Raw genomic sequence first — 72,089 nt, forward strand, 5'->3', positions numbered from 1 at the left:
TTTATGTAAAATGTTGCTTAAGGCGAGACGTACCCGTAATCTTCGTGTCTTGTGTTAATCCGCACTGGAGCGGAGAGATTGCTGTGACACTACGATACTTTGGCGCTACGTTTCGATAAAAAACAGAGTTTTTTCCGGGGTACACACTTGGAGATAGGTTCGGGTTAGAGAGAGACAGAATGGCCGGAGACAGCTTTGTATTGTGTCTTAGTATGATCAAGTTCAAAGCTAAAAAGGGAAACACAGAAACAAAAATCATAGTATGACAAAAATAACGAAACGTCGCAATAGAACAAAATTGATCACTGTATTAAACAACAATCTCAGATTAATTAAGAACGTATCGGCACACAAACTCACCAACATTGAAATCAAAGTACTTAGCAAAGGCTTAAAATTCATTCCCACACCAAATCGTCCTAACAGAATCCACCTGTTAGGGGACATAAAAAATACATTCGGAAAATGAGACTCCGATATATCATGAGACACAAACAGACCGTACAACACCCATTCAAAATGAACTCGAAATGGATCCCACATACAACCGAGAACACAAAACTAGAAAATTATTTGGAAGCGACAAAATTGGCTTTTGTTAACACACCTATTCGAAACACAAAAAACAACATGACACGTGCAGAACAAATAGCGTTGAAAACGCTATCAAAAACAAGAAGATAACCATCAAACCGTTTGATAAAGGACGGGGACAGCAATTTTAAACACTGATGATTACATAAGAGAATGCCAACGTCAAATTAACGATCAACAATACTACACAAAATTGGCAACAGATGACACAAAAAACATTAGAAGACATAGTACACAATCGCATAACAGAAATGCACAATGAAAAACACATTGACCATCACACATTTGAATCCAGTCAATAGAAAAATAAGAACACCACTTTGGTACCTTCTACCGAAAATACACAAAATTCCGCCACCAGAAGCTATGTTCGTAGGACGGCCAATCACAAGTGGATGCTCCAGTCCAACATTTCACATATGAGAATTCATTGACCATTTTCTCAAGCAAATCGTCAGGAAAGAACCGACATACATCAAAGACAACACACTTTATACGGAAAATTGAGACAATCAAAGTTCCAGCGAAAGCGACACTAGTAACACTGGATGTAAATTCCATGTACACTGAATGCACCACATGACGAGGTAATTGAATCAGTCGGCAGAGCATTAAATCAGGAAGATCATCAAACAATTACATAATCAAGCAACCACCAACGAAACACATGAAAGCTCTGCTAGAAATAATCTTAACAAACAACACATTTGAGTTCAACGATGAATTTTACTGGTAAATATGGGGATGCTCGATGGGATCCCCGTCTTTTCCAGAAATAGCAGATATTACATTTCACAAGACAGAAACGAGAATAATACAGAAACACAAACAACAAATATCGACCTGTTCAGGACGGTGTTTTTCTGATTTTCATCGGAACACAACACGTACTCAATGAATCCATATCAAACATCAACAAAATGAATCCTACTTTCAAATTTTCGTTTGAAAGCTCCTCTCAAGAAATCACATATTTAGACCTGACTATCTAAAAAGGTCGTCGATACAACAAAGAGAATATTCTCGACATCAAGACACACACAAAGCCAACAGATACATTCCAATTCTTACAAAGAAACTCATGCCATCCGGCAGCAACATTCAAAGGTCTGATCAAAGGTGAAACATTACGATACATCAGAACATGTAACAACGAAACCGATTTTACACAGAAAGTCACACAATTTAGTGAAAAATTACAAGACCGACAATACAAAAAAATGAAATAGAACGCATTATCGAAGAGACAGATCATAAAAGCAGAAAAAGAAAGAAGTAACGCCACCAACAATACAGTAGTCTTCATAACAACATATAGCCCGTACGTAGAAGCGACAAAAATCAAGCAAGCCCTGACAGAAAACTGGTGTGAACGTGAAAAAGACGAAACACAAAAAAACTGTTCAAAAGCCAACAATAATTGCATATAGAAGGAACAGAAATATAGGCGACACACTTATAAGCGCCAGACTTCACAAAAACTACAATAGCTCAAACTCAGGTTCACACGAACCTACACAAACACAACGAGATCAAACAGTAGACATTCTAGCTTTCCTACTTGAAACAACAAACGTAAGCGGAAGAACATATTACCAAATAAAAACAATCAACCATTCAACACGTCTCACCAATCAAAAATGAATTTTAAGCGACTAATGGATAAAATTCTGTTTTCGAAACGTAGCGCCAAAGGATTGTAGTGTCACAGCAATCTCTCCGCTCCAGTGCGGATTAACACAAGACACGTAGATTACGGGAACGTCTCGCCATGGCTAAGCAACATCTTACATAAAACAGAAAACATGATAAACACTATATTATACACAATATCATACACAAAACGCAAACAACCCAAATATGAACGATATTTGGAGTTGCTTTCCCTTTACTACAAATACTATTAAATTCCCGTGTGATCTGTACACCTTCCAGGAGACTTCAAACCCCATCTTCCTTGGCTCGGCTCTCCTGCACTGGCACACCCTGTCAATTCAGGCGAGGCTGTTTATCTATATTGGGGTTAAATAAACAGGATTTGGGAAACTGGTAATTTTACAATTACCAGCTAGTATTGAACCCCATGTTAAGTTTCAAAACTTTGGTGACAACCAGTGTACCCTGGTAAGACAATATCACCACACTAGATATAAACTAGACTTCAAACCAGGTTAACTGTGTTTGATATGAATAAACTGCCCCTTTTTATAGGATGAATGTTCTGAACAATGCGTAAGTTCAGCCGGTGGCTTTTAATTTGAAATAGGGAATAGGTTATTGGCAAATTAACAACCAAAACAAAATGGATACATATTCTGTATTAGTTATACTGAGATTGCTTTCAATTTTATTTATATATTTCACACCATATACGTTAGCATCTTGCAAAATTAGACAAGTATTGATTGGAAGGTGAAGTGTGTGTGTACCATTGTTTTACCCTGAAATTCAGACTTGTGTGCCTGTTTAATTAATAACTCAATTGGAAATGCCCTAAAAATGTTGGAAATTAGAAGAGAATGTACAATTTATAAGAAAATAAAAAAATTGTCCAAATCGGACTGATATCGCGCAATATGTGGTCATAAGTGTTGATTCCATAATACCAGGGCGGCCATTTTGGATTTATGCAAATCAGGCATTGTTCCACTCCTTGTGTATTTATCATTAATTAATTAATTAACTTATTTATTTATTTATTTATTTATTTATTTATTTATTTATTTAAAATTACAGACATTTGCACCTTATAAAATCATGAAACAAGTATTGATTAGAAGACATAGTGTGTGAGAATACCATTGTTTTACCGTAAAATTCAGACTTATGTTCCTGTTTTGTAAATAAAAACAATGGAATTATCGTAAACATGTCTAAAATATGATGAAAATGTACAAGGTACATGGAAATTAAACAAATTATCAAAATCGGACCAATATTAGGCAATAAGTGGCCAAAAGTATTGAACCTTTAATACCGGGATGGCCATTTAAGATTTATGCAAATTAGGCATTTTCCACACCTTGGATTTTGGAAGACTTTTGATATGTTTTTCTATGGGGTTTATTTAAGTGTGTTGTGAAAAATAAATTCTGTTGCAACTTGTGATGGGTCATTTCATATATTGACCGAACTATAAGACGAGTAAGCCAATGCACTGACAACATTCCTTCATCAAAGTCTTTGCACCACTGTTCCTATGTTATTGTAACTGAGATCTAGGTACTCAAGGTTCAGGCATTTTAACCCTTGTTCAAAAGATTTAAAGTCCTTATCAACCCAGACTTTGTCTTTAACAAAGCACCTATTTGTTTTGTCACTTGTATGACATCGGCAAAAGATTGGACAGGTAACTCATCCAAATCAAAGTCTATACCCTCAATTGATGACCCACTTAATTGATCTTGAATGTAAGGAAAAATGGCCGGTAGGTAATGTAAATTATGGGCAACGTTGATGAACGGTTGGCTAGCATGTTTCTGTTGTATATTAAGTAGAACCTTTACTCCTTTTATGTCAATGTTAGTTTTGCTAAAATTTACATACTGAAGTCTCTTCAGTAACAGTAATGACTTTAGAACATCTTCAACTCTTTGATTGTCAATATTACTGCCACTAATATCAAAATGTCTCAAATTAGTTATATACCTTAAAAAGTCCTCCCCATGCACCGCGATTTTGAATCCTGGTATCTTTTTTCTTTGAGTTCATTGAGATATGGAGGACTTGCAGACATAGCGCGTGATGTTGATTTCTTGGTAAGCTTATGTTAATGAATGAAACCTATTCACACGAATTTTATCGAATTCATGCGCAAGGCGTAATAAAGTAAAGCCTCAAAATTTCAAATTTTTCGTAAGTATTAGTAAAGTTCTGGGCATGGGCATATGATAAATCAATTATGTAATCAATAAAGCACACCAAGAGACGGTATGCCACGATATTTGACCAGTTCCCGACAAATATACACGAGCGATAGCGAGTGCATAAGCTTATGTAAAGTGAACCGGTCAAAATCTCGTGGTAGGCCTATACCGTCGCTGGGTGCGATTTATTACTATAATATAATAACAGTATATTGAAAGTCTGGCATGGAATGTCAAATAATAATTTTTGCTCTAGCCGAGAGCTCTGGCGTGTGCCTGCCGTGGTATTTTGCTAATATACCACGGTTCTTTTCACGACTCGACCAATCAGATCGCTGTATTTGCGCCATCAATATACTCGTATGATATGATACCAAATAAGCTTATCACCTCTTCCTTGCGTCGTATTAGCATTCGTGTCATTTGTGACGCTACAAACACACGACTTCTTCTGGTGTCTGACACAGCACAAATGACATTCACGGTGATACAACACAGGAACAGGTGACATTTGGTATTATATCATACCAGTATCTTGATGGTGCAAATACAGCGATCTGATTGTCGAGGCGCAAAAAAGAACCGTTGTATATTGGCTATATACCACGGCTTGCATACGCTCGAGCTCTCATCTTCGGCGAAAATCCGTTTATGACGATCCACGCCAGAATTCCAATATACTGTTATGATATAATAGCAATAAATCACATCCAGCGACGATATACCACTCGATTTTGACCAGGTCACTTCACATATACACTCGCTATTGCTCGTGAATATATGTCGTGAACTGGTCAAAATCTTGTGTTATACCGTCGCTGGGTGTGCTTTATTGCTTAATTAACCTCTCATTGTAAAACAAACAAATTATTTCAACGTGTGATTTTCGATTGACAATGTCTTCATGAGAAAAACGACTGATAGATCAAAAAAGGGATTACAAATTGTTTATTAAATGCCATGGCAGTGAGTGTTTCTAACATTATCTGTACAATAAAACTGTTTGAGCAACTTCTAGCAGCAATCTCAAGCATAAAAATTCAATTACTTAGTTACAATAGCGAGCACAATTCTCTTTTCAAAATGTCGTGCCATAGCGTGTTGATAGCCTTAGGTGTGTGATGTAAGTGATTCAGTAACTTAAAGAACAGCAAACATCTCTTCAATAGTGATAATAACAATTATGTTGATTTAATGCTATGGCAGTGTTAATGAACTTTACTTTACAATGTGACTGCTACTGTACAACAACGTTAAAATTCGAGTGAAAGCCAAAAGATAAAAATTAAATTACTTGATCAGAATAGTGATTGCAATTCTTTTGATTAAATGCCAGCGCTGTGTACCTAACCTTGACTGTATTATGTAAATATTTCAGTAGTATTCAAACTTACAGCAGCAAATCTGCAGAATAGCAATTTGATTACATGCTCATAATAGTGGTGACAAATCTATCAATACCATGGCAGTCTTTCGAAAAACATATCGTGAATGTTTAAGTAATTTTCAAAATCACAGAGGCAATCACAAGCAGAGAAATATGTTCCTTTATCGTAGCAGTGATTAAATTATAGTAACTAAAATAACAAGGTAGTGCTTTGCATTAACGTGTTTACAACCATTGAATTATTTCTTCTGTGTTGACAATGTGTAAAACCAGTGCCTTTTGAAACATAAGTACAATGACACATTACAAACGTATACATAACACGAATTCATGTATTCAAAAAGTGCTACATAGAAAGTAAAGGGAAAACAACTTACGGTATTGATTCGGTACATTTCAAATATGATCACATTTAACAAATACAAGAGGCGTTCTTGCAGTAATGTCAGGAGCTAGTATCCATCAAATACATTTAATAAATGAACCGAAAGCCAATTACGACTCACAAAGAGAATCCTGGATTGTACAAGCCGATACATTAACATTTTACAGTCCTCACCATATCAAAATCGGAAGAAATATAAAAACTCACAGTATTCAATACTCAGAGATATTACTTTGGCACATTGTTTAGGTTTTTTCCATTCTGCTAGTTACTTAAAGGGACATTAGCTGTAACTTTTTGATTATTTTTTCACTACTCTGTTTCAATGTATCAACTACAGAATTTTACTTTTATCCGATCATCATGACCCATGCCCGGTGTCCTGCTTGCCAACACGCCCTGGTATATGTGAAATGACCATCGTTATTGTTGATAAATGTATTCTAGTCCGTACCTGAATACAAAATTTAAACAATAACAATGCAGGTTATACTAATAGAGGGTATTGTTATGAGCTAAATATTAGGAATTTCTCCATGGTTCAGGGTTTCAAACCTGAAACTGCAGATGATACACAGAACAAACAAAAAATTACCAAAGTTACAGCTAACGAATCTTTAAACGTGCAAGTTTATGTCACACGTGTTCTTCCGAGTATCGCACTACGGGACCTGACAAATTTGAATGATATTTGAATAAAAAAAATCAACAGCATTCAAGTTTGTAAAACTACATTGTCATTTTGCCATACGATTTTAGCGTCCGTTTCTGTTTTGGGTGTTGTCTACCATCAATAGCCTGTCTGTTTACTAATTGAAAGCCTCTAATTTCTGGGGCAGTGATCTGTCCACGCAAAGAACAGTCTTGGTTATGTTATCTTACAAATGAGTGATACATCTTTCAGAGTAACGAGAGGTATACCTTTGTCATGTTTTTCTAACCAATAGCTATAATGTCTGGGTTATCAACCAATTTTATTATGATTGAAGGAGAAAATGTATGCAATGCATATTCAATGTAAACAACTGAGAATTTATGCTATAAATACATTCTTGGTTACAATGATAAGTACGCTTTACAGAATCTTCATGTTTTACATATAAAAACACATGATGCTATCACTCCATTAAAACTTAAATCTCTACTTTGTTCAAATCTTCTTGAAGCTTTGCGTAGCGAAATTCCTACACAAATTTAATCTACTCTGTGTGCTTTAAACAATGGTTATAACAACCCGTGCGTATATTCAGCAACGGATCATTACCAAAACTTCATTTACAGCTTTTGGCAGAAGAGTAGTGCAAACTTCCTGATTGGGTTATTAGCTGGCTGAAAGTAGGATATGCAGACTCTTTTAATGGAATGGTAGTGAATGCTTAAAAGACATGAAATATACACTAAAATACTTCTCTTAGTCCTCCTACTGTCTTATATACATACCTAAAAACATAAATATTTAAGAACGCTAATATACCAAATAAGTATTATTTGTCAATAATATATTTCAAATACAGGTTTATCAACGTCTATTGGCTCTTTTCATAATATTTGCGAAGGAACGGCCCTTCAACAAGGACTCTGTATAAACTGAAGGACTGGCAGTGAACTCAAATCAATAGTATAAGACAAAAACTCTGACCAAAAATGTGATCATGGAATTTCAAATTCTCTCATCTTCTGACAAATCGTAATTAAATCATCGTATTGGCCAAACATGAATGTTTTAAGAGTAGCAATTTAGGAGAAGAATTCATAAAAGTTAGTTGAGGTCGCCGCACGACCATGGACTTAAAACCTGTCTGAATATTTGCACATTGCTGACAGTGGAGCTAAAATGTTTGTTTTGGGAGGTACAGTATGCGTATCGCATAACTAATCGCATTACTTCGCATTTGCCTCGCATCATCATCTCATCCGCGTTGCATCGTCTATGATCGCATCGCCGAACGGTCGCATCGGCATCACATTACACATGGATCACGTCAATCGCATACTCGTACTAGCGTAGGTATTAATCACTTCCACATCGCATCGCCTACATTTCGCATCGCTGTTTTGTCGCGTCAGCTTGCATCACGATCGCTGTATCGCATCGTGCTCGCATCAGAATCGCATCATACATGGATTGTATAACAATCGCATACGCGGCACATCTCATACGCACCTATCGTTGCTCGTAAAATCGCATCAATGCTCTGAATGTGCATCATTATATAGGGACAGATCAAACATACTCGATGTAAAGAAATAATCGGATCTTACATAAACAAACATTCCAAATAGTTTCTTTTCTAAATTTAATCGTGGTAAAATCTAATAATTTGCGTCTTGTTATCATATTCAAATGAAATATTTGAGGCCAACTTTAACATTTTAGTCTATAGGTGTAAAATAACATTGCTTTGATTAAAATGATACAATTTTGAATGAAAAAAACTGGTTATATGATAGAATCGTGCGTGGTGCTATTTCCATGCATGTGTACTTTGTTATGAAATGATTGAATTACACTTGAACGCTGTGCTATGGTTTCAATTCAATGTCAACTTGATCAGCATATGATATCAAACATAAAAAATGCTACAACATAGTACAAAGATGAAAAGGTCAGTTACGAAAAATATGCAATGACAATCTGGTCGTAAGTATAATTTTCGCTAACAATACAACTCAATTTCGATAAAAAGATTATCTGCACATAACATAAATCCAAGGGCAATATATTTAACCAAGGAAACAAAAATTAACGCAATCTCTGCCGATTTGTTCCGACATCGTGCATACAAGTGATGCAGTACAACGAGTAATAATAACTTCTGTGAAGCAATTTGAAAGGTATGCTTTCCTCACAAGGAATATCTTGGGCAAACTTATTGGGACATCGTATGGCGACGGAAACGTTATTGCTTTTTGCAAGTTATATATTAATATACAACGGTCAATAATTATATTTTTTGTAATAAAAAGTGACTTTGGCAAATTTGCCTTGACATAGAAAATTAGATATGAATAACCTATATGTCCATAGATGTCGGTTTAGGATGCATTCGTAAACACCTCTGGAGGAAGGAGGAGGCCCTAAAAAGAGTTCTCAGATTTTTTTCGAAACCCCTCACAGCTTGCAATGTGTTCTTGAGTCCACCTTCTGACTTGCAAATGAAGTCCCCCTCAAAGGAAGGCAACATATGGCCGATAAAGTCACACAGTGCTTCGTTCCAAAATAACAAATGATAATGCATGGGAGGCTATTGGATAAACCACTAATAATTTCCTATAAGTACAAGCTATATCGTTACACTTAATGTGTATGATAATTCATGTAAATGTACTTTGCTTGAAGTGGCAGGAAAAAAGTGCATGTGGGTACATACAATGTGATTGTTTGATTTCATGGATGATGTTGATCAACAATACATGTGTTACGTGGCTTGTTTGAGATGCGGGTAGCTAGTCGGCTTTGATACGTATATGCTGGGGTAGACGTATAAGAGACGGCAACGGGTACACAGAAATACTCTATGTCGTAGTAATTTAATTCAGCTGAGTAACACAGGTTGCATGATAACACTTCTATGACCTACACTAGTCGTCAGGGTCACGTTGAACGTCGTCTCGGGGTGTCGCTGGTAACGTCCCCAAACGCGGTCCATCCACAGAGGGACCGTGTCCCAAAGGTCTCCTAAGGGACCGTTCAATTTTTACGGCCGGGGGCGGCAAAATCCAGGGGGGGGGTCATCGTAATTGTGGAATCCGCGAAGGGGGGGGGGCATCGCTTTTTCACTGGTAGGAAAGGGGGGGGTCACCACATTTTCAAAAACATACTACCTACAATAAAGTTCACTTTATGCCATGGCAATAATCGACCCTCCTTACCGGCAACAAGATTTTGCCTCCCCTCCCGGGCCGGTAAAATATGAACGGTCCCTAAAACGGTGTCTGGCGTTCTCCGTCTAACACACCAAGATGCATAGTTTATATTAAGTGGAAATCTGCGGAGTCATGGGTCTATAATTAACTAAGAACAATCGGCAAAGTCAAATCGCTCTCGGTTAAGTACAATGTCAAACAGGGGTTAAAGGTCGTCGAGGCATTGATAATGATTTAAGGAGTTGAAACAATAAAAGGTCACGAAAACGAACACGGGTTACTGTATGTCGTTACAGTTAATATCACAGGTTAAATTCAAAGCATTTGTCAATCTATGTCACGCATGGTAGTCTACAAGAAAACTATGAGGGCGTATTTTGCAATATAATATTTCAGTGATTTTTGCCGACTTTTGCTCAGTTGAAAGTTTGGATGAGATCGCCGCCCATGAGGAGACGCGCCAGGTGCCTCCTGAGCTATTTCTAGCGACTATGCAGGTGAACTTCTGATGTGTCGATCGATGCATCTAAAAGACTTGAAATATAGTTCTCAGTCATTGAAACGGGACAAGTGGCTCTGGTGATAGATGTTAACAAATCTTTTCCAGTGTAGTTAACGTATCGTAACTCATTTCCGTTTGTTATCGAGGAAAGGCCTTGTAGTTTAGTATAGTAAAGTAGTGAGCGTCGATTCAGATCAGCTGCTAAGGATTTTCATGCGTGTTTGAAGATGTATGCCAAAGTTTTCAAGGCGTAGCCTTGTTGTAAGAGATAGTTGATTTTCATGATTCATTAAAGAGTTTGACTCGCAGACAACTGCACATTTTCTGTGTCTGTCTCATTGATATTTCTTTCAAGCTTTTTACAACAGTGAACGTTGTGGTCGAGTAAACTGTAGATGTATACTCTCCTTTAGTTCAACAGGGTTCCTTTACACTGGCTACATCTATAAGGACAAGAAATTAGATGTTGAAATTTTGTCGAAATGTTGATCCACTGTACATGGATGTATATGCCAAAACTGTGATTAATTTTTTTTCCAATTTTCAAACCTGCGATATTTGTGCATATATGGACCCTAATTGACAGACCTGTACTTGATTAGTAGGGGGCGGTTACATGTTCATGTATGTACAAGAAATTGACGTTGGAATTTCGCAGAAAATGTTGATCCACGAAACATTGTAATCAATGAGGAAAGTATGAGTAATCTATGTATTGATGCACTCTTGATTATTGATAGTTATGTACTTGATTACACCGAGCAGTTTCGAGTCCCTGTATGTGCATTAAATTTACTTTTATATTTAAACGGATTGGTGATCCACTATACATTGTAATCTATGAGGAAACTATGAATATTTTTTATAATACAAAGCCAGCTAAATCTGTGTATTTATAAACGTTTGATAATTGCTATTAATAGACTAAGGTGGTTACAAATGAATATGTAGGCAAGACGTTTAATTCTGGAATTTCGATGAAAATTTTGATTTATGGGCTATAAGGAATGTACAAACAATGCATGGCTTATCATCTCGAAAACGGAATTGTTATTCAAAGGTTGATTGACCCGGAGCTTCGAGTTATTATTGATGGCATTATGCACTATTCTAAATAGTTTGTATTCTGCCAAAGTTCTCGAAAAATAAAAATATACATATGGCAACATGAATGTTTGACAATTATAGACCTAAGTATTGTCAATGGGAAAATGTTATTAAATACGTTATCTCCCAAATTGTAGGGGTGACAAAGTCGGCCATTTTCTACACATTTTTCGAGAGCGAAATTCCTTAGTCAAAACAATATTCGACCCAATAGTGACCATAGATGGCTTCATGGATATATAAAAGCGCCTTCTTACTCTTTACAGCAATGTTCAATGTTTGCCTGGGCGTCCAGGCGATTTGAATTAACAGCCATATAGTTGAACCCCATCACATAATGAATTAATGCTCACACTACTTCAGAGTGTAATCTCATACAACCTTCAGTACAATGGATAACGAGGAGCACACGACAAAATGAACTACAGTGAAAACAGTGAAACTGAAAAGGGACTTTGCTCGTAAGCTTAACTATCGAATGACATGGACTGTGAAACAGAAATACACATAGACCCAATTGTTCTATGATAAAACTAAAACCATGTAAGATTGCTACCGTGTGTTCGTGATTGATAGTGAAACAGTTACAGAGTCATACATTTTCTTGATTTTATGGTGAGCAAATCTTGATCATAAACCTGCATCTTCGTAGACTTTTATTTGGGGATTTTTCTGCCATTCCATGTTTTTTTTCAAACATGGCATGATCCAATGATCGAACATTGAATCATCGCACCCGGAGGTGCGAATGAACGTCGGTGACATCGTGGAACGCCGAGTACAACCAATGTAGGTTACCTCTTGACAAACAAAATTTGTGCGAATGTTATTGAACGGGGGATTTCTCTGTGCCTAATGTAACTATTTGTTAGTTTAATGGTATAACGAACTACAAGTGAGTACATGAATGGCAATGACCGCGACTTTAAATAGTAGCACTCGCCCTTGTCTTCCGGTCACTCGCATCGCTTGGCAGTTTTTGCAGTGTTTTTGCTGCGCTGACTGATAGTGGTTTGCCCGACCGCTAAACCAAAACAAATAGCCGCTTATAGGAAATCGGCCTTGATCACTAATTGTTGTGAATGCCGTAAAAGTCATGCCACGAACAGGAACACATAGTTTGAACCTTTATCTTAGACTTGCCACATGTCGACTGGCTTTCCTCGGCAGCTGAGTTACTGTAGCTGGTCAACAAAGGCGTTCGCCGCACGACTACGCAACAGCCTGCCATTAGTGCATCAGTCTGCTGATGCTTTAGTTTTTCAGTTTTGATACCTAGGCCCTATATGCACTCAGATTTGGAGCAAGTCTATCTTTATCTGCCGGTACAGCTGAAAACCACAAGGCTGATTCCACTGATGACCGCAGCATTGCCATTGACAGCTACGAGGCGCCAAATGTAAAAAAAATTAATTTACATAATCAAGCTTTATTTTAGAGATAGAAAAGGTGGAAAATGCATATAGAGAGAGGTTATATATATACATACATACATATATATATATATATATATATATATATATATATATATTATATATATATATATGTGTGTGTGTGTGTGTGTGTGTGTGTGTGTGTGCGTGTGTATACACACACATACAGATACATTGCCCCACACATATGTTTACGTATGCATACATATATACATACATACATATAGAAAAAAAACGCGCACGCATATAGCGTATTCATTCATACATGTAGAATACATACATACACACATACATAATAAGTACGCACATACATACATACATACATACATACATACATACATACATACATACATACATACATACATACATACATACATACATACATACATACACACACACACACACACACACATACATACATACATACATACATACATACATACATACATACATACATACATACATACATACATACATACATACATACATACATACATACATACATACATACATACATACATACATACATACTTACAATGACTATAGAGCCTGGAAGAGGGTCGAAATTTACATGGAGCCTCGCTGCAAAAAGTTATATACGGACCTCGTTCTGACTTACTGATTCAGCTGCAAAATTTTATATACATAGAACCTCGTTCTGACTTACTGATAGAGCTGCAAAATTTTATATACATAGGACCTCGTTCTGACTTAGTGATATAGCTGCAAAAAATTATATATAAGACCTCGTTCCTGACTTACTGATAGAGATGCAAAATTTTATATACAGAGACCTCGCTCTAACTTACTGATACAGCCACAACGTTATAAATATATATAGGAACTTGTTCTGGCTGACTGATACAGCCGCAAAACGATGCTGTGCGTTCCCGGCGTTGAAGGTGCTGGACGGGTGGTGGTAGGCGTCTCAGCGCCATGCCGGAAAACACAGTATCGTACGCAGGGCCATGGAGCTAAGAAGGTACCATGGCAGGGCTAAGAATGACCCAGGCTAGGTGCAATTATTGTAGCCCATATGCCGTGCGCTGGCTTTTCTGACCTGTTTTCTTTGCAGCGCTGGCCTGTAGCGGCTGCTGCTTCACAGCAACACGTTAGGAAAAGACCGCGCACAGCCCGGCCGGCCGTGAGCTGCCTTTTTTGCGGCTAGACCCTGGCAAGACTAAAGCTATACACGCATAGTGTATTCAAGTGCATTTGAACTTTCTGTTTATTTTGTGCTAGTCGACAACAATGACCGTAGATTGCTATCACGAGAGATCACCACTGATCTGGGCTGTTCGTAGAAGAAAGGACATGCGCTAGGCGTCGACCACACAGTGCTCGTTCACTGCAGGTCACTGCAGTCGGCTGTGCAACCTACTTTCGCGGTCTACAGAGTTAAGAGAATAAAGACAAAAATTTAATTCGGAAATTTTGGTGCAATAAACCCATGCACTATGATGGATGAAGGCAAATTTGTGTAACAAGACAGCAATTCTTGGTCTTGGGCTTTCCTCGGGGCATTCGACGCAAGGAGAATGGCGGTACACAGAGCATGGTGCTTGGTTGTGCTTTACGAGAATTAGAAATGATCAGACATTCCAATGCACCAGTCAATCAGCGACACTCAGCCGATAGAGTATATGAGATTCATTGAACATGGCATGGAGGTAGAAAGAGATCTCTTGCGACCTCCATGCCGTCTTCAATGAATCTCATATACTCTGTCGGTTGAGCGTCGCTGATTTACTGATTTTTTGAGTGTCTGATCATCTCTAATTCTCGTAAACACAACCGTTGTATTAGGGACTGGTCAGTTTCTTAGCGCCAAGGGGGCGTGATTATTTTTTGCTTACGTCAAAAGTGGCTGAACCACACCCATTCCAACTTTCGAAAACAGGGTGACCCCCTGTGTGAAACAAAGGTTAACAAAAGATGGAATATAAATTGAATAATTCAGTGTATATATATATACATATATATATATATATATATATATATATATATACACAAAATGTATACAATGTGCCCTCCCGGTTATCACCATAATGGCTTTATGGCAACCTCTGAACTTTGGCACAGAGCGTACGGTTACACATTGTCGAAGATTGAAAATATGGACTCACCAGAGTGCTCGAACGGCAACACGTACCATGAGCGAAGCATAGTGCCAACAGTGAACGCCCCTTATATTACGCAAGAGGCTGCCCAACAATCTCAGAGTGCTCTAACTGCTAAGCAGTGAGCGAAATATACACAAAATGTATACAATGTGCCCTCCCGGTTATCACCATAATGGCTTTATGGCAACCTCTGAACTTGGGCACAGAGAGTACGGTTACACATTGTTGAAGATTGAAAATATGGACTCACCAGAGTGCTCTAACGGCAACACGTACCATGAGCGAAGCATGGTGCCAACAGTGAACGCCCTTATATTACGCAAGAGCTGTATATTCAAACTCTCTTTATGAGCATAAGCAGATGTCCAGAACTATTGTAAGGGAAATGTGATTGAAATAATGGTGCATGATGCTTTCTAATACTAAATTCTCATCGGGAACTTGCCATGCTTTCATATGAAGAGCATGCTGAAAAATATGTTTGATATTTTAAAGAGTGCGCCGAAAAATTTGAAACATACAGATATCTCAAAATATATATGTCAAATATATAAAGTTTTGCACTAGTACAGGGCTCTAAAATATGTCTTATTGTACTTGGGCCTCAGCCCAAGTACATTTGTTTTCATTCCGTGGGAAAAAACTCTGTAAGGTATAACCATTCCTGGCTGAGACCAGGGAGGGCAAAATGTCTTGGCTTCATCTTTCTTGGCATAATAAATGGCGTAATGATGTTAACTGAATGGAAGTGCTGCTCTCAGCCAGTCTTGAATAAGTGAGATGTGAATATTAATGCTTCTCTATCTGAGTTTTTGCCACAAAATCTTCTGAATATAATCAAAATGTGCATCGAAATGCAACAATTAATGCACCCTCCGTTTCCCAGGCGATGGCACGACCCTTGCTACACCCACTGGACAGCCAAAGTGGGAGGGGTAATTTCAGTTTGGTCGAACAAGAGGGCTCGAGACCAGAATTTAACATTTAAACTTGAAACATGTTTAATCGCTGACAAGATGTGGACTAGTGTTAATCAAAGTAAAAGTGTGAAAAGGAAAGGTTTTATATCCCGGACACAATGAAAAACATTACGACTGGAAACTGTACCCCCAGTTGAGAATAGTAATGCCCACAGCGATGGAGAACACTTATCCTTGAGCTGAGAAACCAGACCATCATTTCGAAATAGAGCTGCAGATTCGAGAAGCTCGTTCAAAATAGCTAGGTACACCCATAAAGGGGTGGTTTCGAGTTTTGAGGGCAAATTTCGCCTCCTTCATATAGAAATCGTACGTTTGTTTTTCCAGGAGAACACACCATTTGACACAAAATTTGCATGTAAGGGGTCGCCAGTAAGCACGTGGTCAAATCTGGCATAAGAAACAATATGAAATGTTGGGTAAAGCCAGTCCAAAATAAACTGATTTGAACTTTTGTGTTTTGTAATTTATACCACTGCAGTAACATTACCTTTTTTTGACAACATCACACAATGTAATACGTTTGAAACTGAATACTCCGACGTATTCTGTGTCTCCTTTGCTAAAAAAACGTATGCCGATTACCATGTAAGGAGATGATGACGTCAAGACAGATTTGTAGTGCGTTTGGTCCTGGATGGTGCACGAAGTTTTGTCAAGGTAGCTTGTGTATTTATTTCCTAAATGGGAGAGATTAGGGTCGATCTAAACGAAGGCCGAAGAATGTTATGATCCTCTAAGCGAGCTGAACTCTAACGCGAATGGTTGGATAATTTGGAGGATGTCTAGAATGATCTCGTCTCATTAAGATTATTTGGCGGTCAGTATTGAATTTCAACTGCGTCACAAGTTTGCGAAATGAGTATTCCGTCGAACGGTCAACGAACGATATTTTAGAAATCTGGAGACATGGCACATCGCATTTTTATTTTAGTATTTTATATTTTACAAAAGATTTAAGAAGCAATGATTTTGTCGAAAATTCTGAAAAAAATATAGGAAGATTTGATCGCGAACACATTTTCACTTGGGGGTCAACTAGCCCTGCGTACGATGCTGTGTGTTCCGCTACAGCTAATCGCCCGCTCACCACAGCCTGCAAAGACCCGTACGTAGGGTCGGTGACTTCAAATCTATTTTGGGACTTGACGTAAAAAGCCAAATTACTGCCGAAATTCAGCGTTCTTGGGCCCAAGTCGTATCCCAGCGTACCTCAGCTACTCGATCGCTTCCAAAAATGACAGTCTTTATTCACTTCTCGTAAATAACCGTCGATGTCGGCAACTCTCTCGCTAGCCCTGCGTACGATGCTGTGTGTTAGCTGTAGCACATAGCATCGTACGCAGGGCTAGGGGTCAACATGGGGTCGCCATGTTGCCTCAAAACTTATTTCTGTCTGCACTCAAAACTCAAAAATGTCGGATATGAACCTGAAAAATCGATGCAATTTTGTCAAACTTCGGCGAAATTTCAGCCTATAGAAAAATTTCATCTAGGTAAGGTAAATTTACTGAAATTTGATCGACAAATAATCCTGAGCTTGAACGTGACAGCTCGCCTTCTCCGGGAAGTCAAGCATCCAGCTGCCCATACACAGTTGCCCATATGGCCAGGTTTATGAGATTGTTTTCAAGCGACGGCGGCAGACCGTACGGGGCTCTGGATATGAACCTACCGCCGGTGTAGCTGTAATAACTGTTGCGTTGTTTTTAGTGCCCACGGACGAAGTCCTGGGGGAGTTATAGGTTTGGTCATGTCAGTCCGTCCGTCTGTCCGTTCACGCAGATATCTCAGACATGCCCTGGTCAATTTCCTTCAAACTTTGCACAAGAATAGTACCCAACTCCATACAGATGCACGTCGATTTGTTTCATATTGCAATCAAATTTGGCCGTGTACGAGGACTTTTTAGTTTTCACCTCCATAGACTCCCATGTATAAGGCAAAGAAAAATAAAAATTTAGTTTCTCATCGTATTCATATTGCCTAAAGGATGCAGTGACACAGTTTTTTGTCCCCACAGATAAAGTCCAGGGGGCTTATAGATTGGGTCATATCCGTCCGTGAGTCCATCAGTGAGTCCATCGGTTCACGCAGATATCTCAGACATTGTGACAAAATATCATGTGACTTTGGTGACCTTTGACCTCAAATACACATTATTGTCCATAACTCAGTAACCACAAGTGCTAAACCTTTCATATTTGGTATGATGGGACACCTTATGACGCCACATATTGTACCCCATTAATTATGCGCATATCTAATTTTGAGCGAGCCAATAGAGCTAGAGGTCTGATTTTTGGTATATAAGGGATAAGTTAACAAAATAATTTGTTTGACAAAACGTCACGTGACCTCAATGACCTTTGACCTCAAATATACATATTTGTCCACAACTCAGTAACCACAAGTGCTACACCCTTCATATTTGTATGATAGGACACCTTATGACACCACATATTTACCTCATTAATTATGCGCATATCTTATTTTGAGCGAGCCAATAGAGCTAGAGGTCTGATTTTTGGTATATAGGAATAACTTAGCAATACAATTATTATGACAAAATGTGACGTGACCTCAATGACCTTTGACCTCATATATATATATTGTCCACAACTCAGTAACCACTAGTGCTACATCCTTCATATTTGGTATGATAGACACCTTAGACACCACATATTGTACCTCATTAATTATGCGCATATCTAATTTTGAGCGAGCCAATAGAGCTAGAGGTCTGATTTTTGGAATAGAGAAAAACTTAGCAATACAATTATTTTGACAAAATGTCACGTGACCTCAATGACCTTTGACCTCAAATATATATATTTGTCCACAACTCAGTAACCACAAGTGCTACATCCTCATATTTGGTATGATGGGACACCTTATGACACCACATATTGTACCTCATTAATTATGCACATATCTAATTCTGAGCAAGCCAATAGAGCTGGATGTCCGATTTTTGGTTGTATAGGGATAACTATAGGGTAATAATCTAAATATGCCCATCTAAATATTAGACATCTACCATCGAGAACAAAAGAAATTTGCTGTAATTTGAATATTAAGGAGTTTAAGCAATTTCCACTATAAATAAAGAACCCCTGCCTCAAACTCCACAAAAGTTGCTAGACATATTTTGCCGTTGTCATGCCATTGCTTCGTTTAATAACCAGTTAATCAAATGCCTAATTGACAGGAGGAAATTCAAGACCATATTTGAATAGTAGTATATATTGTCCTCAAAATTACTCTATCACGGCCCAAGTACTCATTGCCTTCAGCAATACTGCCTTGTTATTATTGAAGTTAAGCGCCCAAAGGGCGCGCCGAAAAATGCAACTCAATGCTGAAATTTGTGGCTGGCACAATGCATTTTATGCAAGTATGAGCCCTTGTTGAACTTGAAAAACACACTGATCCCCTATTGGGCATTTCAAAAACATGGTGACCCCCATCACCAAAGTCAAAAAAAGGATGATCCCCCATAATCCACCGGCCCTCTGGCTGAAGCAACTGACCAGTCCTTAGCTACATGCTCGCGTGTACCTCCCATGCTCCTTGTGTCAAATGCCCAAAGGAAAGTCCAAGACCAAGAATTCTGTCTTTTTACTCAAATTTATCTTCATCCATCATTGTGCATGGGTTTATTGCACCAAGATTCAGTATTGAATTTTGTCTTTATTTTCGTAACTGTGTAGACCGCGAAAGTTCGTTACACAGCTAACGGACTGCAGCGGTCTCAGTTAACGATCGCTGTATGGTTTACACCGTTGTATGGTTGAGGAGTAGCCCTGCGTACAGGTCTGTGTGTTCCCAGCGTTATACGGCCTCCACCACAGCCGTATAACGCCGGGAACACACAGACATGTACACAGGGCTAGGCTACGAGCACCCCATATCAGTGGTGATCTCACCTGATAGCAATACCACGATCATTGTTGTGGCTAGCTTACTAGATCAAAATAAACCGGAAAGTTCAAATGCACTTGAATAGCACAAGCGCCAGCACTATGCGTGTATTAGCTTTCGTCTTGCCAGGGTCTAGCCGCGTACGATACCGGGCAGAGTTCAATCACGCTTTCTGAGCACAAGCATCACTAGGTATTACACTTAATCCAAGATGAGTCTGTATGTAAAATTTTCCCACCGAGTCTGTGTATAAAACTTCCCAGCATGCTGTGTCTCAGAACACGTTGTTATGTAAAATTTTCCATCGAGTCTTTGTATAAAACTTCTCAGCTATAGCTCTCTTCAGAACGAGTCTGATATGTAAAATTTTCCCACCGAGTCTGTGTATAAAACTTCCCAGCTATAGCTGTGCCCTCAGAACGAGACTGTATGTAAAATTTTGCTGTGTGTAGTTGTATCATCAGAACGACGCCCGATATACATAAACTTTTTGCTGCTGTGTTTGTGGAGAACCGTGATCAGAACGAGGTTCTATATGTAAGAAACTTACTCAGCTCAGCTTCGTCAGAACGAGGCTGGTATATATAAGATTTTGCAGCGCTGTCAGATACTGTAAACGTCAGCAGCTGCCTCGAAAACGAGGCTCAATGTAAAATCTTCGAGCTGTATCAAAGTCCGATGTATGTATGTATGTATGTATGTATGTATGTATGTATGTATGTATGTATGTATGTATGTATGTATGTATGTATGTATGTATATATATAATATTATGATATATATATATATATATATATATATATATATATATATATATATATATATATATATATATATATATATATATATATATATATATAACAGGTTCCAGATTAATTTTGGAATTTCTATCGCGTTACGGAAAAAGTACATCTCAGACTGTTTGAGTTTAAATACATTTTGTCCTCACTGTGGACATATCAAAACATGACCTTAACTTTAAAATGGCACTTTCGTTTTAAGATTAGGTCACGTTTAAAGTTGCTGTTTGGCAAATAAATTTGCTATTTTTTATTGTCAAATGGATGTTACAATATTTTTGCATGTCCCAACGATACTGTCTCAAACATGATATCATCGCCTTAACGGTCAAGATTTGGATAGGGTTTTGTATGCAATTCATAAAGTTGGCCTGAATACGGTTTGAAACTATGACGGGGTACCTAGATCATTGTACGGAGAAACATCATTGCGTACAAAGATTGACAGCTGATCATGAATAAATTAATCAGATAAAATTAAATGTGGATGCCGCGCTCTGATTTGGCTGATGCTGTTACAATTTTTACTCCCTACGAGTTTACGACATTGGCGGATAGCGCCTAAAACAGTGTTTTTCTTCCAGTATGTGAGACGATGTTAGGGACTGGTCGTAGTTTGTTCAGCCTCGCGCGCTCTGTACGTACGTGTGTAGTACACACACTTTAGAGCTTGAAGAAGCCGTCTGAGATAGCATTCTACATTTACACTATAAATCGGAAGAAAAAATGTTGACATTGCACTAAAACGGCCACCACTCAGACAATTTTGTAGCTGTGGAAACACAGCTATTGTTGGTGGATAGCGTGCCCGCTATGCGCACTGTAAAAATAGCGGACGCCAGACACGTCTTTACGCGTTCAAAATGTAGATGTCGGTGTTCAAATTTGAACGGCTAGTGTTCATAATGTTAACACTAGTGTTCATATTATTAACAATGATGTTCTAAACCGAACACGTAGTGTTAACAACCATCTCCTTCAAGTGTTCAAAAACTGAGCATTACAGAAATTTTACTATACTGTGAAAACAATTAGCAATCTTTATTGGTTTTACTTATATGGCTATATTAAATTTTACTACTGCCTCGCTGTTGGCAAACGTACACGGATTTTGATGTAACGAATTTCCCACTAAGTGAAAAATATCTCGGTCTAAATTGCTGAAGGTATGTTTTCCTAATGAGAATATGTAAAGTACTTTGGAATAGCTAAAATACGCGAAGAAACCTTTATTTCTTTCAGGGGCTGGTATACCATACACTATAGTTGTGAATACGCAGCGGTGTTTTGGGCCATGGCGTATCGATCGCACACGGGTCAAGGGTCATCACCGCAAAACTGTGGCGATGACCCTCGACCCGAGCGTGATCGATATGCCACATTACCGCTGCGTAATCACAGCTAACACATGTCTTTAAGTAATCACAATCGCATATAAAACATTTTACTTAAACATCGCAGAGTGTACACTCTATTGTTTCAGCATATGAGAGTTGGCCTTTCTTTTACTTTTCATCAGTTGATGACAAGAAGAAGCCAATATTTTGTAACAGTATCGAAAAGAGGCACTGTATACCAAAGTCACCCCTTTTCTTAACCTAATAAGGCCACCTTGTCTTTCATTTAAAGTCTCATGTCGCCATATTACCTATTGTTGCATTATTTTCAGGATGTGAAAAGTTGGATTTACCTGGTAATCGAAGAGTTATTACAGAAGCTGATGGTACAGAAATTGAAGAAGATGAGTGTACAGGTAGCTGTCTGGAAACAAGCTTGAGAACCTCAGTTCATCTCTAACGTAGATTTAAACTTCCGAGGGTCAGTAACTGAATTTTGATAAGTTTCTGTATTTTGTTCTGAATTTATCTAAGCTTTGGTAGAACGCTATGATCAACTAAATGTTACTGGAGAAGAAGTTTTCAAATACGTGTAGTCTCCCTTATCAGATGCAATGGTGGAATGAAGAATTAAAGCAGAAAGCGACAGAAAATTCAGAGTGAAAAATGTACACTCTGAATTTCTGAATTTTCTGAAATTTTCACTCTGAATTTTCTGTCGCTTTGTGCTTCAATTCTTTATTGTACCCTTGCATCTGATGAAGGAGACGTCACGTCTTTGGAGGCTTATGCTCCATTAACATTAAGTTGATCATAGCCTGCTACCCAAATCTTAGATTATATTGTATTGTAGATCAACACGTCTTTTGTTCTCGATTTGTTATTGTTTTGTAGCTTTGCTTTTAGCGACGCAGCGCTTATTTAATAGGTGATGTGAGGCATCGTCCTCAATATTTTACATCCCAAGCTTTTTTCTTCAAAACGGCGGTACGATTCCTTTAATATTTGGAGTACAGGTTCCCAGAGATTACCCTAATCATATATGTTCAAGTTATGGTGAAATACGCAAATTTGTATTTTTGAGGCGAATTTTGCTATTTTTTGGCAAAAATCTTCTTCTCTCTTACTGGTGGTTCGACGTCTTCAATATTTGGTAAACATGTCCCTAAGAATGACCTTCGTAAAATTTGTGCTAGTTGTGATGAAATATTCAAATTTTATTTTTCATGGCAATTGTTTTCGTTTTTGGTCAAAAAATCTTTAAAAATCTTCTTCAAAACTACTTAATGAACAGCTTCGATATTTTTGACATAAGGCTCTGCGGATAGCTTTTTCAGATTGTTCAAATGATGCAAAAATATGCAAATTTGTATTTTTGAGACATAAAAGACATTTCAGACATTTTTAAGACATAGGGAATTATCAGAATGTGATATATTCAAGTTGTGATGAAATCAGCAAGATTTTATTTAGGGGTCAATTTTACCATTTTTGGTCAAAAATCTTTGTATCTTAAAAATTACCCGTCTGATAGCTTTGATATTTGCTACACATGAGTTTGTTTTGGATGATCTCAATTTGATATGTCCAAATCATGGTGAAATCTTCAATTGTGTATTTTTTGCAGCTATTTTCCCATTTTTGGTGAGGCCATCCCGAAGTGAGCTGTCAGAGATCCTTTACATAACACTGCGAGCTCTTTCGACGTCTAAGTCGCTTGTTGTATTGCTATATTGGTGTTGAAATGGCTAACATTTAGGTTGTTGCCATTGGTTTTAGACTGCAGTTTCCTTTTACAAGTGAATTTAGTAAGGACTGAAATTTCCAGGTTCAACAGCAAATGCTTATTGACATACAGAACAAAACTTATGAAACGAAGTCAAAATTAGTTAATGTGTTTTTAATTTCTGAGAAGTAGAGTTTGAAATGTCACTGATTTATTTCAGAAGTTTATTTAAAGGTATTACAAACAAACAAATCTTTTCGTTCATGAAGGACTTTGTTGGACAAGGAAATAGGTTTTACACTGCCAAGGACCACTTTACCCACTTTCTGCATGTTGTGCCTTACTGTGACACTTTGTGACAACTTGACATGTTGTGTTTACTTTAGTGTGGACAACTATGTACCATGTGCATCAGAGAAGCCTTGACTAACCTTTTTCCAAGTTTGCAATTGTCTATACAAGAGGAAATGTCTTAAACTATCTTACAAAAACGGAGTAAACATTTCATACGAATACGTGTTTTCAACACAATAAGTAAGCCAAATTTTGAGCTTTTTCAAAACAGATATTTTTGTACGTTTTTACAAGTATGAACATATAACGTAATCCACAATATTGAAGTTAAACCTGTTTTGTCATTACTTTGTTCATATATTTTGAAAACGATCGACAGTGTTTATAAAGATTTTCTTTTGTTTATGTTTTGATAGGAAGGTGTTTACACCGTTGGTGTTTTCCTCTGACAAACTTTACAAAGTGGCCATGTTTATTTTCCCATTTTACACTAAATAATTGTATTTTACTCAACTAATTTTTGTGTATTTTTAGAATAAAATAATTTTACTGAATATCAGTGGTCCGTTATGTTATTTCCAGGCTTGAACACCCTCTGAACGCCAAAAGTTAATGTGTTCAACAAGTGCATATCATGTGTTCAATCCTTTAACACACTTATCGTTGAACGGCGTCCATGCGTTCAAAAAGTGTTACAGCCCTTTGAACGCGTAAATGCGTTCAATTTTTTGAACACATTTCATGTGCAACGTGTGTTCAGATATGGAACACCGTGTGTTCAATATAATGTCTGATGAACACATAGTGTTCAAAATCTGCACACGTGTGTTCAAAATTGAACGTTGGTTGAACACGTAGTGTTAAATTTCTGAACGTTTGGACGCGTTCAAAAAGTGTTACAAAAAGGCGTTTAATTGGTGTTCTATCCTTGAACACTTAACTTTACAGTGTGCATAGCCACTGTACCCTACCCCCCAATAGATAGCTGCGTTTCCACACTAGACATTTGATGTCCCAGTGAAGAATGTAAGACGTATAATAATAAGGTTATCACGAAAATACCGCAAAGAAGCACTCGGACATTTGCGCCGTGCGATACGCTACGACAATGTCCTCGTGCATCCTTTGCGGTATGTTTGTAATAACCTCATATTAGTAAAGGGCGCACTAAAAAATGAAACTGAATGATGAAATTCATGGCAAGCACGATGCATTTGATGCATTTTAGGCAAGTATGAGCCCGTGTCGAAATTTAAAAACACACTGACCCCTTTGGGCATTTCAAAATAGGTGACCCATCACCAAAGTGAAAAAAAAAAGGGTGACCCCCATGAATCCACGGGCCTCCAAGGCCGAAGAAACTGACCAGTCCCTCATTCCGTTAATTTTTAAAAGTATCTTGTGCCAATCATAGTACACAAGCCCTGCCCCAAGTACATTTGGTCACAATGAGGTAAATGTTACACCTTAATTCCAATTTGATATTGGTATTTCCGCCATAGTATGAAAAGATATCGGGCCACGCCCCAAATGAAATGGGAAAATCGGACATTTGGTATATTGGAAATTTAAAAAAAAACAACCGGAAATACGCATTGTGGGAAATAGAGTCTGTCAGAGGGAAATTTGAATGGCCGTAAAGTGACATCCTCACAGCAGTATACACCTGTTTCCTATATTTCAATCTCAGCCCAAAAATTTAAGATTTAGAAATAGGCCTAAAAGTTAATAATCAAGATGATAAAACCATTTGAAAATTGAAAATCGGCTCAATTTAGCTCCAAAACGTAACTTCACCAAACGGCATCGATAGTAAGTTTAGGTGGATCCCGTACACTGCGTTCTTGACCTGGAGCCGTATAATATACGCGGGCGTGTCAGTGTATGTGGTTCTTTTTCACACGCGGATGCTCACACTACTCACAGCAGTAAACAGCCGAGTTGTTGGTCATGACCATTAATTCTTTCTCGCGATGGTTTTATTTATCGTGTCTAAAACCGGGATGGAATATATGCATGCTCACCCATTCATTCAGTATCTTTCAACATGTCAAACAGTATAAATAGTGTCTCGTATCAAACAAAATTCATTAAAAACGGCCGACTTTGTCCCTTTAAATGAAAGGTTAAGTTAGGCCTTTTACTCATTATAGAGGACAGTTTTGCACAACAGCGGGTTGGGTAAGTAGAAATGGTTAAAAACTTAAATCTTTTGCCTCAAGATGGCTACTCGGATCATGAAGAATTGTTTTCGACCGAATGGCGCGCTAAAAATTGAAATTGCGGGAAATGAAAGCACAAAAAGGTATTTGAAAAGGAATTTTACATTAAATAAAGTTTCAAAGCCCTTTGCAATGTCTTTTTCTCAGATACCGACCCCCGGTATGTTGGAAATTTTTTCATGTTCCCTATAATTCCCTGACCCTCCGGAGGTGTTTGTGAATGGAGCCCTACTGAAATACTATTATCATGTCAACTTAGTTTGAAAGTAATAGGTCCATCATAAATTAGAACATTTGTCACGTCAGAAATGTTTTCTGAAATCGATCATAAGAGGGATAACTTTTTTATGCAAATGAGAATGTAAGGAAACTAGTTTCGAAGCTCATTTAATTTCCTTAAGAAAAAAATCAAGAAAAGAAGAACGACATTATGAATGTCATATTTACTGTCAGGAAACAATATTTTATTCAGATGTGTATTTGTCGAGCTGCCATCCCTGGGATGCGATACTACCAGAGGTGATCGATCGATGCAATGCAATGCATCTTTTGGCAGCGAAAGTTTCTTTCCTGTTGATGCGATGCGTATGCGATGCAGAAAAAAATGATGTGATGCGATGCATTCTCGGGTTGCGACGATGGTGCGATCTACGTTTTTCCCTGTTGATGCGATACGTATGCTAATGCGATGCGACTGGTCATGTGAGACGCGTAGTGTACCTCGAGTAAACCTGCAGGGTTTGTTGTGATCTTTGAGTAATGTGTTGATTTCTTTGGTTTAATCTTCACGGCTCCATCTGTTTCTTTGGTGCGCTCGAGAAAATTTGGACAATACGACATTCTTATATAGCTAATTTGCAAATTTCATGATTTCTAAAATCAGGCCAGATATCAATTCTGAATACTCTTGGTTTTTTACTGAACCCCTGCTTTTCATTGACCATACTTGGGTCTACCTTTGCTAGCATGTCATTCTAATTATTGGAACATTTGCCTTTAGTGTATATATATGGTGTTTATGGTGTTCATACAGATATTGATAATGATGTTGTGTGATGTTTACTTCCTTTGAAAAATGCTGTCATATAGTTTCTAAATAAAGCATGTTGACGAATAATTCTCTATGCTTATGTGTGGTGGTTGAATTTAACTCAAAACTTTCAGGTTTTCCTATCAATTGTAAAATTCTTGGCATGGGTATATGATAATTCGGTTATTACTGATTATTTTGCGGACCATAATCGTATCGTGTACGGTTCCATGTAAACGCTTTGGTTCCATGTCTTGTGACTGGTGCAGTACAAAAGACAGTTATACTGATGCAACACAGAAACAGGCAATATTAAATTAATAACCCCTAAGTATGAACCTGAGAAAGTCCGCCCATTAACGTTTTCGCATCAGTCAAAACCAGTACACTAGGGTTTTCTCATCTTCGCAAGTGAGTTAAGGCAGGGGTCCAGCTGGGGTCCAGACAGAATTTCGAGCTGAATTTCATTTCTCAAAAACTACTGGTCATATTTTGATGAAATTTGGTACACATACGTAATTTTGATAGCTCTTTCAGTTTATGCCATTTAAATTTGCATAAAAGGTGTCACGTGATCTTTATACCGATATTTACCCGCCAAAATCGATTATATTATGTATCAGCATATTTCATCTTGTAAACAACGTTTAAACTTTATTTTTTCGGCAAATGATATTAGAGTAGAGTCAAGTCAATCGACTAATATACTTTACCAAGGAAATTTCGGAGTTAATCCCCTGATATTTCTGCCAAATATGTACGATTTGTAGGAAAAAATCAATTCTTGTTTGAATTTCGGTATTTTTTAAAGGAAACGTTACAAAATCATACATGTTAAAGGTATGGTTGTAAAGATCTTTTAAGGCTTAGTTTGAGGATAGCAAAATTTCTGAGAAATAGGGCGCTCTACAAGTTGAAATTTTCGAAAGAAATTTGGTCGCTGTGTGCGCGATCGGGCCATCTCGTAAGCAATCCAAAAGGTATGACCCCGTCGCCTACTCCAGTATTATCGAAACGATTTGTAATTGTAGATTGGAAGTTGCTGCACACATCATTCCGCTTGTCTTGTATGTGCTTTACTGTGTTTTGTGTCGGTCTTGGGTCAGTATGTTAGTGTCAAAATTAACAAATGGGTTAAATTTAAAATAAGCCGTGGAGAGGCATGGAAGTGTGTCTCAGACCACCTTGACCTTTTGACCCCACGTTTCGTAACCGGTTCGTTCCGCAGTTCCATATAAACATGGAGGTACCAACTGTCTCTCCGTGATTATCTCTTTCTTAATTTTATATTGTATCTATGTTGTTGATCTCTTGATTTCTAGAATACTCATGTTTGGATCTTTTTGTGTCTGACTCTGGTCGTTATTCGTTTGTCGCGTTCTTTCTTATGCCGTGGACTTTGGCCTTTATCAGTGTATCGCTGATGTTTGGATTTCCTTTGTATGCGATGATCGGTTGTTGGGGAATACATTCGTAAATATTTCGTCCTTTTCTGTATGTTCCAAGTTTCAACACAGTGCATATAGGCTATATTTTGTTGTGAACACTAGTGAGTGCTTTTTCTGAATTCATTTGCTCTCTGGTGCGCTCGTTGCGAACTTCATTTGTGGTGTGATGATGCACCTTTCCTGTTGTTATCTCACGTATGCACAGTGTTGTTCTATAAATATTCATAAGCCTGATGCATATTCATGATAACATTTGACGCCCATGCCTTAACTTACTTGCGTTGTTATGACTGATATCAAGATCAGTAAGTTCATGGACAGATTGTATTATTATTTCAAACCAATGTCTCCAATACTATTATGACTGAGATTTAAATGAGTAAGGCTATGCCTTGATACTACACCTCACTCACACTCTTTGCACCACTGTCTCCTATGTTATTATGACTAAGATCAAGATGAGTAAGTTCATGCATTGACTCATCCCTTTCACTCAAAACTCTTTGCACCACTGTCTCCTATGTTATTATGACTAAGATCAATATGAGTAAGTCCTATCATGTACCAAATCCCTTCCCCTAAAAACTTTGCACCTTCTTCACCTATGTTATTATGACTTAAATCGAGGTGAGTTAGTTTGTACATTGCCTTTATCTCTGAACTCAAATTTTCTGCACCGTCGTCTCCTATCCTATTATGGACTAAGATTAAGATGACGAAATCCATCTATTAAAATCATAGCTCTACTCAACATCTCTGCGCCACTGTCTCCTATGCCATTATGACTAAGATCAAGATGAGTAAGTCCATGCATTGAACTCATCACTCCACTCAAACTCTCTGCACCACTGTCTCCGATGAAATTGTAACAAGATCAAGATGAGTAAGTTCTTTCATTGCACTCATCCTCAAATTCTTTATGCCACTGTGTCCTATGAAATTATGACTGAGATTAAGATGCGTAAGTCTACTCATTGATTGTATCCCTCCACTAAGACCTTTTGCGCCACTGTCACCAAAGTTATTACCATAGAGGTTTAGATGAGTAAGGCTACGCATTGACATCATCACTTCACTCAAGCTCTTTGCACCACTGTCTCCGATGTTAGTGTGACTAATATCAAGATAAGTAAGTCCATTGATTGAATGCACCCTTCACAAATACCTTTTGTACCACTCTGTCCTATGTTATTATGACTGAGGTCAAAATGAATAAGATCTGCCATGTACTCCTTTCTCTCCCCAGACTCTTTGCACCACTTTCTCCTATGTTATTATGACTAAGATCAAGATGAGTAAGTCCATGCATTGACCTCATCATTTCACTCAAACTCTTTGCACCACTGTCTCCTATGTTATTGTGACTAAGATTAAGATAAAGTAATCCATCCATAACAGTTATAACTCTACTTAAACTCTCTGCACCACTGTCCCCTATGAAATTATGACAAAGATTAAGATGAGTAAGCCCTTTCATTGACACAACTTGACTCAAAATATCTGCACCACTGTCATCTATGATATTATGAGAAAGATCAAAGTGAGTAAGTCTGCGTATTGATCCCATACCTTCACTCAAAGTCATTATATAACTTCCTGTTATGTTGTTATAACTGAGGTCAAGATAAGTAAGATCATGCAGTAAGCCAATCCCTTCACTCAAACTCTTTGCACTACGGTTTCCTGCGTTGTTATTACGAAGGTCAAGATAATTTGGGCCATGGATGGGCACCATCACATCACTGAAATTCTCTGCTTCACCGTCGCTTAATAGTTTATCACTAGGCGCTAAAGGAGTAAGCCTTTGCATTGGCCCCATCGTAGTTCCTGATATTTTGTTATGACTTAGATTTAAATGTGTTAAAGCAGGTGGTAAGGAGAAATCGAAGCATTGATCAAGATCAGTGTTGCTCAAGTTCAATCTTTTCAATTCCGATAATATTCAAAGGACTTTTTCATTCCCTTCAATGAATTATGGCTGAGATTAAGTGCAGTGATAGACATTGGAATTGCTTTCAAATGTTCTGGCATCAACCAAATTAAGCTTTGTTTGATTCACATTGAACTCTTCGAGCTGTTTGTGTTCCTTCAACCCTTCGAGCTTTCTCCATGAAGATCATTGTGACTCAGATTTAATGAGTCACAGATATGGTATATAGTCAAAAACATGGTCAGACGCTTTAAGGTTGTTGTGACTTAGATTAGGTGCTTTACATTTTTGAAATGCTTCAGGAACCCAAGCAAACAACCTGACATATTGGTGTGACTAAAATTCAACTCAGTCACTTCCAAAGGAATGTGCTCCAGTAATGAACTCACGCCATCTTTGGTAACAGTACAATTACTCAAATCTATCTTTTTCAAGTCTTTCATATGTTTTAGATTCTCAAATAAGAGGACCACAACCTTCTGACTTAAACTCTTACCACTTATATCAATGCTTGCAAGTTTAGTGAATAGTGACAAATTTTGACACACTGCCTCTAACTGGCTGTCATCTTTTAGGTTTTTACAGTCAGGTGTCTTACATCCTCCAAAATTTCTATTAAACATTCAACATCATCAAGTGATGCACACTTGTGAAAACGATCATTTTGTTCTCTTTTCGTAGAAGTGAACAACGTAGAATTTCAAGTAAACCTTGTGCAATGTTATTACCTCCTATACTTACATTTATTTTACCTTTTATGGGCAGCAATGCTTTACACCCTGAAATGCAATACTGTTTTTGCGTATGCGTAGATATTTGAGACAAGGAGTTGAATTCATCGCATCTAACAGTAATGGACAATGCTTCCATGACAACCCATTCTCACTAAACATAGTGTTTTGATACTAAGATTTACTTCTCTTTTAAGTGAGAGTAGAAACTGCTCACAAACTTCTTTTCCCACTCTAATTAGGCTTAGCTTCTCTAAATTCGGCATATCTGACAATGCCTTCAAGAACATATCCATGGTGCATTCCTTAATCTCTTCCAATCTGCTCATATTACTTGAAATGGTCAATAATGTAAATGCTGGTTGCTGAGTTGTATCACTGCTAAATCTGGAATTTTTACGTTTCTGTAGCAGTGATAGAATTCTCACCAACTTGACAAACACAGTGAAGTCGCGAGCATTGTTTATTCTAACTGCTATTCTGTCAAGCTTTAAATGGTCTGCAATGATATTTGTAAAACTGTCCTTGAATTCACTTGACAGAAAAGCTTCGTCATTCTCTGAATACAATTTTAATTCACGTGCAAAGATATAAGGCCTCTCTGATTCGAACAAACATTTACCGACCAAGTCTAAGTTGTAAATATCAAAGAGGTTGATATTGTACTTAACATAGAAACTTCTTTTAGAAAAAATAACGCCTTGTTACCCAAAATCCCTGAAATGTAAGGGAAACAATATGGTAGTTTGGTTTGCAAAAAGTTCATACACTTCCTAATATATGTTGGTAAACAATTGGGCGACACCTCGATGACATTGCTCAAATAAACACCTAAAATATAACAATATATAAAGTTACTTTTAAAGGTGTAGTAATTTTTAGACTGTGTTAACAACAAACCAAATACATGCGAATCAAATTCAGAAATATGGTTACCGACCCATGATAGATGCAATTTTTCCTACATTTTCCTCAGTGATATGATCATAGAGACACTTTCCGATTTCACCACACCTAGTCATCACATGATCTTTTGCCATTTCATTTTCTTCATAGAACATCTTTGCTCTGTGTATCAAAGCGTATTTAGTGGCATTTGTTACAGTTGTAGGGAATGTATTAGAATTCTCAGACCAAAATGATACAATAGCAGGAAAGAAAAGTTCTTCATCCTTAAGAGCTTGAATTACCGGATCAGACCTTGACTTTTCGAGCAAATTACTTGCTTTTTGTCTATCTTGTATTTCATCCAGGACAAAGGAGTCAAGCTTATCAAGCACGGTATCTGTATGGCTCATTGCTTGATGAACAGATGAAACATGTGGCATTTCTACAAAGTGATGAAAAATAAAGAAGTCATATAACTTACCAAGTTGTATGAATATGTGAAAATTTTTTTGTTTCAGACTCACCTGGGTAAGAACGTGCCGTGCTTATCATATTTGGCTTTGCATTTTCACCATATGTTGCGATTTCTCTCTTATTCTACATTGCAACATTCAAATAAACAGTTGACGTAAATGCCATGGTATATAATGAACGATTCGCTATGCTAAAAATGAAAATTTTGGCCTTGCCCGCCTATTGATTTTAATTTCTGTAAATAATATATATTTTGAGACGAACAATAGCTCTATAGATTCTAACATCTGACGAACAATCTAAAGAATCTTTCACACACCTGGAAGGGTTCTTTATAGGTACAAAGGTACAATGAAAGCTGACAACCACTCCTAGGACCGCCATTTCTGACTTTGTAGACTCCCATAAAAAATACAACCTTCTCAGTTTGCCTAATGACAAAGTCTTTTTAAATTATAATAATAATAACTTTATTGACGTTATTCCCTCAAAGGTGAACGTAGTCAAGAACTAATACTACAAAATAAGAAAAGGATACTTATCAAAAAATAATAAATATATACATATATATCAATATATAAAATATAACTTTATGCAGAATATGAAATGTGGGGAGATATATTATAAGCCTAATTAAATGAAATAAATGCCAAGCGTGACGAGAAGAATAGGACTTATTTAGTCTTGAAAGTAAGTGTTATTTAAGGAAAAAGTACACCCCAAGGGATTTCTTTATTTCCATCACATAATATCCTATCTTTGAGACGAAGAATTGCCTAAGAAGTTCCAAAAATTCATGGGAGGTAGTAAACTGATATAAATACCTTACGACAAAAGAGATAACCACATAACTTCCGAGCCTGACTGGTCACTCTCTTTGAAAGATAAAGCGTTTGTGCAATGCAAAAAGGCCATAAAGAAAATATATCATGCTACTCAGAGGACATGTCACTGAAAGAGGGAAAAGTAAAGACACTAAGAGACCTCTAATGTACTGCTTGGAGGATATCAGATAGAGATACAATTTTGCAGCTGATAAGAATAAAGCCCAAGAGACTGAAAATGCTGTAACCTCATGGGCCGTCGATCTGGTTTAGTTTAGAAATTGTCTGATATACTGATGAATCAACAAGTGCAATAATACGAGATAATCTTCCTCGAAATAGCGGCTGGAGAAAGTGCACACTTTTTTTCTCATGTTATCCACCAAATTAGTTTATCTGCAAAACGCAACCTTGTTTTTGACAGAAACTCAGGATCAGTAAATGACGTAACACCATCAGCAGTGAATCGACGATGCTAAGGTAGAATGACGAGGCATGCAATTCACTCTGTCTACCTGCCATAAACAATGCTAGCAGAAAGACCATCTTATAAGTGAGAAACATGAAGTCACCTCACCTTAAAAAATTCAACCAGAAGATGTAATAGTGCATTAGGTAACATAAACTTATCCAGATTACATTACCATAGAGCGTGTAGTCGGTCCTGCCAAGGACAGATTGTCAGTTAAACTAAGAAACAGATGAAATGTGAAAATTTGCCCAAACAGATAGAGGGTATAGCAAAAAGCTACTTTGAAGGTTTAAATAGTGAACATATCAACATTCTTCAGAAAGAAAACTAGAAAGAAGTCCGCTCTTTGAGAGGCGTGGATCGATAAGGGTCACTGACCTAGCCTCAAACCAATTACTGTAGGAAACCCGCTATATATGTATGACCTGGAAGTGGCAGACCTAAGCTGTCTGGCCATAGGCAAAGCTGCTTCTGCAGAAAAAATCTCCCACACAAATGATAGCCAGGTAGTCTCCATGCGATCAACATTAAGTCCTGATGCTCCAGAGGGAATGACTTAAGAGCCTGACAGGGGTAAACCCCTTGTCAGTTTGAGTAGTAAAGGAAATGAACTACTTCCAGTACAATAGAGAGCTATACAAATGGCTTCACACCGAACTGCCACCATTATCTCTAGAAGTTAAGAAAATTGTATGCAAAATCGCCCTAGTTCACCAAGAGAGCAACACAGAACTCCTCCAATGGATCAGAACAAAGAGGTGTGAAAAACTGCTGTTTGTAAATACAAAAGGTCTATAAGAGGTCTGTCCAAAATTGTACAAACGCAACCAATTATGGAATGAGATAATTTACACTCCTGGAGATGGACTTTCTCCCTGGAAAGAGCATTTGTCAAAGTGTTATGCATACCCGAAATGTGAAACGCCACTTAACAAATATTGTGAAGTTTAGAACTCTTCGGAAATATCAAAACAAGACAACAAAGGGTCGAAGACCATGTGCCGCCTTGTTTGTTGATGTACACTGCCACGGTAGCAGTGCTGGAGCGAATCATTAGAGCTCTGTCAGAAATTTCAATGTATTTCAGGGCAAGAAACACCGTCATCATTTCAAAACTAATGATATGCGGGCAAGTTTGATTCTTGGACTTGGACCAAAAGCCTAAAAATTTTTGATCGTTCATATGCAATCCAAGAAGGGGTGCGTGAAGATCAAGCCACCTGATATGATTTAAACTTGACTTGATACTTGGAGTTCAAGTAAAAACATAATGGGATTGACCTGATGCATTTCCTGACCAAAGAGAGATGCAACCCTGAAGTTCGATGCAACTGCTATATGAGAGCACAACAATGTCTTGTGGATCGTCTCATAAAGTGAGGAGATAAAGCTTGGTGGCTCTTAAATAGAACCCGCCTTGTGGAATAAGCTGAGCTCTAATATGCTGAAAAACTCTTTCATCGTAACAGGCGTTGTCGCACATCATCGTGAATGAGATTTCCAAAATGAGAAAATTTACCGGCATGGGATGACTTCTCCCCTGAAATAATCTAGCCTCAAACATATGAATTGGATAACTTGCATATGAGCTACATTTGATTTGTGGGCACAGGGAATAAAACCTAAGTTGGTACACGTCACAAGGGTACCCTTAGTTAAACACAGTCGAAACATGAAACAACGTATGTACCAGCCAATCGTTCAGGTACAGATTGTTCAATATTGACAACGTGTGTAGGTACTCCATCACAGCACCTATAATTTAGGTAAGGCCAAACTGTATGGGAACGAGTGGCTCCCTTACAAGCCGACCACAAACAAGAATGCACTCAGAATAGATGGGCAATTACAACGGAAGATAGCCAGCTGCGCATAATGTTTTGCTATAACGCCTCAATTTGTTGCAGATTATTGTGCCCTCTAGTGGACGATCCATTAAAAAAATCAACATGGAAGGCGCCGCATGATTTTACTTGTTTGGTAGTGACTAAGCAATTACATGTAGAAGTTGCCAGGGTGACTTTCGACCAGGGGTGATCGAGTCACGTAGCTCAAACAGGTTATGTTTGTTAAAATGAATGACTTAAGAAATGCATTGAACAAATGTATGTCATTCAGTCTAGATTATAGGAACTAGTCGAGTACCATCGGATGAAGTAAGCAAGACCTACAAAAATGGCTAAAAATATTTACTATTTCGCCAAGAATTACTGCAATTGCACATTATTGAGTTTTGGACATATACTTCTTGATTGCGGCGGGCCTATCCCTAAATGCAGAAGTGCATTGCGAATGCAATGGCATGTGCAACTGATCTCATGACACCAGGAGTTGAACACTTTAATAATTGCCTCTCAAATGCATTTCTTGTTGATAATCCAGCGACTCTCTACCAGAAATTAGCCATTCATCTTTCGCATACAATTGGTAGGCGCTCTTCTTTTTTTTGCTGCATTTCTTGTTTCGTTATAGTGGTAGGAATTGAAATTGTTTATCCGTCGTACTCGCGCGCGCGCCATTGCTCGCACTCTCACAGACCTGCATTAACAATCGCATTGTTACAGAGGGTAAAATGTTGTAAGATATCTGGGCCAAAAAAGTTCATTTACCGAGCAAACCTGCGTGCAAAGTTACATTTTTATAGGGATCTATGGGGAAAGTTGTTCATGTGACAACCACTTATATTTTACCGTGAAACATATCAAAACTGTCAAAGATCATTTACCGACGAGTTCGACATAGGGGACATGTATAGGTACACACAATGCTTTTGTGTTGAATGCAGAAAGTAGAAGGAAATTAGGGACATGTACTGGCGACCGTGTATCCCAAATTATATTATAGCATGCCACCATGCGCCATTCTGATTGGACGAGAGCTCATTCCACCGATGATAAAATACTGTTTCAGCAGTGTTATAAAGGGCCCCTATACCAGTATTTTCGATAATTGCCAAGTCGGTGCACTTAAGGTAGTGACTCAGGTTCGTGGACATATATTTTCAGTCAAAAGTTTCACATAAAAAACGGGGTCTCACACCCAATATGTGGTACATTTTCTGTTAGGTCTATATTTGAAGAAGGTACAAATTTTGTTTAGTTGTCAAAACATGCATTCTTATGTTTGTTTAAGTCTATACTTGGTTCAAGTCTGTGATTGTGAATGTTTGAGTGGAGTGAATGCAATGATTTGTATTTTGATTTCATGTGAAACGCGCGCGTGCGTGACGCGATGAGTAGGGTGAACGCGATGAGTGGAGTGAACGCTATACAGCGGAGTTTCACCCGGAACCACAGACTTGGCTTTCTTGCACGATCTGCGTTGCTATAAATTATTCATGAGATGACGTTTTCTGTACTCATATACATCACTAAATTTTACACATTGGGAGGAGTTACCAATTGACCCAAACGAGACGTGCATAAAACTCACATTGCGTTTTTTACAAAATGTCGAGTGCGATCAATCACACAAATGTCAGCACGACCTCTGTCGTGTCACCGAAAACGCGTGAAAATATCTGTGTTGTTTGTGGGGCCCATGTTACAAAATGCAAAAATCGTCGCCGGTTATTCAAGGATAGGAAAAAGACGCCGTCCTTACAGTTGTAGCCTGTTCTCTTACGTGCCAAAGCGATGGACAATGGAAATCAAAACAATGTGGGGCGACTTCGTATGTCAGTGATTTTCCGCGGCCAGTCGGTGCGCAGTCGAATACATCTTTTCCCTCAATGTAACTCTCAACTAGCTGTCTTTGGTAATCTCGCATGGTTAGCGATGGTCGACCGATCAGTAGTAAAACGCGGTTGATGTACGAACTTGATGCCATTATTCGCCCAGATATAAAACGTACTCGATGTCTAGCTTTGCACGGAGATGACAACAAACTTGTTAATACTTGCAGAGGTTTATTAGCAATGCGTTCTTCTATTGGTCAGAATAACGGCGGGGCTGTCAATCATTTTGTATTTGCTCTACGTCACTGTGTACACAGTCCGTCTCACCGCCTGTACTTTGCAAGAAGTCAAAGTCGGTGAATCCGGCAGAACTAACTCACTACTGCGCAGACTCAAACGTGACGCATTCAATCGCTGGGAAAACCTGGCGTGAGCTGCCAAATTCCGGATAGGTTTGTACAAAATAGGAGAGACACAAGAGAAACTATTGTTAATGATTTTATTTTTTTTAAATTTACCGACTTGAACCAAGTCTAATTTAAGTCAAAAACGTGTGATTTTGAGTTTTTGGACTTAAAAAAGTATAAGTAAGAATTGGCAGCACCCCTAAGTGATCTGTTAATGGCACTAGACAGCTGGATATACTGGGAGGAAAACCGTGTCTTCGATTTTTGAAATTCGCTTTTGTTTCTGCACAGTGAGTCTTCGAAGTGTGAACTTCGGATTTTCGCATAAATTATCGTCTGTTGTTCACGTTTGTCAAGTTATCGTCACTTCAGGGGAGTTTATCCAAAATTTAAAACACGATATTTCAGGTTTAATCATGAAGTGGTAGCATGCGAAGAATTGGGGTAATCCGCCTACACGTCGCCGACTTACACTCATTTGAAGGTGCGCATACATAGCAACAATCGGAACTGAGCAAATCGACGATTTGTGTAAACGTCCCATTTTTCACACAAATGGTCGGAAAAGTCAGATTTTTATGCCTTTAAAGAAAATTCATTCGATCGGGGTCTAGGTTAAATATTGGGCATCAGATTGGAGAATGCCTGACAAGTCCTGAACACTAATTTGCCTAAAAATGATGAAAATTGTGCGTAGAAACGTGAGGTTGGCCAGCGTAAGCGGTGGGTACTATATACACGATAAACACTAGAAAGATAATTCAGGGCATAATCTGTTTGTCAAATACGTATCTAGCTTATAATCATATTAACTGTACACTGTTTGGTAACGGTTAGAGTCTGATTACAAGACTAGAAAAGTTTAAAAAATACAGCCGGAATGGTTGACAGGTCTGCGTTCTGCCGACGACGTGCACTCTCTTGCTCGCAAGTGCTCGACTTCCGGTCTCATAGTCCGTAATTTATGCACGTACCAAGTGTGAAATGGTTGTCAAGTTCATTTTAGCGCCGATTTTTGTGCCTATAGTACAGGACGTCACTTGCTTGCTTGCTTTCGAATATGAGACGACCAACTCTCGATGCTCTAAAAAATTCTGTATGAGAAGTTCAAGGAATAAGGGTAAGTTGCACATGTGATCTGCTGCAGTCTTTTTGCTCACCATCAAGAATGATACCGGGTTTTTTTTGCGCTATTACGCTTTCGACTGTGACATGTACTTTTACGGCCCTGGGTATGAAACCAAAATAACTTCAGTTACACGTAAAAGCGATTCTTCATGACTTAAAATAAAGGACTGAGGCGATACTCGATATATTCACTGATTGTAAAATTGAAACGGCGACGTGTCGCGACACCCAGAGACACTCTCATGACCACAGACAGAAAAAGACCGGCACCGATTGTGAAGCGACATTTCGCGTACGTTGCTGTGCTCAAGACCGACATAACTGTATCGAATTGACAATTTACAAACTAAGTCCAAACTATGGGCTGCTGTTTTAGAACCATATTTTCCAGTGAAGATTAAATAGAGTCTCATGGGGCGGCAGTGTAATCTACAGTGCTGTACGTGTGCGTGTGTATGGAGCCCGGGTATGGAGCTATAGTTATGCATTCTCAACATCGCGTGCAACATAGTACCAACAAATGTTTCAATGGCAGTTGTACTATGAGCCAAGGTCAGAAAGTTTCAAAAGTTTCAAAACGCTCGCGTCCATCAGCTTTCCATTTTGCTTCTTTGGCCCCCGTTTACGTTTTGCATCAGGTCGCCATGTTGGAATAGAGTCTCTTATGAAGACGTGCGCGCATGCGCACATAGTGCGTAAAATTTACATAATCTCCTTCAAGGTATAAATAACGCTGACAGTAATCCGGACCGTTAAAACAAAAAGGAAATAATAACTCATGCTGTGGTAGAGAGCCGTGTTTTCACTACAATTTCAGAATTTCCTAGTCTAATGTTACCTCAGAGTTTTTCTCTAATAGAAAGATCATATTTCAGGGGTTCAGAATATAAAATAATCGCAAAATTGCTAAAATTGACCAACAAACCTGAGTCACTACCTTAAACCCGAAACAGTCCGCCTTGTTTCAAAGACCGAAGTCCGAATTTCGAGACACAGATAAAAGTATGGGTCTGTAACTCACCTCTTGGTGAAAATAAGTTGGGGTCAATGACGAAAGACACCTCTGAAGCAGCACATTTGGGTTAGATGTACACAAATCATTGCATTTGGGCAACGGCGCACCGTGCATTTCTGCTTGATTCAGCGGGAGTCGAGACGCGACACACAGCTCTTTAAAATGAAGCTAGTATTCGTTCATACACAAATAAATTGACACTTCCTCACAGTAACGGTATGTCAGACATTCTTTGCCAAAGTTTGGGCTGTATAAGACGAGGATGTTCTAACGATGTAGACCAAGAACTTCAAAATAACAATGGGATTATTCCTGGTGACTGCGACGAAAGTGATGACATACAAATGCAACAAGCGGTGTCAGCGTCCAGCTCTCACTGAATCGGGCAGCAAACTCTGCAAAACTGTTGATCACAGTTGCTGTCATCCCAAGTCTGGATTATTTCAAAACTGCTTGTTTACAGGTTCAATAACGTCCAAATTATCCATCATTAAAAAGTGCCTGTAATGTCCAATACCACAACTGAATGTTGCAATGGTCGATGCATCGGTACAAATGAGACAAATCTATTTTTTGTATGCCAAAATAGCCCGGACTATTGTTCTTGTAAATTTACAGCAGCATTGTTACTTTTTGATTTGAACTCTTGACCCATTTTCTGTGTCTGCATGCTGATGAACAAACGTAACGCGTATTTATCGTAGGATACTGTGTGCCTCTGTTGTCAGTGTATCCAAACTTATAAAAATAAAAAATGCTCGGTCTCGGGCGCTGAATTTCCGACGTTCGATCTCTCATACGTCCGTTTTCTGCATTTGGGCTTAAAGTGACGAAATAACCAAGCAAGACAACAAAGACACACAAGTTGATATAAAACAGTAGCAATAACCCCCTTCACAGTCGGGTATACACTCGATTTTAGTACAATTCGCTTCATATAGCACTCGCCTGTCGGCCCATGCTACATGTCGCACATTGTACCAAAATTTCGTGTATACCCTCCTGTGGCGGGGGTTATTGCTTAAAGAAAGTGATGATATAGGAAAAAATTAGTGCATCTAGAGTGCCGTTTGATTATGCATGACTGTTTGACACTGCAGTTATCCGTTCTGCCAGTACCGTGACCGTATCTTACGTGATTCAAAGTCCGATGGTCTGTATTTTTTCTCCTACTTGTGTCCTATTACTTCCGCGAGTTGTGTACGCAGTCAAGATAACCCAAAATTTAAATATGGTAGCAAACAGGGGCACAGGAAATGTGTTTAAAATGGTAAAGACATTGCATGGCACTACCTAGTTGGTTGATACTGTTACAATATCATTCTTTGTAATGTCATTCCAACAGCTGTGAAAACCCATTGTAGTAGATGGTACCGATAAATGTGTATAGCGCCCTCATGAGGTGCAGTTTTGTAAATAAATTACCAGGATGTTGGCATGTCCTCCGATTTTAGTGTGAAGACAAGTCTGGTGTGCTTTGTCTCAATCCGACATTTTATTTCTCCATCATGAGTGATCCCACCACCCAACAGGTTATGGGCCCAGTACAGCTGTTTATGGGCGTTATGGAAGATTATTTTTCGATGGAGATGAGCGAAAATTTGAGCAATGGAAGGTAAAGTTTCTAGGATATTTGAAACTGCAAAAACTCAAAGACATTGTCATGACACCAGACGGAACGGAGGTAGATGCATCTAAAAATGAAGAAGTTTATGCTGAATTAATTCAATTCTTGGATGATAAAAGTCTGTCTTTAGTCATGAGAGATGCTGAGAATGATGGTCGTAAAGCGTTCAAAATATTGAATGAACATTATGCTGGGGCTGGCAAGCCTAGAGTTATTTCATTATATACAGAACTCACATCCTTGGTCATGCAACCAAATGAAACTGCCACAGATTATGTCATTCGAGCCGAGACTACTGCAGCAGCACTCAGAGATGCGGGTGAAACTGTTACAGACAGCCTGTTGATTGCTATGGTATTGAAAGGGTTGCCCGACAGCTACAAGCCATTTGTTGTAGTTGTTACCCAAAGTGAAAAGACTCAGACATTTTCAGGATTCAAGATAGCTTTGAGAAGTTTTGAGGACACTGAACGGGCTAGATCTTCCACTTCACCTGATGATTCAATCATGAAAGCTGCTAACAAGTCTACATATCAAACGTCGTCTAAAACTAAAAACGATATCACATGTTTTAGATGTGGTCAGCAGGGCCATGTGGCTCGGAAGTGTGAGAAGAAGCCGAGTAAGTGGTGCAGGTTTTGCCGAAACTCTTCCCAAACGGACAAGACGTGTCGTAAAAAGGGAAAAGACAGGAACAGTAGAAGCAAAGACTCGGTTAAACAAGTAACAGGGTCAAGTGATGAACATTCTTTTGCATTTCATGCTAATATGTACACTGGAGATATGAGTAAGATGAAAAATGATATGTTGTTGGTAGATTGTGGTGCCACTGCACATATAATTATGATCAGTCCAAATTTATAAATTATGATGCTTCATTTAAACCAGAAAAACACTATATTGAGTTAGCAAATGGTATGAAATCTAATAATGTAGCACTCAAGAGAGGTGATGTGAGTATTCCGTTGGTTGATGTTCATGGCTGAAGCATCCATGCATTACTGAAAAATTTCTTGTATATTCCATCGTATCCCCAGAACATATTTTCAGTACAGGCAGCAACAGAAAAAGGTGCAAGTGTAATATTTCAACCTAACTCTGCAAAATTACTTCACAGGGATGGTACGAAGTTTGATATTGAGAAACATGGAAGACTGTACTATCTTCCAACATGTGCTGATAGTGTTACTTCTGATAATGTTAACTATGCAAAGATTTACAGAGTTGGCATGAAATACTTGGTCATTGTAACCATGACGATATCTTAAAAGTTGAAAAACTTGTTGATGGTATGAAAGTCATTGGCAATATTTCTAAACCTGATGATTGTAGTATTTGTGCACTTGGTAAAATGACAAAAAGTCGAAATAGAGGTCCTCGTGCTCGCTCAACCGTCCAATTAGAGTTGGTTCATACTGATCTGGCAGGGCCTATTGATCCAGTATCTAATGAAAATTTCAGGTACGCAGCTATTTTCACAGATGATTACTCAGGTTGATGTTTGTGTATTTTCTGAAATATAAGAGTGATACTTTAGCTGCCACGGAGCAATTTTTAGCAGATTCTGCTCATGGGGAAATGTAAAAACTATGAGATCAGACAATGGATCAGAGTTCCTTTCAAGGGTATACAAGTCACTTCTCAGGAAGAATAGAATAAGGCATGAAACTTCAGCACCTTATTCTCCTCATCAAAATGGCACTGCTGAGCGACACTGGAGAACATTATTGAAATGGGCAGATGTTTACTTATTCAGGCCAATCTTGACAAAGATATGTGGCCATATGCAGTAATGGCAGCTGCATACATACGTAACAGGTGTTACAATAAGCGTATTGATCAGACGCCATTCTTTGCCTTTACTGGTCGAAAACCAAACTTAGCTAACATGAGAGTATTTGGTTCTGAATGCTATGCATATAGTTATGAAAAGAAGAAATTAGATCCACGATGTACTAAGGGTATCTTTGTAGGATATGACAAGGGTAGTCCTGCATATTTGGTGTACTATCCAGAAACGGGCAAAGTCATGAAACACAGAGTTGTGAAATTTATTACGAAAGGTACTACTTGTAAGAAACAAGATGAGAAAATTCAAACTGAGATTTTGAATACTGATGATGATTTTGTTCTGAGACCACGTATGATGAAGTTGAGTTAAATTCAGATGGGGCTGAAATGTCAGAAACTGGTGGCCAAGCGATTGCGGATCCACAGTTGTCTGACAGAAATTTAAGGTATCCTAGCAGAGTAAGAAAACCCCCTGCATATCTAGGTGATTATGTTACTGATTTTGAAGATGATCAGGTAATGTCTAGTGTTGATTATTGTTACCGGATTTCTGATTTTCCTCAGAGTTATTCAGAAGCAATCAGAGCACCAGACTCTGAACAATGGAAAATTGCTATGCAAGATGAAATAAATTCTCTGAAAGAAAATGACACATTTACCCTGACTGCTTTACCAGAGGGTAGAAAAGCAGTGGGGGGTCGTTGGGTGTACACTATTAAAGAAAGTTCTGATGGTTCCCAAACTTACAAAGCGAAATATGTTGCAAAAGGGTATAGTCAGCTGAAGGGTGTAGATTATAATGAAACTTTTGCTCCAACTGCTAGAATGACTTCATTGCGCATGTTTTTGCAAGTAGCTGCACAGTCTGATTTGATTTTACATCAAATGGATGTTAAAACTGCATATCTTAATGCTCCAATTGATTGTGAAATAAACATGGAGCAACCTGAAGGTTTTGAAATTCTAATTACAGGTGAAAGTAAACTTGTGTGTAAATTGAACAAGTCTTTGTACGGTTTGAAACAATCAGGGAGAAATTGGAATAATATGTTACACAATTACTTATCTGAAAATGATTACATACAGAGTTCCGTGACCCATGTTTGTATACAAAACAGGTTGATGATGGTATGGTTGTAATACTTATCTGGGTAGATGATCTTATTATTGGCGCAAGCAATGATACTTTATTGTGTAATGTCAAACAAATGCTGAAAGTTAAATTTAGAATGAAAGATCTTGGAAAACTTTCCTATTTTGTGGGGATTCATTTGAACAAAGCGATGGTGTTGTTAAAATGAACCAAAGGAAGTATCTGTGTAAAATACTTGAAAGATTCGAAATTTGAAACACTGCGGCCCAAAGGCGCCCTATTTTGGGCAATATATATTTCACCACGCATACGTTGAGTACGCGTACAGAGAGTTAAATCCACCTTCCGCGTCGTGTTGAAAATTTCGCCGGATTTCCTCGCTGCACAGCAAAATATTGAGGAAAAAGTTGCATAACCCATTTCCTTGACATGTTGCCCTTTCAATTATGTTATTTTGGCAAGAATATCACGGACAAATTGCTAAAATACCTAAGCGACAATAGTCATATGTAAAAGTACGTGAAAACACAGCTAACAGCACAAACGATGGTTAACTTGTCATTTCATAAAAATAAGACGGAAACTCAAAAAAATAAAACCATAGAGTTTTAGTCACCATTCATGAGATGTGTGATCTCAAATGTTGTAAAATATGACAGCGAAATGAAAGAGTTAAACCACCGGTTTTTTCAGATGTATTTTTCATTTTACGATACGGCGAATAACCTCGAGTTCCCATAGAAAACAATGGTGTCTAATGTACACACACATTGCAAACTTCTCGCCGGTTCAAATTCCTCAATTCTGAAACAATGGCGGTGAAAATTGGCGCTGTGATCCTTTGATTGATAAACAAAATTCTATTGGTTTTAGGATTTTGAATTTCTTGACGAAACTTGTTTTATTTGCATTGTATTTATTCCGATCACTGAAATTTACTCCTGCTGTCAATAAAATGGCGATCTGACAGCGTTTACATAAGGGTCGTAAATGGACGCATTTTAATCAGTAAGCGTCTCGTAAGTTGAACAGACTAAATACCTGCCAAGTTGTTGTAGTGTATACAAAATTTGGGCGAATATGAACGATGAAAACTGCAGAAAATTGAAAAAATAACACAGAACGGAGGCGACCCGGCACAGAGTCTCCACTATCGTCGTGCAGTGAACGTTATCGATCGATATCCTTTTGTCCGAAATTGATACATTGTTGTCTTGCTCACTTGCAGGTCGTTCCCTGCTCACACTGGCGCCAAACTTGGCAAAAAGTGCGCCAAAATATGCTGAAACGTAAAAGTATTACCAAAACTGAAAAAAGTGTCGTCGATTTAATTTGAGTACAAGAAACCAACAGATACGTTTGTGTATGGCTTTTACGTCAATATATATATGGGTAAATGTGGAAATATTCATGACATGACCTGATTACACGAGCGGCACGCGAGCAGATGTCGATCGATATACTATTGAAAATAAATTGATACAATGTTCACTGTCGTCAATAGCAACCGACTGAAGCGCTCTCAGGTAGGAAATATGCTTCGCGGAATACTGCTCAAATAGGCATCCTTTTGGCCCGCAGTGATGTTTCCATGTAAACCAAGGTCTACTCCCTCAGAACAAAAGCTTGTGTGTAATGATGAAACACTAGCTAATGCTAGAATATATCGTGAGGCTGTAGGCAGTCTGATATATGCAATGACATGTACAAGACCAGATTTGTGTTGGATTGTAACCAAGCTGTCACTGTATTTGTCAAAACCGTTCAAAGCTCACTGGATGGCAGTTAAACATGTGTTTAGATACTTAAAGGGTACTCTTGATTATCAATTGTGTTTCAAGAAATGTATGATGGTCTTACATTAATGGCTTACAGTGATGCAGATTGGGCATCATGTACTGATGATAGACGTAGTGTTAGTGGATACTGTTTTAGTCTAACTAATACAGGTCCTCTTATTTCTTGGAAGTCTAAGAAGCAACCAACTATTGCCCTGTCCTCCTGTGAAGCAGAATATATGGCACTTGCAGCAACTATTCAAGAATGTCTTTATCTTATTCACTTATTCAATGATTTTGGTATCACACATAAAGTGCCTGCTTTGATTTTTGAGGACAACCAGGGCACAATGCTTTTGCCAAAAACCCAGTAAACCATCAAAGGTCAAAACATATTGACATACGTTACCATTTCATTCGCCATGAATTAGCTAATGGTAAAATAGTCTTGGAGTATTGTCCTACAAATAACATGGTGGCTGATATACTGACAAAGCCAGCAACTAAGTTTAAGCTGGAAAAGTTCAGAGACTATGTTTTTGGATAATTGTAGATTGATGTCCGTAAATGTAACATGGCATCAACGGAGAATACAAGATTTTCTATTGAAAATATGCATATTTTTCATGTCATGTAAACTTTTTCACAAGCGGAGATGAGATTAAGTGGGGGTGTTAGAATATCCATTCTTTGTAATCTCATTCCAACAGCTGTGAAAACTCATTGTAGTAGATGGTACCGATAAATGTGTATAGCGCCCTCATGAGGTGCAGTTTTGTAAATAAATTACCAGGATGTTGGCATGTCCTCCGATTTTAGTGTGAAGACAAGTCTGGTGTGCTTTGTCTCAATCCGACATTTTATTTCTCCATCATGAGTGATCCCACCAATCCAACAGACACATCTGTATAGGAAATTTTATTCGGCTAATAATGTGCTATTTGACAATATTTTGTCCAATACATTGTTGAACTGTAAAAATATTTTCCTATAAAACGTCTATTTTTAAGTTATTGTTCAATATGTTGGTAACGACTAAATAAGGTAGGCAAATATATTACTGACTCTAATTATATTGTCCAATTTATTGAGACATGTAAAAAATTGTGACATACATTAGAAAATTTTAAAAAGTTGGCAAATTTATTTGCCAAACAGCAACTTTTAACCTGACCTAATCTTAAAAATGAAAGTGTCATTTGAAAGTTAAGGTCACGTTTTGATATGTCCACAGTGAGGAGAAAATGTATGTACACTCAAACAGTCTGAGAAATGTTCTTTTCCTAAACGCAATAGAAATTCCGAAATTAATCCGGAACCTGTTATTTTAACTTGCAATCGTCGGACCCGAAAGAATGGCCATTTTATACAGCAAGAGAATTAAATTGGTCGAACCGGCCATGTCAAGTTTTGCACCCGTATTTGTTTTGTGTCTTGGTATCGCCAAAAACTGACTATTTTGTCGTTATTATGAGTTCAATCTTCGAGGAGAAGCCGAATTCTTTTCTTACTTGCTCTGAGCTGCCAGTATCACCTATTTAAGTACTACGAATATTTGCTTGTGCACCAAAAAAGCAATAGACATATGCTTCAAGGCTTTCATTGAGGCGGGCGAGACCGGCCTGTGTTAGGTTAGAGTCTCCCTTCTGAGGGATGAAATTATTGTATTGCCCCTCTGTTCCACAATTTCGGAAGAAATAATAGTGTGGTTGTTCTTTTCGGACAGACTGTGCTTTTTTCTTTCCAAAAATGGTATGTGTGTAATAAACATTATTTGAGGATAGGAAAAAGTAGTGACCATTGTATACAGCGGCAGGTTGTTAAACAGGACCGCGATTAGTGTAATATGTATAACCATAGCCAAGATCTGAGTTTTGGGACGTCCCTTGGCGATATCGAAAGTCAAACGTCGTGGGTATATTCCCAAATTCACTGAAGAGAAGTTCATATTTCACGAGATTATATGGATTGTCGCCGACTTTGAAAATTGCATCATCTGGGAGTGCAACCTCCATTTCATGAAAGATCCGACGTACTGTAAAGTATACATGAACACAACAGAATGATTGTATTTGCGGTGGAAATTTGCCATTGATGAGATGGGCAAACAAAATACCACAACCAGCGGTACTGCACCATAACGCAAAACTCAGTTGCTGGTCCAAGTATTTCATACGGGCTACCCAATCACACATTACTTTCTTTGGCCGATCAATAAGTGATTATGTTACCTTTGAATATATCCATGGGTGGAAAGTAAATTATCTGTCGGCATTACATATATTTCTAAGTTCATGAGAAGGGGTTTATATAGTAAAACCAGCCGTATTTTCTACCCTGGGTTGGTAGCTCTGCTGGTGGACAGAATTGTCCCCGAGGTTATCGTTCGCCCAGTTAAAGCGATGTATTCGTTGCTTCGCTTCGATAAAGTTTGTATGTGCGATGTGTGATAGTGAGCATGCGTGCGTGAGTGCTTCACGAACTCTACAACGTGTGGAGCGGTCTCAGTCAGAAAAATGTAACAACTTAGCCAGCTATTGAACCACTCTTTTTTGGGAGTGGAGATTTAGCCGAGCGGTTCTCTCTGTGGCCTCTACGCTAATCGACTGATGCGGTATGTTGTGGGCTCAAACCCGATTGAAACTAGCCGTATAATTTAGAAGGAATTGCCGTATGTTGTCCCAATAGGACGCGAGTCTTTTTCAGCTGAAAGGCAATCGGACATGCGTTGCCACTCATGACTAATAATGTATGTATACCCAGATTGACTTTTAATGAAGGATTTTCTTCTTTTTCATTCCCTTGGCGACTGTACTGATGTATTTTAAGTATAGGAATATTTTATCTTTTACTAAGAATAGATAAAGTATCGCAAACAATGGAAAATATCATACAAGTGGCCAATGTGCATGCGACAGTGGCGGCTACGCCAGCGTCTGCGACAGCTACCAGACCCATAACAGAGACGAAGCGAGAAAAATTACTCTATATCGTTGCAAGATATTTTGGGCAAGGAGTTTTCAATTGGAGAAGTGCAAAAGTGGGATGTGATAAGATAAAAAGAGCCTTTAAACTCTATAAAGCAAAATACAATTCCCTGATAAGTGATACCGTCACTGAAAGTTTCATAGACCTAGAAGCCCGTTCAATCAGTCAGGTATTTCCAATTGCCGGCCAGAAAAACTATGCCGCTAATATTAAGGAATTTATTCTAAACAGTGAAATGAAACGTATAACAGGACGCATAGCCTACACATGGGGCCCCTACTTGCTGTAATTTCAACCAGTTTAATTACAGGTAAACAACTAGATTTAAAAAAAATGTATAATATAATACCCAAAATAAATGGATTCAATCTCGTCAAAAACACCTCAAACAGCCACTTTGACACCTCAAACCGAAACAGCTATGCTAACAGACCCGCAAACACAGATCCAGATGCCCACGCTAGCGGAACTGATGAAACAGCGCAACAAAGAGAAATTACATTAATGATGAAGCACCTGAGGAGAGTGGCAGCCGGGAAGAAATGGCAGAATAGAACTGACAGAACTAGCTAATGAAGAAGCAAACAAAGGTGGATAATGATGCAGCGGACTGTGTCAGCCTCGTCTGCTCACGCAATAGCTTTGATGATAGCTCAGCGACACAACAGTCCGATAGCTGGTATCATAATTGTTATCTTGTTTTAGGTGTTATAGGGGTTTCATTGACTGCACTAGGACTATATTGGGGCGGAGCAGCACTGCTCGGCATATTTGTCCACCTATATGTGACCCCTCTGTGACGCCCACCTTACCAGAGCTCCCCTGTCCATCTGCATTGCATGCGATGGATTACCTAATTGTATTTTTAGAAGTATTTTTATTTTTCTAATACTTTTATATACACAACAAACAACCAAATATGGATACTAAAACAGTTGTAAACACATTGTATGATGGTATTGTGATCGCGGGACTTACGATGGGATTTCTTATGATCTCTAGCAAATTTCTGAAGATGGAATTAGGTGATCCAAGCCGGCCAAATCTAACTCTATTAGCAAAATTAGGGGGAGCGACTGCTGCTGCAGTTGCGACCAAAGAAAATTTGCTCTATAGAGAACCGAGTTCCCCAAAAGCCAAAATGTGCAAATCACTGTCCTGTGAACAAACGATGGCCACATTTGACATTGCAAAATTGTCTCCTCCAACATACACAAATTTCACAGTGTCCTTCCTTCTCAATAAATACTTCACCACGACATCAATATTAGGTGAAGACAGACATTTGTCACCCATCGTTGATAAATAAAAGACCAACACCAAATGGTTAAAAATGTGCTAACGATGACCTAAAGACATGATAACAGTGAGAAAGAGAGGAACACCTGAAGGAGACAAGTTTCATCTCATCCACTGTGATCCAGCTAATGTACTCTTACTCATGGAAAACTGAACAAACGGTGAAAACACTCCACTGACAGTCTGTCAACATGTGCAAAATATGCCTTTTAGGCATTCAGCTTCTTTTTCTCCTTAGTAATTTTCGTTTTTGTAAATTACTTAAGGCCATCGTCTGGGCTAATGTCGGTCAAAATGCTCAAAAAATCAAATTTTATTTTTTTCCTTCATTGTCACCCTCGACATGTATACTTTCAAATAAGCTATATCATTCTTCAAAAAATATTAACTAAAATCGAGAAAAATCGCGTTTTTTCCCACTGACCCCTGGTCAAATTTATTTAGTCTAATTATATATTCAAAACAGGTAAATCGCTATTTTTGGTTGCCTAAAAACTTTGTTGAGTTATGGCATCATGTATGAAGTAGTGACTATTTGCTTGCTTATTGAAACAGCTTTTTCAGAGGTAAAAATATGGCGTTGTGGAAATTGTGAGTTTGAGACTAATTGCAGTCTAAAAAAGCCAGATCAATGAGTAATCGGGAAGAAATTTGCAACAAATGATTCTGTTTTATATTTTGTGTGGATATTACTGTAAGGCATATGAAGATTTTCATTCAGGTATAGCAATTAAACCAGAAAACAAACCATATTAGACGTTATGGTGTCCATATACATAACAAGTAAAGAATCTCACATGAATTTCATTATCATGCTGATTATAAAATCAATGTTTTTTTGATAATTAACAGTTCATTTTTCACTTAGAAAGCAATTACAACCAGGCTTTTGTAAATAGAATTCTAACTGACAATTTAAACTTGTCGAATACCCTATTTTGAGGTCGTAAACTTTGCATGAAGTATGAGTATCACCTTTATGTTGTAAACATTTCAATCCAATGATTCCAATACTCCTAACAATTGTGTTTTGTACTGCATTCGTTTCTTGTGGCAGTAATAACTCTTGAAAGAATGGTTGGAATGCAATGAAATCAGCCACATATGTGAAATTAAATACTTTACAAAATAAACCTCAAAAACAAGGTCATCCAATCATGTCATAGTAGAAACTTGACGGAAAGTTGTGAAATTTATTAATTTTTCAATCTTACCGAGATGACTATGATTTAATTTATATTGACATCTTATACAGTCATAGATTTAGGTTCATATTGCAATACATATAAATCTGAATGCTACAGAAAAAATTCGGTTCTTGTATGACTTTTCGTTCAATAGATATCTTTGCCACAAATTTCCTCATATTTTTAACCCTGAAATTGTCGCCATGCCAACCGAATATCCGGTTTTCCCCCTGCACTGCATTTTACCATCTACTGCAACAAAAAGATGACAAAATCTGAAAACAAGGTACTACACGGTTAGAGTTTTAAAATAGCCCAGACAATAGCCTTAAGGAGACATCCAGCAGAGTATTCAGACACTCCCTTTCTGCTAAGATTTTACGACCCTTTTAAATACCCTCCTGACCTAGGAAGACTATCAGTGTATCCTCACCTGTAAGCAAAAACTCTAATTTGGCAGACAGGGCAAAGCTAATTCAACCCACAAGGTACGAAGAAGCTGACGGCCTCAAACGGTGAGTGATTTAACAGGATAAGGACAGTTTACCATCCTTCATGCCTTATCTTTTAAGTGGCTTCTAGAACAATGATGGAAGACACTAATGCAAAGAAAGTGGGGGGGGGGCAGAAAACTGAGTAAAGCCCCAGTAAAGCTGGGAAGACCCTCCAAGGAAACACCCGTGACAGTGAATGATGGTAAACTAGCTCTAACAGTAGTACGATCCGCCCAAATCCCTTATAGGTCGAAAACTATCAGCAGTGATAAAACTAATCCTCAAAAAACGCGCTCCCGAAACAAAAGGGCAGTTCGCAGCAGGCGCTAGGAGGTGGGAACGAAAAGCTGAATCACACAAAAACGTAACAAAGCCAAAATGGCAAAATCGCAGACCTGCTAAGATCTGACGAATTTACCATGCCACCTACCTGCAAAGCACACCCTCATCAACATACTTGGATGGCAAAGAGGCAAGGAAGAAGTGAAGGATATGCCCAAAGAGCCTTGAGCGCCAAGAAGGTCCACACTGACTTGTGACATAGAGGAGGCCTCAAACAACAGCAGCTAGGCGTGAGTCGCGCATAGCCAAAGCGTGGTACCAGAAAGTTTTCAAACTCGAAAAAGGAGGGAAAAAACAGGAACTCCTGATGCCAAAGCAACAGGAGAAAAACACGGTTAACTCGAAAACTAGTCAAATAGACAGAAAGGCCGGGACGGAGCAGTAAAATCATCGAAAGGAAAACAACCCAGAAAATATGAACGCATCTGTTATTAAAGATAAAGGGATAAAGCCAAAATCAGAACGTAGCAACCTAAAAAACTATTATTTGGGAAGAATTCAAAACAGTACACTAAGAAAGCAGACAACTTTCCAATACTAAGTAAAATGTTTCAAATGACTATGCTGCAGACAACAAGGTCAAGAAGCCAAGTCTTGTTCGTCAGCTGAACTTCACGAAAGGATCACAGCAACAAAGTGCATTTTACATTGAGAGGCTGCAAAGACTGGTCTGAGGAACTTTTGTTGGACCTATAGTGATACCCTTTAGGTGTGTGAAAGATTTTTCTGGGGGTCTCGCCACGTGTTAGAATCAATTAAGCAATTGTTGTATCAAAGGTAGTGGTATTGTGTAATAGAATACGACTGGACAAATTAGGGAGAATAGGTAATCTGTGGTTTCACCAGGTGTTAGAATCAATTCAAGGGATATAGTCGTCGAACTGCGCTCAAAGGTTGTATGGACCAATACGATCATTGGCAGCAATGTATCCATGGCACAACGGTGATTGCTGACAGTTAAGGGAGCCTTCAGTAATTACAGGGGGGTGGGCCGGGGGAATTAGGGGGAGGGTCACTTTTTAGAAAACAGTTCAAGGGGGAGGGTCACTTTTTATAAATCTATCTTGGGGGAGGGTCACTTTTGACAGAAGCTGATATTATGGCCAAAACTTTGATTGTCCGTGTGATATTTCCTAAATTGGAAATCACCAACAAAATACGCACACACTTATAGACCGCAATGCATAGTGAATTGACATTTGGTGAGATTCCAAAATCAAATTTCTTACACAACCATAGACTTGTAACCACTCTAGTCTAATCAAGAACAATAATGTTAATAATCAAGCATACATAAATGCACATATTTATCTAATTTTGTACTGAAAAAAATTATTCATAGTTTCATCATAGACCCCAATGCATAGTGAATCGACATTTTGGTGAAATTCCAAAATCAAATTTCTTGCACAACCATGGACTTGTAACCATTCTAGTCTTATCAAGAACAATAATGTGAATAATCAAGCATACATAAATGCACAGATTTATCTAATTTTGTACTGAAAAAAATTATTCATAGTTTCATCATAGACCCCAATGCATAGTGTATGGACATTTTGGTGAAATTCCGAAATCATATTTCTTGCACAACCATAGACTTGTAACCACTGTAGTCTAATCAAGAACAATAATCTTAATAATCAAGCATACATAAATGCACAGATTTATCTAATTTTGTACTGAAAAAAAATATTCATAGTTTCATCATAGACCCCAATGCATAGTGAATCGACATTTTGGTGAAATTCCAAAATCAAATTTCTTGCACAACCATAGACTTGTAACCACTCTAGTCTAATCAAGAAAATTAATATCAATAATCAAGAGTACACAAATGCAAAGATTTACCTATTTTTGTATTGGAAAAACTATTCATAATTTCATCATAAACACCATGGATAGTGAGCCACCTTTTTAGATGAAATTCAGAATCACTTTCTTGAACACAAATGTTCATTTTACTTCCCTATTCAAGCAAAGTACATTTAAATACATTATCAAACATATATAAAATACAGATATAGCATGTTTTGTGGGGGTAAATTGTCAATAATTTGCCTGATAGACTCCATGTATTATGATTTGATATTTTTGGATGAAGCACTAAATCAGCTACATCTTGCCTTCTTATAGTTGCACAAAATATGGTGACCCTCCTAAACTGTATAAAATACCATATCTCTTCAAAATTCTTGCGTGATAAATTGCGACTGTCTCTCCGAAAACACCAGCCCTCCCTCTATAATTTGTCCCTAACATAACAATTGAACCAATTGTTATGTAAATTAGCTGATACTGTTTTAGTTTTTCCCGGGGAGAATACCGCAGTGGTTTGGGGGGGGGGAGGGTCAAGTTTTCGAATGTCGGACAAGGGGGAGGTTCACATTTTAGACAGGAGGATTGGGGGGAGGGTCACATTTTACGGTACAGGCGTTAGTGAAATTCCAAAGGCCCACCCCTTTGTAATTATGAAGGCTCCACTAAAACATGTATGTCATAATCTATCATCGTATAATTCAAATGTTGCAGGTATCATGATAAGGTGCATGTTGATATCGTGCACGAAATACATTGTTTGTAAACAAGAAACTTGCACCGGCGCAATTCCGACGACTATATCCCTTTAAGCAAGTGTTTCTTATCAAGGTAGTGGTATTGTATGAATCAAACACTACTGGACAAATTAGAAGAATAGTAAAATCAACTCTTTTACATCAGCAAATTTAAGCGCATCTACTTTTCCATTTGTACAATTTACTTTACTATCGGCTATCTGCTATATTGCAACCTTCAGCCATAAGGCACTAAAACGTAAACATTTACAGATACTATTTCTAAGTATTAGTTTCAATCGTGTTTTATTTACCCATGGACTTTCTTTTTTTAGAGTTCACACAATTATGAGTCGTGATTGTTATTCTCCTAAATTAGTTCAAATCGTGTTATATTTACCTGTTGACTTTATTTTTTTAGAGTTCACACCATCAGGAGACATGGAACCTTGCTTGACTTTACGCTTTGCAGAATGGCTGCTTTGCCCGCTATTCTTGTCTCTTGACATCTCTGAAAATCATAAACAACCAGATATGAACTGAAAATGCTCACGTGTTTCATTATATATTGCAGTTATGTGTAAATTTGAACCTTTGCCACATGTTTGCAACTTCATTGAGAGTATTATGATCAACATAATGAACAATAATCACTGCCCATTAATTCTAAAGTCATGAAGTATACAAATATGTAATTAGCTGAAATAAAAATATTGAAGTTCTTTGACTGCTGTCATTGTATCACCATTTTATATAGCAAGTGTAATTACTATTGGCCAAGTCCTTTCAAGCCATATATGCCGAGCTGTGAAAGCTCATTAGATATGCAAATCAAAAATAACTGACATGAAAATGTGAAATGACTTTCGATATTGTTTTAACCAGGTATAATCATCAATGTACATAGCATGTTTTGCCAACTTTGATCAAGTAAATCCCAGTGTATATCCCTAATAAGCAAAGTTCATTAAATATGTAAATTAGGAATTGACTTAAGTAAAATGCTAATGATTGTGAATAATGTTGCATCATGGTATCTGCAATATATGTAGCAAGTTTTGTCAACTTTGGTCAAGTCAATTCAGATATATCTCTAATTAGGAAAGTTCATTAAATATGCAAATTAGGAATTGGCTGAAGAGGAAATGCTTAATAACTTTCAATAATATTGTATTATAGTGTCTTTAATGTACATAGCAAGTTTCATCAATTTTGATCGAGTCAATTCAGATAAATATCCCTAATTATGAAAATTCATTTAATATGCAAATTAGGATTTGGCCGAAGTTAAAATGTCTTTTGACTTTCAATAATGTTTATCACAGTATCTTTGATGTATATAGCAAGTTTCAACAACTTCAACCAAGTTAATGCAGATATATATCCCTAATTGGGAAAGTTCATTAAATATGCAAATTCGGAATGGCAGAAGTAAAAATGCTTAAAGATTTTCGAAAATGTTGTATTATAGTACCTCCAAATACATGTAGCAAGTTTCAGCTACTTTGGTCAAGTCAATTCAAATATATATCACTAATTAGCAAAGTTCATTAAATGTGCAAATTAGGAATTGGCTAAAGTTAAAACGCTTCATGACTTTCAATAATGTTAAATAATAGTATCTTTAATATACATACCAATTTGTCAAGTTTGATTGAGTCAAATCAGACATATATCCCTAATTAGGAAAGTTCATTAAATATGCAAATTAGCAACTATCTTTCATGTAACCCTTGATGGTTCCCGCTGCTGATATATGTTGGAGTGATCAACATTTGTGGCAAATCTCATCAAATTGTGTGAGGTCGTTTTCAATGTATATCCGTTTTTTTCTAAAATCATAATTTTGCAAAAGAGTAAAAAGTATGCAAGCCACACCCACCAAAAATTAATCAGTTCTTGCCATCTGCTAACTTTATATATGTATTAGATTTGATTCTGATCTGACCAGCCGTTTTTGAGATATCAGACCAACAGACAGACAGACAGACAGACACACGGACAGACAGACAGACAGACAGACATATGCTCGACATATGCTCACGTGTGTAAACACATGAGCAAAAAACTACAGTGAAGTTAATCAGATATCCCTAATTAGGAAAGTTCATTAAATATGCAAATTCGGAATTGGCTGCAATAAAAATGCTTAATGACTTTCAAGAATGTTGTATCATAGTAGCTTCAATACATGTGGCAAGTTTCATCAACTTTAGTCAAGTCAATTCAAATATATCCCTTATTAGCAAAGTTCATTAAATATGTAAATTAGGAATTGGGTGAAGTTAAAATGCTTGATGACTTTCAAGTATGTTGAATTATAGTATCTTCCATATACATACCAAGTTTGGTCAATTTTGATCAAGTCAAATCAGATATACATCCCTAATTAGGAAAGTTCATTAAATATGCAAACAAGCAACTATCTTTCATGTCACCCTTAATGATTCCCACTAATGATATATTTGGTGTGAGAGCAACATTTGTAGCAAATCTCGTCAAATTGTGTGCAGTCGCTTTTAATGTATATCCGTTTTTACTATAATCATTAATTATGCAAATGAGCAGAAAGTATGCAAGCCATACCCACCAAAAACTAATCAGTTCTTGCCATTTGCTAACTGAATCTATTTACCAGATTTGATTTTGATCTGATCAGCCGTTTTTGAGATATCGGACAGACAGACAGACAGACAGACAGACAGACACACAGACAGACAGACAGACATCGCTGCGACATATGCTCACGTGTGTGAACACTTGAGCAAAAAATGTATTTCAAGAGACGATGGGAAATAATAAACCGTTGATATTTAGCAGTGTTATTTTGTCTGTATGCACAAAATGAAGCTTGGGATATGAGGCTTGAGAAATCGCCAGTTTACACCTTATTATTGTGTAATCTTCAGTATTCAGCTTATCAACACAACCTTCATTGTGCTATTTATGTTCTATTGGTCTCAAATGAAATTAAGTCCAGTCATATATTGAAATTTCAATATACAATAACAGTGCGACAGATTTATATTCAATGTTACAAGAACACCTTTGGAACTAATTTTAGATATTTGTATGGTGAAGTAATGTCGATTTCATCTATAAATGTAATCTCATCTGCTTTTCTTTATACGTTACACACTTGTTTTTATGAGTAATTTGCAATATTACAACATTCAGCGATACGGCACCTAACACTTTTGACAAATTTGAAAAATATAAAAATTCAATTATCCCAAATTAGTTCCGATCGTGTTCAAGTAAGATTAAGGTATTTCAACATGATTTTATTAAAGGTCATTCACTAATCCGACAGATTATAAACTTCGCATGATATGACATATTATCATATACCCATGCCCATATTGCGATATTTTGATGACGTTTAGCGTAAAATATTCCAGTAGATATTTTACGGTAAACGTCACAGTCCGCACGTTAAACGTCATCACTTTATGCCATTCCCGAACTACATTGACACTACTACTAAATGTAAACAAACAATATGGCTATCACTCTTCCGAAGTTCGCCTACGATGTTACTATCGATATTAAAAAGTGGTGGGGTTTTGAAGAGCAGGGAAATTTGGGGTTAACACGAGTTAAGCACATGTAGGATTTGGGTTTGAACTTGTCTTGTACATGTGATGATATCCTATCTTTCGATTACCGCTACTGCAAAGTTCTCGCACTGTACTGCTGTGCGGCCGCCGGAGAGCGGTTACCCAGACCCACTCAGACGATCACCGTTTTTACCGCCACATTTCCATCGTCGTTTGGTCAAAAAAGAGAAAGTCAATAATTGTACAACGAGGCATCAACATGAGTTTTTTTTCGAATTTTCTCGTAATTAAAGACATCGACTCTCAATTCATTGTATTTTTAATCCATTCTGACAACAAAATGAAAATTCAAACGGCGAAAAGTAGGGGTTGCATGGACGTTCAGCTGAAAATGTTCACTGTCAATATCATAACCATCATGGCAGCATACAATGATCCAGAGCTCCAGGAAATATTTGCATTGGCTGAAAAATTGTGTGGTGCGAGCCCGTTCCGTGGCAGGAAAGGCATCATCAAGAATATGAGCAGTCTAACCGACAACAACAGCAACCAAATCAAGATCGTTATGCTGAATTCACCGATGCAGACTTGGACGAGTTCGTGGATCAGCAAAAGAAGAAAAACACCGTTCGAAGTACCAACACGGCGGTAAAACAATTCCACGAATGGTTGTCAGTCATGCGTCCATCCGAAACTCGCCCCATTGTTCAAATTCCACCACCTGAACTCGATGGTCTGCTTGCTGCCTATTTTGTGGGAGCTAGACAAAAAATGGGGAAGAATACGAGCCGGATACGCTCACAAATTATCAGCGAGGAATCGATCGATTTCTTCAGGACAGCGGCTACCCAATTTCCATCATACGCGGCAACGAGTTTCAGCGCTCCCGAAAATGTCTCGCGGCAAAAAGGGTAGGGTTGAAAAAGCAAGGAAAAGGAAATAAACCGCAAGCCGCTGAAGTTATTACAGAAGACGAAGAAAAGCTTTTGATTGAAAAGGGTATCGTCGGAAGATCAAGCCCCGAAGCTCTGTTCAACGCGGTTTGGATGAACAATACGAAGATGTTAGGGTTTCGTGGAGGCCAAGAAAACAGGGACTTGAAATGGGGCGACATCCAGCTAAAGAAGACCGCCGGTAATCAGGAGTACCTTGAATTCAACGAAAGAGAAACAAAGACGAGATTTGGACAGGCTGGAGCCAAACTAAGACCGTTCAACCCGAAAATCTTCGCAACTCCTGAGAAACCCGATACATGTCCGATCATAACGTACCGCGAATTCACCTATCGCCGCCCCGTCGAAATGAACACCGCCGACAGCCCTTTCTATCTGGCGATCAATTATTCGCCCTCGTCAACTGTCTGGTTCAAGAAAACACCGATGGGAAAAAACAGATTGGCAGTGGTAGTCCAAACAATGACCGAGAAAGCTGGAATCAGAGGTAAGAAGACGAACCATAGTATGAGAAAAACGGCTATCACAAAGTTGCTTCACACGGGTATTCCACCAACACAGGTTCAACAACTGTCCGGTCACAGTCAACTTCAGTCTGTCAACAACTACGCCATCGCCTCTCTCAAACAACAGGAAGAAATGTCAAACATTCTCGCTCCTCAGTCATCATCATCATCATCATCATCATCCACTAACATTCACAGTCAAGCACTAGCGCAAGTTAAAACAGATTCCATCAGTTCTAATACATGTCAGTTGGAAGCAGCATCAACGGGCGGTCTATTCAGTGGAGCAGTGATTTACGGCGGTTCGTTCAACATCTACGTCTCGAACGGGACAGCTGGACCATCTTCCGCGACACGACAACCTCCGTTCAAACGACGTCGTCTGGCTGTCATTTATGACACATCGTCAACGTCTGAAAATTCTCAAGAATAAATAGATGCGGACACACGAACTCTCTCGTTTAACTGCCTTTGGCTTTAATTGTTCATTGACTTTCGAAGTTCGATTTCATAAACTTTTGAACTCATTTTCAGTACGTTCGATGCATCGTTTGCCGTTTCCCCAGTTCTATTGACACGGTGTCTCGCCTTCAATTAGATTTTCTAGAATTCGTGGACTTACCAATTTCAAATTTTACTGTTCCTGTTGGCTTTGTGTCCCGTTAGTAATATCTTATAGTTATACGGAGTAAATCCAGAGTGATCAGCTGTTACAGTGCCGTGAATATATCGTCGCCACATTGTGTTCATTGTAAAGGCATGTGTATTGATGCCTGTTTTCATTATTTGTAATTTAAATCAATGCGCGCGGCGGAATAAATGAGATCGTTTAAATTGAAACTAGTAATCTTTATTTCTCCCCTTTTTTTTAAATATGGGCATGGGCATATGATAAATCGGTTATTACCCAATATCACCTGTTCCTTGTGTCGTATCAGCATTCGTGTCATTTGTGATGCGTCAGACACTCGACTTCATCTCGTGTCTGACGCATCACAAATGACACTCATGCTGATACGACACAGGAACAGGTGATATTGGGTAATAACCTCTAAATGTCCAGGCAATAGTCGGGAATGTGCAAATTTATGTGGAAATATTTACGAAGTATCTAACATCTCTGGGTTTATATTTTAAAGATCATCAAAACGTGCAAGTATTTTTTTACAAATCTGGTTCTTAATGATTCACAATCTGTCACCAGTATCTTTAATTGTTTAGAAGACTCCAACAGTTCAGAAAGGATGGTATTTATTTCTTTTTTCAAGAAGTGCTGTAGTCTCTGTCATGGTTTGATTTTTCACTATTATTTTGATATGGATGATAACGGCAGTTAGTTGCTTGTTCTGTACAAATAGGCAAATCATACTGAAATGAACATGTATTCGTTTGTTGAACACAGCTTGTGAATCATGTTTATTTCCAGTTGTGACAAGTGAAACAGAAAGTAACTACAATTTTTATGGCATTATTCTATCATGTTGCATGTCAACATTGTCTTGTTGAATTCCAAAAATGTATCAATTAATTCGCTTTTTTTAAAAGTTTGTATCATTAACAGTCAACCATGACCTTGACAGCAATTAAGCAAGAACTTCCTCTATAAAAGCCGGATTATCATAAATCTATGCAAATGTTAAAAAGCCATGCTACTGATCGGACGTGCCATGTTTGGTCCAAGAATCCAATAATTTTGCCATGTTTCAGGCGTTTATTGTCATTAAATCTTGCGTATGATGTCTATGAATATGTAACGACTAAACTTGAGTTGAAAATAAATTGAAAAAACTTCCGTTTATTGTCGGAGAACGCATATGTTTCAAAATATATTCCCCATACGACGATTTGACCATCTTTGCATATTTCACGAAAGTGCCCATTACGATTATTCGAATCTATCACACGGTCAAAGCGATGCAAATGCCTACATCATCAGTAATCCCCCTATTGTGCTCCAACGGTCCCGTAATTTCCCGTTTAAGCTGGTGAAAATATCAGCCGTGATATTTCACCATAGACGTCGGGATATGCACGATAAACGTCATCAGTTTTGGAGTTTTTCCCGAACTACATCAGCAGTTTGTTGGTGAGCAACGTAAACAAACAAAATGGATGCCGCTCCGAGCCTGCGAAGCGATGTCGCCGAAGTAAAAATTGAAGAGTTTCGAGAATACGGGTATTTCTCTTCGCCAAATACGAGAATAACATGTTGAGTCTTGTAATGCTTTCCCATGGTTTTCCTGTTAAAGCTCTCGTATTTTTTTGCCAAGCTCTGGAAAAGGTTCTGCCGTTCGCACGGTGCCTGCACTGCAACCCCAGAACAGGAAGTGAGCGCGTGGCTTACAGTGATGTCGCGCGCGCGATGACTGTTGACATGGCAACTCTCAGGCTAATTAAAACAAAAATGGCGGCCCCTCTCCGCGCGAGCTCCGTTCCGTAGGACGATCGAGCACGATCGAAATCCGGATAGATTAAAAGCAGAAGACAGTTTTGATCGGTTACAATTGTAATAGCATAGTGCACCTTAAAAGGTTCCTCCTGTATGATGATTTTCCCGGTGTCTTACTTCTTGGGGTTCATTGAGACATGTAGGACTTGAAGCGATGTAACGCATGATGTTGACTTCGTTGTATTCTTTATGAATAAAGCCTGTTCACATAAATATTCAGATATTTATGCGCAATGATAATAAAGTAAAGCCTCAAAATTTATTGTTTTTCGTACTATCAGTAAAATTATGGGCATGGGTATATGATAAAGGGTTATTACCCAATATCGCCTTTTCCTTGTGTCGTATCAGCATTCGTGTCATTTGTGCTGCGTCAGACACGTGTTTGACGCAGCACTAACGCCACTCATGCTGATATGACACAGGAACAGGCGATATTCGGTAATAATCTCTAATTAGTATATGGACCGATATGAACTCCCTCCTTAGGCACTTTTATCCATCATATTTTCCTGTTAGTAGGGGAACTCGGCTGTCAGAATCTGCTTGTTTGCCATTGAACCGCTGGTGGGTGTTGACCTCGGGTGGTTTCTATGACAACACTGTAATGAGAATTGGAATCAAGAAAATCCTGGATATTCTTTACTCAAAAACGTAAAACCACTAAAATATGAAATAAGTGCCCAGATTTATATTTGAAGTTGCCATGTCGGTGCGACCCAGATATGGATAATTTAAGGTAACGCTTATGCCTAATTACTGTTGTTGCCAGGGCAACGCAAAATTGGAAATCGTTTGTTTTTAGAGAAAAACGTCATATCCTTGTCATTACTGCCAAAAAGCACAATATCAGGGGCTTAGCCTAAACCTCAGACCTTTCTATAAAAAGTTATATATTTTAGGCTATAGAGTTGTTAAATATGCTAATCATATATTTATACGTAAATGTACCTATATGAGAAATGGGAATACGCTGGAGAGATTCTGTCCTGGGCAGTCAGGGTTGTCTGCTTGCTCTGAATATAGTATTCTATATCTTTGTTTGAGGTTGCCCAATCGGTTGCAATCAAAACTTAGTTCATTTAAGGTCATGGTCATGCCAAGTCGGGGTTGATGCTATGGCAATTGGTGAAAGCATAGAAAAATGAATTATCTTAGCAAGTAAACAACATGTCTAATTGTATGCATTTCTAGCAGTCCGGTCGATTGCAATCAAGGTCTAGGGTAGTTGACACTGTGGCAAAGGCTAGCTTTCTACTCAGATTCCTGCGACCTTGCTAGGCCGTAGGTTTTGTGAGATTATCTCATTTATATAACACTCAGGACCATCTGTTCTCTCGAGAACGTACCTACGAGATACAGGGCCATTGAAAGAATGTCTCCATTTCTGGCGAACTCGCGTTTTTATTATTTACATCTAAAAGATAATTGTATTTGAGGAATTTATTATCTGTAATCGACGCATGGAACATATGAAATATGAAGTGAGAGTGAATGTTATTTGTCATCGGCGGGTTTAGCTGTTTCTCTGTACAGGAAACATGTGTTCGTTAGCGTAACCTCAAAGTGTTTACAATATATACCAACTTTAGTAATTCAAAACGACAATTCAGTTGTAGCTGACGTCAAATATGCGTTCGATTGTCATAGAGCTCATTTCTTTCTCTCGCTTATATAGTGTAGGCTGTAGAAAGCCACAATGCGTCAAGAAATTGAGCGTAGACATGAATACTATGAAACAAGTATTGTCGGTGGCACCATTAACAGACCATTCACAGACCAACAAGCTGGTAATTTCAAACTTTTACCGGAGTATATTGGTCCAGAGCCACGGCTAATAAACCCGCTGCCTGACAATGCTCCAGAAGTCGAATTGTTTTTAGCAAATATTCGACGAGGATCTGATAAGATTCCATAGCGGTGCACTAGTCGTTACGCTAGACAGAGGAAAAAGGCAAATACAAAGGAGCGACAAAGATCAGCCTTGACACCAACAGCGTGTTTTGATATAAGAACGTTCATTGGGTTTATGGCTTTATTTTGGATTTTATTGCAGCGTGAAATCTCACTGTATTGGTCGGACCATGTGTGCTTCGGTCATTATTTTGTCAAGAGAACTTGATCCCGTGATCGCTTCAAGCTACTGATGCGATATACTTCGTCACAAAACCGTACTGTGATCGTAACACTGCCATGTATACAACCCAAAAATAGCTGAGAAAGGGGATAATAATCGCAATCATACCAATCCATAATCCAATAACACTAGGTCAAAATTTGTAAGACATAGTTGTAAACATAGACACAAACAGCACAGAACAGACAGTAAATAGACGGTACACAAACAAAGTCAAATTTATGAAAGAAAGATATATGGACCTCTGGCCAAAAGACCAAAAAGTGATGAAATAATAATAATGTTGAAAGTTCTAAAGTTTATTGATCAAGTAAATGGAAACACTGGGATTCAATGAAGCCCAAATAGTGAACTTGCAAACGATGATGGTGTCATCCCCTATCAGGGTCGCACAAAAAACTTCTCCACAATCCCTTAAACTGCATAAATATGGCATGAAAGTTCACACACTATAAGTAAATCTGCTATAGGTTACCTTTCAACGACAGCTAGGTTAATGGACTTCGCCTGTACTACTAATATTTCTAACATTGAGAACCACAGATGCGGGCTAGGGCTTGAAATATGTGCCAACATGGAAAAAATTATTTGCTAATTTCACGTTTTGCAAATCTCTTGAAAGAAATCTTTCGTTCGGTTTCTTTACGTATATTACGTATAGGGAAAGTTACTGCAGTTACTGGCTCATGTCTTTAGGAACAGCAGGGACCGTCTTTCACAAGTTACTGGCCCGGCATGAAAATAGCTGGCCTCGGGCCATTGGGTTTGCGTACATGGAATCTACAACTACATCTCAAACAACGGGCGAGTGGCATCGGGCAAATTGGAATCGGGCGAGTAGGTTCTGGGCGGGTTTGAAAAAGTGCGAGTTGACTGTAAATCAACTTAAACATGACTGAGCGACAAAGCATTAAAATTACAATATCAAGTAATTTCAGTGTTTGTCGAGATTGTGCAAAGTCGGGATGCTGAAATCCAGTGAATAGTTCTAATGAAAAAACATAATGTTTTTCAGATCGAAATTAATTCGTCTGCCTGCATATGCTTTTTTCAAAGGCAGTGGCGCAGCATAGAAAGTTGATTCCGAGTAACAATATCATTATTATTATTATTATTATTTATTTCTTAAAGAGCGCACTACACTTCTCTCAGTGCTCTGTACACAAACAATGAAAAGAATGACAAAAAAAAGAAAATCAATACAAATCATTAAACACAGTAACATTCCTTAAAAGGATAAGTTTTCAACTGTCGCTTCAAGGATTGAACCGAACAGTTTAAAATAGCATTATTAAACACTAGTTCATTCCATAATATTGGAGCAGCAACTGAAAAAGCACGAAACCATAGTTTACAGTAGTATTCCTCGTATCACGCCAAATTAACAATAGTTTATCAGAGGAACGGAGAAGAACACGTCGTTGAACCTGCATATCTATCAGTGACTTCAAATACTTTGGACATTTACCGGTCAGAATTTTGAAAGTGAGGAGGAGCATTTTAAACTTAAATCTTTCTTTTACATGTAACCTATGCAAATCAATTAAAACAGGCGTGATGTGTTCACATTTCCGTGTACGACTAATTAAGCGTGCAGCAGCATTTTGAACGGACAGGAATTTTCACTTTGGTATTTTTGAATTCCATACAGGAGACTATTAAACAAGGCAGGATGTCACAAAACCATGTAAAAGTTTTTCCGTAGATTTCTTGTCGATCAAACAACAAATTTTGCTAATTCTGTACAAAGCGAAGAAAGCAGATTTACAAATACTATTTACATGATTCGTCATGAAACCATCAGACTCTAAAAGTATTCCAAGATTTTTGTCGATGTAGAAGGACTGATGTCAAATGTGCCAAATCTTAGGGATTTCAACTTCATCCCACCTCTTCTGAAACGCGATGAAAACTGAATTACTTCAGTCTTGCCATCATTAAGAATCAGATATTTGACATCATCCATTGACGAATATTTTGAACACATAATTCAAGATCTTATCTAACATCTACGGGGCTATTGCAAACAACATAAATCTGAGAATCATCTGCGTACTACATGTATTCCAAACCATGAGCAGAAATTAGATCATCAAGAGGTGCAGTGTACAGTTTAAAACGGATAAACGGAGGCACCGTGGACCAGTGGTTAGGGCAACGGACTCACTATCAGAGGATGGTGGGTTCGAGACCCGGTTCAAGACCCGGTAGGTCCAGAGTAATGGACTCACTGTCGGAGGACGGTGAGTTCAAGACTCTAGCACGGTGTTGTGCCCTTGAGCAAGGCACTCTAATCCTCAGTGCTCAATTTGGGGTTAGTGGGTATGCGTACCTCATCCTGTAATTGGGCCAACGCCTGTTGGATGATGGGCGGAATAAAACAATGCGGTTCCAGTCCACTGCCAATGGCTTCATAGTGAATGCCTGCACCTGTTCGTTTTGGTCGGCAAAAACAGAAAAGATCGTTGAATTTTCTAAAAGCAGGCTCACGTTGACCAGAACTTAATGAATTTGTAGAGATTTATCGCGAAGAAAAGCCATCGGGTGTGAGAATGAACACAAATAGTAAACCAATGTTAGGGCAATTAACATATATGGCCTGTTTTCTTTGAAATACCACACAGAGAAAGCGAGGGTAAAGTAATAGGCACACACTCGACACAGCTTAGGCTTGTAGAAGTAATACATGACATTTATTGATCATATCATAATTTCTAGGTGAACAATGCTAGTAATACCCTGTGGTCTGTCATCCATCAAATGCATGAAAACATAGATTTTACTATACAAGTAGGTATTTGATACGGTATTTTCTACCCTGGATTGATAGCTCTGCTGGTGGACAGAATTATCTCCATATTGCTTCGATAAAGTTTGAGTGCGATGTGCGGTAGTTGAGTATGCGAGCGTTAGTGCTTCATGAACTTTACAAGGTGTTGAGAAGTCGCAGTCAGAAAACTTAACAACTTAGCCCGGTTATTGAACAAATGTTGTGAGGAATTGGCCGAGCGGTTCTGTCTGTTGCTTCTCCGATAGGTGACTAGATGCCGTATGGTGTGGTTTCGACCCCGATTGAAGACATCGTACAGTATCACATAGGGTCCCCTGGCTCTACGGACCTCGAATACATCAACACAGTAATGATCGCATAATATGTCAGGGTAGTTCAGAATATCTTCTCAAGTTGACAGCTGCCGACCGACAAACATGGTCAATTTTCAAAACTGAGATTGGTGTTACTGGAAACCTGTCGCAAAAGTGTTAAGGTCATGTTCATGCTTACGAATGTTGACATGACATCAACATGATACAAGTAATGGAATTTATAATGGTTACGTTAAGTATATAAGGTTGACATAATTTGTGCACAATGCCTGCCACTGCTAATTTTCAGAAAACAAATGCTAACAATTGTCTTTCAGGTAACCCAACTTACCCGGAGTTTTCAGCCAACCATAAACCTTTTTTGTTTTTGTTTTGTTTTTGTTTTGCAAATTCTTGGTTTTTGCTGAATTTTTGCTACAAAACGATGAAAAACTTAAATTTAATGCGACAAAATGTCAACCGATTGCCGTAATCAATTTTCCGGACAAATGTTACTTGAAACTCAATATTTTAGGCCCTTTTAGCTCACATGTTCCCACACGTGAGCTAATGTAGCAGTGATGTTTGTATGTCTGTTTTTATGTTTGTCTGTACATCTGTCCTTGCGCCCAATTCTCAAAAACGGCTCCTCAGATTAAAATCTACTCTGGTATATATAGATGCAGTTTGCAAATGCCATTGACTGATCAGATTACATGGGTGTGGCTTGTTTACTTGTTGCTCATTTGCATAATTTAATATTAAAAACAACAACAAATATACATTGAGAACGACTGCTCACGATTTGAAATGATTTGCTACAAGATGATCACAACAAGATATATCAGGCGTGAAATGTATTAGTGGTGACATGAAAGATGAGTGCTAATTTGAATTTATCATATACCCATGCCCATATTGCTACATCCTAGTGACGTTCACCGTAAAATATCAGCCGTGATATTTCATGGTAAACGTCGAGATATGCACGATGAACGTCATCAGTTTTAGAGTTTTCCCGAACTACATTAGCAGTTTGTTGGTAAACAATGTAAACAACAAAATGGATGCCGCTCCCCGCCTGCGAAGCAATGTCGCCGACGTAAAATCTTGAGGGCTTCAAGGAACACGGGTATTTTTGGTTGCAAAATACGGAAATATCACGTTGAGTCTTGAAATTTTGTTTTGGTAAAGTTCTAGCAAACATTCTGTCGTTCGCACGGCGCCGGCACTGTGCACGGTCTCCACCAAACAGGTAGTGAGCGCGTGGTGTTACAGCGAGTCGCGCGCGCGACAACTGTTGACATGGCAACTCTAGGGTAAACTAAAACCAGATATGAACTGAATATGCTCATGTGTTTTACAACAGGTTCATTAATAGTAGTGCGCTTCACAGAACAATGAGATATATGTTATCACTATATGTAGCAGGTTTTTTCAACTTCGCACAGTACTCTCAGAGTTTAATCACTAATTACAAAACTTTATTTTATATGCAAATGAGCTGTTCATTAACTTGACACTGCTCAATGCTTTATGGGACAATTAGATATCCATCAGATCAACATTTGTAGCACGTTTTATTTAATTTAATGCTGTAATTTTAGAGTAAATTCACCATTACAAAGTTCATTAAATATGCAAATAAACCCTAAATTAACTTGACACAGTTCAATGATTCATAGCACAATTAAATATTTATCAAATCAATATCTGTAGCACGTTTCACAAAATTTTGGTGCCGAAATTTCAGAGTTATATACCTAATTACAAAGTTTATTAAATATGCAAATGAACCCTTAATTACTTTACACTACTAAATGCTTTACAATACAGTTAGATATTTGTCGTATCAGTATGTGCAGCAGTGTTCATCATTTTCGGAGTTATATGACTTATTATAAGACTTCATGAAATATGCAAATGAGCTATTTATTAATTGACACTGCCTTATGCTTCTAAGTATAATTAGATATATATCAGATCAATATTTGTTGCAAGTATCATCAAGTTTAACACTGTAATTTTGGATTAATATCACTAATTACAAAGTTCATTAAATATGCAAATGAACCCTTAATTAACTTCACACAACTAAATGTTCTACACCACAATTAGATATCTGTCGGATCAGTATCTGCAGCAGATTTCATCACATTTTGTGCAGTTATTTTGGAGTTATATCACTAATTAAAAAACTTCATAAAATATGCAAATGACCTATTTGTTAAATTGACACTGCCAAATGCTTCTCAGTACAATTAGATATTTATCAAAACAATATCTGTACCCAATTTCACTAACTTGGGTGCCGTTTTTTCAGAGTTATATACAAAGTTCATTAAATATGCAAATGAACCCTTAATTAATATCACACTACTAAATGCTATACACTACAGTAAGATATCAGTCGGATCAGTATCTGTAGCAGATTTCATTACATTTAGTGAAGTTATATCGGAGTTATATGACTAATTACAAACCTTCATAAAATATGCAAATGAGCTATTTATTAACTTGACACTGCCTTATGCTTCTAAATATAATTATATTATATCATGCTACAAAGCGCCATTCTGATTGGTTGAGAGCTCATTCTGCTGATGCTAAAATACTGTTTTAGCACTGATAGCGGTGGTAAAACGAGCCCCTAAACCAGCATTTTTGGAAATTGCCCGGTCGGTGCATTTGAACGTACATATTGAAACCATATACCCTCGAGAAAAACCGAAAGAGTCCACTTTGTTTCAGAGACCGAAGACGGAATTTTGATACACAGATAAAGTGTGGGTCTATAACTCACCTCTTAGTGTAAATAAGTTGAGATCGATGATCGATGACAGACATATCTGAAGCAGCACATTTCGGGTGTGATGCACACAACAAATATTAGGGCGACATAGCACACCGTGAACTTTGCTTGATATTGCGGGAGTCGAGACGCGATATATCCTACCGCTCTTTAAAATGAAGATAGTATTCGTTCATACACAAATAAATTGACACTTCCTCACAGTAACAGTATGTCATATATTCTTTACCAAAGTAGGGCTGTAACAGACCGGGATATCCTGACGATGTACACCAAGAAGTCCACATAACAATGGAATGACTCGTGGCGACTGCGACTAAATTTGACATCAAATGCAACGAGCAGTGTCAGCGTCTAGCTCTCCCTGCATCAACTGTCCATCACTGTTCATCCCTGCACAACTGTTCATCACAGTTGCAGTCATCGCAAGTCTGGATTATTTCAAAACTTATTGCTTTCTGGTACAATTATCGTCCAAAAATAGGTCCTGTAACTTCACTGAGCCACCTCTGAATGTCGCTACGGCCGCGGTCGACGTATACCGCTTATACGATACAGAATGAGACAAATCTATTTTTAGTATGCTAAAAAAGCCAGGGCTATTGTTCTTATGTAAATTTAAGAAAAAAAATGTTACTTTTTTCTTTGAGTTGAACTCTTGACCCATTTCTGTGTGACTTTAGCAGGTATTTTTGACAAGTATAGTGTTCGTGTTGCATGCGAATAAAATGCAATGTCGATATGAACGTAATGCGTATTTATCGTGTGTCTGTAAGTAATCCCAACTTATGAAAATGCTCGGTCTCGGGCGCAGAATTTCCGACGTTCGATCTCTCAGACGTCCGTTTTCTGCATTTGGGGCTT

The sequence above is a fragment of the Ptychodera flava genome, unplaced genomic scaffold (genome assembly GCF_041260155.1).
Source record: "Ptychodera flava strain L36383 unplaced genomic scaffold, AS_Pfla_20210202 Scaffold_89__1_contigs__length_443570_pilon, whole genome shotgun sequence".
Taxonomy (NCBI): Eukaryota; Metazoa; Hemichordata; class Enteropneusta; family Ptychoderidae; genus Ptychodera; species Ptychodera flava.